At 39.2% G+C, this 67,274-nt stretch overlaps 1 protein-coding gene and 2 long non-coding RNA genes across 3 annotated transcripts; all 3 read right to left on the reverse strand.

Annotated features, from left to right (window-relative positions):
• Positions 1 to 1,279: 1,279 nt before the first annotated feature.
• LOC124286803 lies at positions 1,280 to 6,848 on the reverse strand. The gene is made up of 3 exons (XR_006901122.1): positions 6,770 to 6,848; positions 1,600 to 1,696; positions 1,280 to 1,396 (listed from the first exon to the last, which is right to left on the reverse strand). It is a non-coding gene; the product is annotated as an uncharacterized LOC124286803 (long non-coding RNA).
• A 2,040-nt stretch (positions 6,849 to 8,888) lies between these two features.
• LOC124286805 lies at positions 8,889 to 9,610 on the reverse strand. The gene is made up of 2 exons (XR_006901123.1): positions 9,484 to 9,610; positions 8,889 to 8,918 (listed from the first exon to the last, which is right to left on the reverse strand). It is a non-coding gene; the product is annotated as an uncharacterized LOC124286805 (long non-coding RNA).
• A 13,547-nt stretch (positions 9,611 to 23,157) lies between these two features.
• On the reverse strand, positions 23,158 to 36,025 carry LOC124286802 (cytochrome P450 3A29-like). The gene is made up of 14 exons (XM_046723238.1): positions 35,814 to 36,025; positions 34,993 to 35,080; positions 34,608 to 34,660; positions 33,572 to 33,668; positions 33,248 to 33,364; positions 32,821 to 32,909; positions 32,461 to 32,612; positions 29,939 to 30,075; positions 29,294 to 29,408; positions 28,915 to 29,072; positions 26,455 to 26,543; positions 25,832 to 25,969; positions 24,811 to 24,961; positions 23,158 to 23,803 (listed from the first exon to the last, which is right to left on the reverse strand). The coding sequence occupies exons 1-14, from the start codon at positions 35,885 to 35,887 to the stop codon at positions 23,726 to 23,728; spliced, it is 1,536 nt and encodes a 511-aa protein (XP_046579194.1). The 5' UTR covers positions 35,888 to 36,025; the 3' UTR covers positions 23,158 to 23,725.
• Positions 36,026 to 67,274: the final 31,249 nt, after the last annotated feature.

Below are 67,274 nucleotides of genomic sequence, written 5' to 3' on the forward strand. Positions count from 1 at the left end.
AGATGTCTGCTCCAGGTATCTTGTTCTGTGGAGTGCCGCAAGGATCAGTGTTGCGGACAATGCTTATTACCCGTTATACAACACCTCGAAGAACACCAGATACCTCATCACTTCAATGCAGGTGACTCGCAAGTACAGAACAACTTTAAACCAACACCCGATAGTCAATCTGAAGCTAAACATGCAAGGAAACAGTGCATTGCTGGTGTCAGTACATGGGTGGAAAAGAATAAGCTGAAACTGAATTCAGACAAAACGGAGGAAATTCCAATCGGGCCTCCATCCAGATTACGGAAGTGTATTTTGGATCATCAGTGTATTTATTTAGCAGACATCACCTTCCAGCCATCTGACGAGAACCATGGTGTGTACCTTGACTCCTCGCTATCCACCTGAGGAACATCAGTGCCGTCAGACATTTCCTGACGAGAGACGCAGCTGCCTCCCTTGTGAGATCTCTGATATTCTCTCGAATAGATTACTATGCAATCACCAATCAACAGATGAGACGTCCGCAGCACATTCAGAACTATGCGGTCAGATTGGTCACGAGCATAAAGGCACACATAACACCAGTGCTCAACTCGCTTCACTGGCTCCGTATTCCTGGGCGATTCGTGTTGAAAACACTCTCGCTCAGTTACTGCCTATCTCAGTGATCTGACTGTCCCATACTGCATTTGAAGAACTCTGCGCTCTCGTAAACAGCTCATCCGGGTGCATGCCACCAACCCGAAAACTTTCGGCTGCAGATCCCTTCTCTGTCTCAGCAGCCACTCTGTGGAACTCTCTGCCCGAATCACTCAAAGTTGAGTCCATCTCTGGAGACTTTGAAATCCAGCCTTAAAACTCAATTTTTCAAGCAGTATTCCTAAAAAAGCTCATACCCATTGTGAAGAACTCAACTGCCTCTGATACCGTCGTCTGAGGCTATGCGTTTTGAGCATACCTTCCTGGCGTGTGGACAGCGCAATATAAATGTCATTATTGTTGTTATGCAGTATTGCCTGCAGTATTGTACATCACTTGCTTGATAACGGTGTTAGTAGCTTCACCGAAACGTCGCTCATATTAATAATAAGAAGTTGTATATCCAAAGAATTCTCCTCGTTGTCACATGTTCGTTTAGTCGTCAATCCAGTAAAACAAAGCCAAAGAGTCTGACAAATAAGATTAAATACGTATCCTCTTACAACAAGCAAAGAGTGCCGGGAAGGTTTTCAAATCCGGAATCTCTACGTGGGATATCTACCCAACAGTAAGGACTACAGTGTCTCACCTTCCTCAGTTTGCCGCTGCTGAAGCTCGGTTTTATGATGCTTCTTACCCTCCGCCAGTACTCATCGTCCAAGAAAAACACACTTATATTTAATGGGTAGGGCACGAGTGAGATTTTCTGGAACATATTGAACAGTAAGGTTTATAAAAGGCATGCATGTAACTTTCAGTGATAATATTCTCACCATCATGGTGCATTTGAATATCTGTTTTACAACGACGTGCATTCGGGGAGATAATTTTCGTACTAGTCCTTTCCAATAATAACGTAATCTGCTTTGCAACAATGTCATGGGTGAGATACTTGGAAGTATTGTTTACCCTCCTGTTTCTGAAAGTGTTGAAGCTCTTGACAAACACCTCCTTCAGAATGTCCAGATCCGATATAACATAGGCTGGCGTTCTTCCCATAAATATCCTTAGGTCAAGAAACAACACGGTATGAGAAATAGAGAACACTACACTCATGACATTACATTACCTGCATAAAATTGACTAAATAGCGTACTTTTGTTGTTTTTTATGCTTTCAACCCGAAAACGGTTTCATAAAGATGTTGCGGAAGAAGTTTGCAGAGCACTAACCTTTGTACTTCTTTTGACATTCCTGAATATGCGCAATTGAATATAGTTCTTATCTGTTTTACTTAATAAAAAAAGATAAAACATGTGGTAACGCTTTACATTTTAATAACATCAATTCTAAGATGCTTTGCTAAAAGATCAAAGGCGCCGACAGTACTTTTTCAGGCGATAAAGTAGACTTTTTGCATGACGTAAACACGCCATTCTCGTCTGCCCCCTCGTTATTAACTGACTGAGTTTAGTTTTACGCCGCTTTTAGCAATATTCCAGCAATATCACGGCGGGGGACACCAGAAATGGGCTTAACACATTGTGCCCATGTGGGGAATCGAACCGGGTCTTCGGCGTGACGAGCCAACGCTTTAACCACTAGGCTACCCTGGTAGTAGAAATGCGACGTTCATATTGCCCCATTTTGTTTACAATAATCACAAATGTATTAAAATAATTTAGAGAAGATATTTAACCGGAACGTAAACAGTTTATGAAACTGTTTATCATTTGTTTTTCTGGTACCGTGCGTCTTAGCGTAGGGGGCACACACGTCAGTAGAACAGCGCGTCCGTTAGCCCTTGGCGAAGATTGTTAATTAAGCTCACCGAAACCGTAATTTTTCTGTTTGCTTTCTGCCTTAGATCAATCGTAATTAACCCTAGAAAGTATTACATCTGCCATCTAAGAAAGGAAATACAGTTCGGTCTATCACCATGTGTTGTGTAATAAAGTACACTTTTGCCCTGCACTATTTTAGTTGATGCAGTAAAAGTTGTAGAATGAATGAATTCCAGTCATTCCAGCCTAATTGACTCACTTGTGTTTACGCATTCACCAAAAATAAAATATCTAATATTAATAAAATGACATTTATTTCTTGGAAACAAACATCCAACCTATTCAAAACAAAAAATCACTCACAAGATATTTTAGGTTTTCGAGATACACCACCCCCAAATGTACCTTCTTATACTTCTGTTACGGAGGTGAGAATTATTATATACTTCAGATTTAATCTCTCCCTTTTATGATAAGCCAGTTACGTATTTGTCAAATTAAAGAGGAATATGTATTCTTTTGAAGCACAATAGACTTTGTTTACCTCGAGCTTTTATACTCAGCAGCAAAATAAACGTCAGTACGAATTCAAAATCAGATAGGCACTGTAATCAAATCATTACAGAAATGGACATAACAAGCCGATCAAAAACATTTTTTTGTGTACAATATCTTGACACATCAATGAATAACTCATTCCAAGAAAGTACGTGAACGTTTGCAGTCCATTCAGACTCTTGACTTCAGTATCTAGTGTGACCACCACGAGCGGCTATAACTGCAGCACAGCGTCTATGCATGGAGTGCACTAATCGATTGATGAAGGCCATTGGCACCTTAAACCACACTCTGAGAAAGGCCTGGCGCAATAAATCGGCTGTGTTCGGCCTTGGTATGACATTATTCAGTTTCCTCTGAATTTCATCCAAAAGATGTTCAACTGGGTTGTAATCAGGACACCGTTCTGCTGTAGGAAGTCCTGTGTAGCTCTGGCAGTCTGGGCCCGGGCGTTATCATGCTGGAAAATGTTGTTCTGGTGACGTGCGAAATGTGGTATGACGTGGGGTCGGAGAGCTTGGTCGAGGTAGCGCACCGCTGTGATACCGCCTCCTCTCCCTGGACCAAGGTTCTGGAGCACCACAGTACCCACTCTCTGGTTCAGGTCTATTCCACCTCATACCATGATGCTTGCACCTCCCCCATGAGTCGCTTTCCATAACACATTGGTCAGAGTAAAGCTGGCCACGTCGTCGCCATATTCTTGTTCTGCCATCTGCAGTTGATCTGTGATCTGTGAACAGAACAGTTCTCCATTGCCTGTATCGCTAGTTTTGGTGTTGTAGGGCAAACTGTAGAAGTTCACGCCGATGACGAGGGGTGAGTATAGGTCCACGTTACGGTCTACGGCAAAGGAGCTTCCCGCTGTTAAGACGTCGGCGTACTGTATCAGTACTAATTGGTCTTCCGTGTGTTCCCATTGTCTGGCGTGCCGTTTCGGATGCCTGCATGAAGAGATTCTGTACATGATGTCGCACAACACGGCGGTCTTATCGTCTTGTGGTCACCCTTGGTCTGCCAGTACGGGGACGATCATTTCTGCTGTTGGTGGCCCGGAAACGTTGCTGCAGCCTGTAGATGGTCCGAACGTTGACCTGGATGTGATTGGCAACGGCTTGTGCAGTGTGGCCAGCTTCAAGTATTCTAGCGCCTGGTTCCTCTGAGCTGTCGTGAGCAGGGACATCCTGCTGACGTTGTAATGTGAATGTTTCAACCAGGTTTGGGGTTGCATTTTATGGGGCTGGTCCTTGTGAACAGCACGTGCAGCATGAGTTGCATGAAAAACATGGCGAACACCAAACCATCTCCGAGATCAGGTTGCGTTTTTGAGACCGATTTCCTGGGTTCCATTCTGAGTTTGGGAAGGAATGTCTTTGCTCAGGTAAAGTTGGAGATGTTGTCAAAAATATACAAACAAAGCATTAAATGAGTTTACAATTATCCGTTTCTGCGAAGGAAAATTCCAAACTGACGTTTCTTTTGCTGCTTAGTATATAATCAGATACTGTTAAGGGAAAACATTCGTATCTGATGAAAAACTTACACGGAAATTAAATATTTCATTCCAAATATGTTTATATAAAACATACATCATAATCAGTGAAAACAATAACTTTATCAAGATTTCACATGTTTGAACTTTAAGAATACCACAGTTTACTTAAGTGAAAAACAAACGGCATGATCAGTAATGCCAAATTTACATAGGTGTCTCCCTGTTACGGAAGTTATAATTTGACATGAAGTTCTCAAATATAAGCATAAACATGAAACAATGCCATCACTATCAATGTAATAATTCAGAAAAGGCAATATCACGGTAATTCTAAAAGCTACAAAGCAATATATGCTGTAACTTGCAACACGTTACGGAGGTTACACTAGAATTTGAACTTGAAACATATATTAAATTTGTCTGTTTTATCAAAACCAGACAAACGTAACATCCATCATGTTTCCATAGAGCACGTGAAGCACGTGAGGAACCCTGTGAAACAATGTCCGCTTTGCTATATAGATTATCGTCACGGAAGTTATGGAGGTTAGGATTTTTTTTCATCACTGACATCTAATTACAAAACCTGTCATCATGCGCATTTCAGTTTAAGATTTTAAATCCTCTTTCATCAATTATTTATTGAGTAATTTCAGTCTTTGTTAAATGAATGTTTACAGGAAGATATACATGTTATGGAGGTTAGGTCCTTAAGTGCGACATTCACAAAATCCAGTTCTAACGCGATGCTAAAGATATATAATTTGTTATGTTGAGATTAACGCTAATAATATATATTCAGTGACTATTTCTTAACCCTTCGAAATGAAAAATGCAATTATTTCTGGATGTATGTTGAAGTCACTCGTGATCATTAAAACTTTACGTAGGTTAGACGAGTTTAGGGCGACATGAAAACATCCAGAAAAATTTGAGTATGGATTTGGTACACTGTGGTTGAACCTTTTCTAGAAGAAATTTGATATATTTATCTCCAAGAAATAACATTAATTTTTGACAGTTCCAGCAACAGCATTGCATCACACCTTATTTAAATATAGAAATTTACTGGCGACATTGCATTTTTAGTGTCTTGAACTTATTACGACTAGTGTCTGGCACCGATACCAAACAGTAGTGAAACAGTTGGTTTTTGTTTTCTAGTCAGCCTTGCCTAAACAAAGGTTAAAGTCCCCCAAAACCATTTTCTTGCTTATTTTTAAATGCCTATTACCGTCTGTATGTTGGAGACATGGATAAAACGTAATATTACATTCAAAATGAAATCAGGTGCAGAGTGCATTGCTTTTTCAAAATATATTGGATAACTCTTTGCCATTCCAAAAATCTCAACTTTAACAATGTGACATTTGTGACAGTAACATCTTGACCGAGGGAGAGAGTGGTGTGTTATGCAACAGTTATTTCATGCCGCGCCGCAACTAATTAAATATGGACCAGGTGAATCAACGACCAGAAACGACACCCGAGCAAGATGTCACATAATCTGTGATGCTACTAAGCCAGACAATCAGATCCATTTTAGTCACATTGCAACAATCATAGGTTCCTCCATGAAGACTAATCCCACCCGAGAATCCATACTGGTAGTGATGGTGGAAAGACATGTGTCTACCTTCAGGAACAAGTAACTGATAACAGAAGTAGACGAGACCAAGACATAAAACTTCAGATACATTATCTAGTAAATGTAACATTGCTACAGAAACGGGCCAAATTCTGGAAAACGATTATAAGACTGTGAGTGAGATAAAATGTTACGTTTCACCGGCATATATTTTTTAAAGCATTACTTACAAATTTAGAATGTCATAATGCCAAGTTTATAAACAGGCAACACACTATGTAAACGACAATAATAGTCATATGTCGTTTGTGTATTACCTGATCTCTGAGATCCCTCAGTATGGCGTGTCAACGACCTTGAGTGAATACAGGCACTGTTGTGTTGGTTTGTATCCCAGATCCCATGTTACCCACATTGTAAATCTGAGGTCTGCATTACCCACATTGTAAATCTGTGGTCTGCATTACCCACATTGTAAATCTGAGGTCTGCATTACGTCGTTAGCATCTTAATTACTTCCAAAGGACCGCTAAAACCAATGATTCAACGCCAAGGGTTTCTCATTCATAAACAAATGGGATGAAAAAGGTTTCTGCATAACTAAACCAGTAGCTTCCAGCATTATTCCCGTTTGCCATACATACAATGTCAAGAACAGAGGGTGTTGATCCTGGTGTCCAGATCATCCAGAGTAAGTGTATGAGATGCACCTACCCATATACATTTCCGTACTTTCGGTTCCATTCTTTGAATTTGTGGAAGAAAGACTGTAAGTAGATAACATAGGTTTCTGCATTCTTCGTCATTTCTAAAACATGGCAACACAGACTGCAGCTCGTCCGGATAAATAATATATACTGAACCGCAAAAGAAATGTCGCACTGATAAGGGTTTCTTAAAGCACACACTTTAATTCACTATAATTAACAATCAAATAGGAGGACTGAGTTAAAACTTGTCAATTATGGTTAACACATTTTCTGGAATCACATTTAGAGTTCACACAAACAAATCACAAAAAACTGGTACCATTAAGATACCCCAAAGTCACTATCGTGTGTGGCCGCTATGGGCATCGATGAAACCGTTGCATCGTCTGTACATGGAATGAATTAGCCGGTCGATGAAGGCCATAGGCACTTGGGTCCATACTCTGCGAAATGGCTGATCGAGTCCAGCCGCAGTTGTCAGCCTTGGTTGGCGGCCATTCAGTCTGCTTTAAATTTCGTACCAAAGGTGATCTACTGGACTTAAATTCGGACTGAGTGCGGGCTATTGTAAGGTTTGGATGCCATGTTGTCTTAGGAAGTCCAATGTTGCTGTGGCAGTGTGGGCACGACTGTTGTCTTGCTGGAAGATGTGATTTCTGTAACGTCCAAAATGAGGTACAACGTGGGGTTTTATGATTTTATCAATATAGCGAGCAGCCGTCATGTCATTTCCTCATCCTGGACCAAGATTCTAGAACACCACGGTGTCAACTAACTGTTCAGACCGATTGCACCCCACACTATGATGCTTGGACCACCCCAGTCTCTTTCAACTCAATAGACGCATTGGAAAACATTTCACCACGCCCTCGCCATACTCTCACTCTGCCATCGACTGTCGAAACACAATATTTGGTGGAGTCTGTTTTGAGTCAGAAGTGGTCTGGCGTGCTGTTTCCGTCGCTCTGGGGAAGCAGTGCTCCAGATTGATGCGCACAGCCCGTCATTCTTGACGTTGTGATGTTAGTGAAGGTCGCCAACTGCGTTGACGGTCTTGAATGCTCTTAGTGACCTGATACCACTCCTGCTGTCCTAACATAAACATTAAAATGGTTGGCTACCCTCCGTGCAGTCTGGACAACTTGCAATTGTCCCACGACTTCGTTCCTTCTGATCTCTCGTAAGACGTGGCATGATGGTTGTGTCAAAACAAAAATGATTTCAGGCGAGCTTGGGACCCGCTTTCATTGGTAGGGTTGTCATGACATGCACGTGCATTTTCATTTTCACGAATGTCATACGGAACCTTTTACCATGTCTGCCTTTTTCGGTAATAACTGTCAATTTGGATTGAAAAGCAGGTTAAGAAAACGATACAAACATTATAAAAACACCACCTTTGAAAGAACAAAATTTTGCATTTGGTTTTGCAAAGCGACATTTCTTTTGTGGTTCAGTATATTTTACATTTCATAACAGCAACACTTATTGATACTAATGTTGTTAAAATTACTTTAACATTACAATTAGTTCAGTTTTTTCTTTATCCATGAATGTATGTATATTTCTTATTTTACTGACTTGTGACACGTAAATAATATATTGATGCCCGTCTAAAGTCAACAGTTAAATGTCAGTAAGATGAATGTCGGAACGGATGTTGTTTTCAGGACTGAAATACATGTTCACCATAACAATGAGGATTGTGGAATAAATATGAACATGTAACTACTGTCCATAATGTCACTCGGTCTACGAGTAAACATATTTTATCAATTTTAAAGAACTTATGAATTTTGCACTTTGCACATACAGGCACAGCCTTGTTAAAGCCATGACATTCATATACACCGGACTTGACGTACAAGTATGATTTCCCAAACGTGAAATCTTCTGTTTTGCTTCTTTTTATATTATACACACAAATATCGTCCTTCTTCCTTTCTTAACGTCTGGTCATTCATTTTAAAAAATTCATATATATATGTACATGTATATATATATACATATATGATCATAAATCAATCTGATCGCCGATGTTATACAAATATTTAACTGAACCTACAGATGAGAAGGCACTTCCGAAAACAGGATAGGGTGTTGGTCCACCGATGCCCTGTTTCTTGAAGTAATTGAAGTTCCACGTTCCATGTCTGAAAAATATGCATCATTGTATTTCACGAGGCCCAGCTGTGAAAGGTTCTTTAGTGTTTGGAAACATTGGTGATGTCGACATGGGCACTTTACGATTGCATCCACGAATCAAGGCACACTAACACTTTAGACGAACTGTTAAAATGGCATGCATTTCTACACTCTTAAAAGAATACATAGGTGATTTTGAGAATATTGGACTCATGTAACTGAGGCAAAAACAATACAAATATACAATTTCCACACGAGCAAGTTACAATTGTATTGTGCGAGTCTTCAGGGAGACTCGTAACGATTGTGTCTACAATTCAAGGTACATTCACACTTTAGACAAACTGATAAATGACACGCATTTCTAAGGCAGTGTATTAGTACTACGTTCTATTTAATCAGTGTGGATGCTAATTTCTCTACGCACATTATCTCTGTGTCTAAGGAGAGTAAAGGCTAGTGAACCTTTATTCCTGCTTTATTCAGTCTGTATTGATTACCGCACATGCAACCTGTCACATTCGTCTTGAGCTAAGTGGTCCACCTAAAGTAATACATGTATTGTCTACTCACATATAGATCAGCACAGCCACCGCCACGGCTAGAAGGACGTACAACGGGACGTCCACGAGGCCCAAGATCTCCATGTTGAAGGGATTGCTCTTGCTAAGTAACTAAGTTGACAAAATACTGCCCAGCTCAATCGTAAGGTCTCCAGCGAAATCACTTTGTGTGGTGCAATTCCGACTGACTGTGAATATAAGTGTTGTATTGCTCAGTCACAGGGGTCGTACAAAGGTCTGAAACTATTTCGTTCTGTGCGTCTTTATGTAACTCGGCACGAGACGAGGCGTAATCAGTTGCATTAATACCACTAGACTTACGTGAGTTATCTTATTGAAAATATAGATATATCTTTAAGCAACACTCTGTTCATCCAAGGACGGCAACACATAATAATGACTTTCTTACAGTAGTGTCTAACAGTAACAGCCAAACAGATAATGTGTGTTGTCAACAGGAAACGGGCAGAGTTGTCCTCACTATTCAAGGGCACAAAGTTCAATAACTGTGTTCTGTTTGCCTTGATCATGAGCAAATGTGTGTAAACAAGATGTCGGAATATGATGTAATGGACTCCAATATGTGTCGTAAGCTCGACTTTGAATAGTTATCAGCACATGATCTATACTTGAACATACCCGTCTCGCACACTGCATATATCGTTTATCCAATGTCATTTCAATACGATCTCATGCAACCCCTATTTATTACACTGGATATTCTAATAAAACAACGAAACATAGAGTAGTTTGGAGAAAATTATAAAGAGATATTTCTCTTTTTAATGGCCTAGAGTATCGTCATTTATTTGTCACTTCATTTCTCATCATGCGAACAATACCAGTTGAGAACAATTCTGAATAAAGTAATGCCCGGTGGTATGAATCTATATCATTGACCATGAAGCAGTTGCTAAGGCAGCAAGGTGTTTGTTTGTAAATTTTATCATTTTTATTTTTTGAATGAAACCGCTAGGAGCCTGTCTAAAAATAGTATATTCGGATAAGTTCATCTTTTGGAATTATGCTTAAAACCAAACCACTCTTTTGTAATTATTGTCGAAATACATACGAGAGGCACGTTTTGTAACTGTACTTGATTCGTTGCATGTATTAAATGTATTTGTGAAACCAACCCCTTTCCAAACCAAGCGATATCGTTGTTTTCGAATACCTCAATCAAGTCTTGCACAAATAGATGAGTGTCAATGACATGTCGTGTGCTCCTTTACTGAACTAGAACCCGGGACTCTACGTGGTAAACAATGTCTCGGGCAACATATGACCCTCACCATTAATGGACAGAGGTGGAAGTTCAAAAACTGTGTACAGCCCGATAGTTGCACTTTCCGGAAATTGTCTTGACATTTCAGCCTGTTATCCGCGTTGTGATTTCCATTTTCCATTCGGATGACATTTTGTCAAGTAAGCTGCTGGGAGAACACCTGACTATCAAAGCTGGTTTCAAAGATTGTAATTCAAAACAAATCGAAGGGTGTTAAATGGCTTTTGACGATACATCATAGTTGCACACAATAATATTCATACAAATAATCCCGACATCCGCCACCCCAGGAAAAATAAATACACTAAAAGAACCAATGTTTTTGATTGGACGATGTCAAAATTTTTGTTTCTTTTTTTCACCTTCAGACTGTAGTTAAGGATCCTATTCAACAAAATGAAAGAGAATCCATTTCGTTCACAAATGGTATCTTTTAAATGTTTGTCCGTCATTATTTAAGTATATGTTTCACGTTGATTGGCATTCTTCTTGATTCTCGCTCCATTTATCATAAAAAGTGTTTTTCTGCCTCTCTTGCGTACATATTGTGTTAGAATAACGAAGATTTTTCAGTGTCTGTGAAAGATCAATTGAACGTTTTGCAGGCACGTTGCCAAGCAGCCTATCATTATCTTGGTTAATAAGTATATGCTGTGAAATGTAACATATAAGTGTATGTTCATTAAGTTTCACGCGTTTTTATCCCGAAAGATGCCTATTCCTAAACTTTAACCTAATTAAAACTTTCCCGTAGCTTCTGCATGAATTTAATGTAACGATTCTTACAAAAGCAAATGTGCCTCGTAATGACGAGCAAAATCTTCAGAAACGGTTAACTTATTAATGACACGATGAAATATATTCAGCTGTTTAACATCTGCAAATTGATATGAATATTCGTAAGTGTTAATTACAAGGTATTATATGTTTCACCATGTGGCTACATACACTGTTACTCTTAGTGCAAAGCTGCTCGTAGCTCCTATACTTATATACTGGCCACATAAAGAAACTGTGCACACAGAAAATATAAAGATAGGCACACAGCGTCTTTATGCATAAATAAAGGTGTGAACATAGCAAGTATTGGAGACAATCAAACGCTCATGCAGGTGCCAGGCGACGTGAAGTCATTGATAGTGGCCTATGGACTTGCAATGTGTTACTGCACGTGCAGCCTGTGCAGCTGCACACGACATGTGAAACTCAGAAATTGCTGTCACTGTCGAAAGCTTGATCTTTGGTCATTCAAACGTTCACAAATTCACATGAGAAGTCACATGCACATCATGCCAAGATTAACATGTGCTCAACGTCATGAAGCCATTGGAATGGTTCGAGCAGGCATGAGCCAACAACAGGTGGTTTTGCCAATGCCATCGTAACACGATATCTGCATTGGTCAAGCGTTAGGGAAACAGTAATGACGTCGCCGACCACCCACGTTCTGGGCGTCCCAGAGTAACGACGCCAAGACAGATCAGATGGATTCGGGTGACTGATATCAGACACAGGTTCCAGACGGCTGTGCTTCACGCGCATGATGGTCATACCCGTTATTGACTTTGTGACTTCGACGTGTGACCCCCGACTCAATTTTGAACATCTGACGTCATCGTTACGGATATTGTTCATGTTCTTTTGACATGTTGTTGAGGCCCGATACTTCAGCTAATAAAGTGTCTGCATCATGTCGTCTTTTCTGTGTTGTATTCCAATTCTGAAGGAATTTTCCGTGTGCACAGTTTCTTTATGTGGCTAGTATACATCATCAAAGGGCTAAGATCACTTTTTAAGGAACGGGTCTCTGAATGGGATTTAAAGCACTGTCGGTGATGGCTACTTGTTCTACTTCCACTGATTACGTGCCAAAACATCTACGAATCATGACATCTGAATGTCTTAAAAGACTACCAATTCCATATTCATTTCATATCCTCGCCCACACAAAGTCTTACAGGTTTGTCCTTTATTTAATAGTACTAACATAATCACACAGTTGTGGTTGTGGAGCATCGAGTTTCACGCTTGAGTGTGAATGCTATGCTGTTTTTGACATAATGGAACAATAAGCACCGGTATGTTTACATAAATTCATTTGATAATTATATGACTCTTCAGCCGGCAAAAGAGGTAATTCAGAGAACAGCTATCAGACCAACAGAATGTCCATAGGCACCAGCCATTTATTCCGCCGTATCTCTATGGTGAAGATGTATTTGTTCAATGCTACAATACAAGAAGTGTAAACGGATTACAAACCTTCTGAACTCAGTGTCTTCACATATATTGTATGATCTTCATTTCAAAATCTCATTCCACGGAAAGATCACTGTATCGCAAGGGCAGCTCTGTCTCGCAAGGGCAGCTACGCTCATTACCAATCTATCGTCACAGAGGAAAAACACTGTTATGCATCATTAAGTTGAACAAGTCCCCTAACCAATATATCGCTAAGATTAATACAGTCCTTGGTCTATCTGTCGGTGAACAAAGCTAAGCCGGCAAAATGCCCCTCGTGCCTGGCGTGAAGAACGCTCCTGTTCTATTTCTTGTAAAGATCAACATCCTTGATCGGACCTACTCTCATCAATTCCGTGTTCGGCACATATCATGAAGATGTGAAATAATGTCTTCAATGAATGAACAAAGCTACTAGTGTGCCAAGTGCTACGCGTGATGAACACTTCCTATGGGTCTGGATTGGTTGCCCGTTACTGAAACTGCTTATATATAGAATGTCATTGCAGCAGAATGAAACTTAAATGAACGAATCACTGAAAATTAGTTGCACCCGCCATCCACCAATCACAGCACAATTTTGCGTGATCAAGATGAGTGAATCGAGTGAGTGTGTGAGTTTAGTTTTACGCCGCACTCAGCAATATTCCAGCTAATTGGCGGCGGATTGTAAATAATCGAGTCTGGTCCAGCATTGATCTGCGCAATTGGGAACCGATGACATGTGTCAACCAAGTCAGCGAGCCTGAACACCCGATCTCGTTAGTCGCCTCTTACGACAAGCATGGGTTACTGAAGATCAATATTCTAACCCTGACCTTCACGGGTTGTGATCAAGATGAATTGGCAGTACCGGGATTTGGAACATGTAACGTTTTTGTGTTGACGGTTTAAATTGGCTACGCCCTGTGTGATGTGTACCTGATAACAGTTCTTTTTTATGAATTATTTGTCTTAAGCATGTCCGTTTTAACGGCTGTGATTCAAATGCATTGCTCAACTAAACCGGGAGGCACTATGCATGGTTGTCTATAAAGTGTATACATTCATTAATCAATTCAAACAGAAAATGGATATGAATTTATTCAGAATGTGTGAAAGAAGATCAAAGAATATATAAATTTAATAAAATAATTCAAGGATTTTATGGAGCATATAGATATTTTTAATTAATATTAATTTGATTAAAAACTAATGTTATGAGAGTGGTTTTTTTTGTCATTTGTATTATCATTGATTAAGTGATAGTTATTATGGGTCACAATGTTTGAAGTTTTGAGTGAGGGTTTTGGCTCGCATCTCGCATCATATATGTTCAATGGCAATACCATTTTTTGCGGTACGCCTTTTTGATGGCGCTTCAGAGTTGCCTCCCTTGGCAATCTTGTTTATTTACGGTTTTCATCATGCCTTGGAGTTTTCCACCGATTTCGACGGATTTCTATAAAGTTCTGTGTGGATAATGATACAGCCTAGCATTGCTAGAATGCTCGAGAACTGTGTAAAAGCTATATAAAGGCTGGTTGTTGTGTTGTGCGCGGGGCTTTATTACATGACTGGATTTGTGTACATCATTCTGCCTTCGTCAAGTTGATCAACATTGCCTATTTCCTGTTGTCATTGTAAACAACCTTCAATCAGTATAACTGTTCACACTGTAAACATCAAGACTCTGATGAGTTAATATTTTATATTTGTGACCCAATGTTATAGATTTGTGACTCAATTGCATTGTACTAGATATCTGTATTGTCATTCATTGTAGCTTGCTCATTGTTGGCTCAATATATTATTGAATATTTTAGACTTGTCTGTGTTCTATTTTGCTGCTTCAAAGGGGCCTCTTAAACCTTTTGTCACGGCAAATTATTAACCGTAACACTAACACTACATCTTCTTTTCGTGCAGCAAGTCATAGGGGAAAGGTCAATGTGTATGGATAATTTAAGGTTATGCATTTTAATTGTTTAGCAAATCATGCAATTTGCACACGTGAGGCCCTTTCTACATCAGCTATTGAGAGTGAACATACATATCCCGCATAGGGACTCCCAACGTTACCTGTCCACATACCAGGAAGTATAAACCGCGTCTCAGTACAAAATGGGTGTGGAAAGAGAACCTGACGATATTTGACTGATTCTTACATCGGACTATTTTAATGTATCGATGTCAGGAACTAAACACTGCTTAGGTACAGAAGGAAAGTCACTGTGGTGACTGTGTAGCTGACGATATTCTGTTGATGGTAACATGAGATACTCAGTCCGTTTGTAGATTATCGCTGCGGAATTAATATTAATTGCACATGAGCCTTACTGAAGTTACTGTGAAATTTAAGAGTTGTTGTACCAATATCAATGCCACGACCGTATTTATCAATCAGTTTGACATACACGATATACCAAATTCTACCATGAATCAAGGAAATACTAGATTCTGATTGGTTGTTCAGAAAAATCAGACGGCATTAATTCTGGATTGACGCTCATCTGATTTTAAGGCTGCTTCACTGTGCATTAACAAATCTTATTGTGAGAACTTTTTGCGTTTGACCACAAACAACAACTCCATGGATTTTGACGGTGACTTTGGAATTTTCCACATAGGCAATTTTTCGGAAGTTTCCAAGATGGATATCAGCAACGAGAAATTTATTGAAATTGTCTCTACTATTGATACCTCAGGTGAACTGTCTATCACATATTTTTTTAAGTAAAACGCTGTAAAAGTTTCGTCTGCTTACAATCCAGTCACAATAATTATTGGCCCTAACTTTTTAACAAATTTCACAATGAAATTTCAATACAATTTTAGAAATCTTCGCCAATGCTGCTACAACGAAGAGGGACCTAAAACCGGTTGAAATAAAGGAAGAACCAAAAGCAGGCAGCAGTAACGAAACTGAGGGTAATAAATTTACATGAAAATAATCAGATCTCCGCGTTAACTTTCAGAACAAATTAAAAAATGAATATTTCTCTCCGGCAAAATTCACTTATAGCAATAAATAAAAATCTGGGCTAAAATACTACATTAGGCCAACAGTACATACGCAACCAAATGTTCTATTTTATTTTATTTTTCTACAGATAGGCCTATCATTCATGAGGACCAATCATGCCATGGTAGCGGAAAGTGACCTGGATGCTATCTTCCTGGACGGAAGATCAAGGCATCCCTACAACAAGCTTGGGTGTTAAAATTTTCAAACGTGAGAAAAATAAATAAATTGTGATAACATGATACCTAAAACAACGAGAACAAAAATATATTGGATTGTTATTCTGTTTTTCAAAATGAACAGCCTACAAATGGATCTGCATATGCCAATCATTTATCAAAGCAAATAAGTAATTCCTACAGTAATAAAAGAAATAACAAGACAACCCTACTGATAATAAAAAGGTCAAGTTGTCCTAAATCCGAGGAATTCGAATCACTTCCAAAAGAACAACATGCCTCCTCTCTGCCACTTTTATGCGGAAGCTCAGACAACCGAGAGAGATTTTATGCCAAGTCCTCCTACGTGGGAATTCGATCTTCCATCCACAGACATCTCAGGACCCCGCCCTTTGAGAGAAATATCAACATCCTTCAAGATGTTGAATTTCACAGCGTCAATAATGTCTTTGTTGGGATGTTAAAGAAACTAAAACAAACGGGCCTTGACAATTCAAAACATCATGAAGCCATTTCAAACGCTGATATTTTTAAATTGAGAAATTATCTCACAGTAGACACTCCCAAAACGATTTGTTTGTTATTTCTTGTGAGCAAGAGAGAGTGAGTGTGAGTCAATAGTGGAACGTTCTGAAACTGCTTAGTGACCCTTGTCACCCCCTGGCAGGTAAGTCCAACTTCCAAACCACTGCACGCATCGTCAATGCAGCTTACTGCGCCAAGTAAAAGAATCCATTTTTAAATGGGTTATGGTAGAATGAAGGTAAACTTAGTGTGTTTGAAAATCATGTCTCTCATTTTCAAAATACTAGGGTTATCTGATAAATATACATAAAACATGTGAACACCGCAAATCTGTCATGACTTTTAATCAGCCATATTAATAAATGTGGGTTTTTTTCATATGTATGTGCTACATTTAACAGAACATATGCATCTCTAATGGCAACTGAGAAGTGAACTTTAATTCATCGGTATAACATTCGTCACATATCATGTAGACCTGTAAATTTGGAAAGGAGAGTAACACTCCACGGCAGCCTTGCAAGATCTGCAATCTCAATTTCAGTGTATGTATCTTGACAACCTGTCTCCTACATGTATTTCTGTTTATGTATCTTGACAACCTGTCTCCCATTTCCTTGTATGTATCTTAACAAACTAACTCCCATTTCAGTGGATGTATCTTGGCAACCTGACCCTCATTTCAGCGATTTAATGTACATATCTTGACCTCTGTTCAAGGCAAAGTTACTTCTATTCAATGGATACCCAGAATGCAGGTACCATTTACGTTTGATGGGACACTGTTAAAATGTGGGTTTAAACACGTGACGGCAATGTTGTACCGACAGGAAGGATGAAGCTGCTTCACCTTTGTGGTGAACGTCTAACGCCTGCATCGCATAAGGCGTTCCTTCTGTACTGAGCTCATTCGATGTTGTCCAACAGAAATACCATTCAAAGATATCTGAACCACAATCAAATATTTGTTTGTCAAGGGCATAAAACGTGTTATTGCAACAAAATCTATCACGTGCTCAAGATATTACAAAATGTTCAAACGACTGTGTCGGAAGTTGTGTCAAGATAACTTTCGGGTATATTCTCGTGGATCTCACTTCGTGTTCGAATGCAGAATCAAACTGTCGAGAAGATGACTGGTCATCCACTTGATGCGCACCTAAAATCTCGCACATCTACCATATTCTGTGTAAATATCCACCAGTTCCACCACAAAGAATACCGAAACATCGTACCGCTTTCGTGTGGAAACATCGTTATCAGCAGGTATAGTTGATTTCTCTTGTGCCCATGTTATTTCGATTTCATACTTTCAGGTTGAAATAACCTGTTCGGTGCTCAGGGATTTACAACTGAAATCAGTATGATCTAACTGCCGGACAGATACTTATACACCATTTCAGTACATGATTTGAGAGGTACTTAATTGTTTTCTCAAAGCGGCTAAAAGCTGCACACGCTTTCCGCACCCATAACAAAATCACTGCTTAGAACCAAGCACGATTCTGACTATTACATGAACATGTATTTATGAAACAAATTGAAACAGTGTTCTATTTTTTTATCACAGTGGATATATTTGTTCCCCAACGAATACTCTTCGTCATATTGAACAATCTTACTCATTATTTCTGAAAACCCAACCATTCATTATTGGCAGGTGCATCTGGTGACTGCTATCCTTCAAATAATGGCAAACTGGATCATTTCCAGCGTGTTCTAAACAGAGCGTCCTATTCGATAGAACGTTGCGTTCTGTATCTTCTCTACGTAACTGAACGTTTTGCAACAAATCTCAATTCTATTGTACATGATCGTATTCTAGGTAAGTATTTTAAAGCTATCGATATCGCGTCCATGAATTGAAGATCGTCTCTATTAGCTGTGAGAAACGTGAAGAGAAAATTTAATAGAAAATTACTCAAGTCAAACAACAAACTACCTTCGGTCGAACGAGGGACCACATTGTGCAGAGTCGCAAACCTGACACTGACAAGTATGAACATAGGTTTGAAGCTTACTACAATAGGGGGTTGGTGCGCTACATACCGATAGCAAACTTTCAAGATTAGTCTCATAGTGACGAAAACATTACTTACCAAAGCCTGTTCGTCTTACCGAGCCGCCATGTTTAACGATTTTTATGCCGTTTCGGGATGCTATGACTGCCGTTTTGGTATGCTATGACTGCCGTTTTGTACGCAAGGCGACCGTTCTCAGCCGCTCTTGTAGCTGATGCGCGAGTTTTGTTTCCAATTCAAACGATTAGTTTTCCATTACATTGTGTTTGTTTCGTATTTAGATGAAACTGTTGTTGTTTTGGAAGTTTATTTTCCTATTTTGGTCAATTTTGTTCTGTTTTCGTGTATTTGAGTTCAGTTTTAAGGATTTGTTCACCATTTGTATGGTAGGCCCGAATCAATCCACAATCAAATATTTGTTTGTCAAGGGCATAAAACGTGTTATTGCAACAAAATCTATCACGTGCTCAAGATATTACAAAATGTTCAAACGACTGTGTCGGAAGTTGTGTCAAGATAACTTTCGGGTATATTCTCGTGGATCTCACTTCGTGTTCGAATGCAGAATCAAACTGTCGAGAAGATGACTGGTCATCCACTTGATGCGCACCTAAAATCTCGCACATCTACCATATTCTGTGTAAATATCCACCAGTTCCACCACAAAGAATACCGAAACATCGTACCGCTTTCGTGTGGAAACATCGTTATCAGCAGGTATAGTTGATTTCTCTTGTGCCCATGTTATTTCGATTTCATACTTTCAGGTTGAAATAACCTGTTCGGTGCTCAGGGATTTACAACTGAAATCAGTATGATCTAACTGCCGGACAGATACTTATACACCATTTCAGTACATGATTTGAGAGGTACTTAATTGTTTTCTCAAAGCGGCTAAAAGCTGCACACGCTTTCCGCACCCATAACAAAATCACTGCTTAGAACCAAGCACGATTCTGACTATTACATTTATGAAACAAATTGAAACAGTGTTCTATTTTTTATCACAGTGGATATATTTGTTCCCCAACGAATACTCTTCGTCATATTGAACAATCTTACTCATTATTTCTGAAAACCCAACCATTCATTATTGGCAGGTGCATCTGGTGACTGCTATCCTTCAAATAATGGCAAACTGGATCATTTCCAGCGTGTTCTAAAAAGAGCGTCCTATTCGATAGAACGTTGCGTTCTGTATCTTCTCTACGTAACTGAACGTTTTGCAACAAATCTCAATTCTATTGTACATGATCGTATTCTAGGTAAGTATTTTAAAGCTATCGATATCGCGTCCATGAATTGAAGATCGTCTCTATTAGCTGTGAGAAACGTGAAGAGAAAATTTAATAGAAAATTACTCAAGTCAAACAACAAACTACCTTCGGTCGAACGAGGGACCACATTGTGCAGAGTCGCAAACCTGACACTGACAAGTATGAACATAGGTTTGAAGCTTAACTACAATAGGGGTTGGTGCGCTACATACCGATAGCAAACTTTCAAGATTAGTCTCATAGTGACGAAAACATTACTTACCAAAGCCTGTTCGTCTTACCGAGCCGCCATGTTTAACGATTTTTATGCCGTTTCGGGATGCTATGACTGCGGTTTTGGTATGCTATGACTGCCGTTTTGTACGCAAGGCGACCGTTCTCAGCCGCTCTTGTAGCTGATGCGCGAGTTTTGTTTCCAATTCAAACGATTAGTTTTCCATTACATTGTGTTTGTTTCGTATTTAGATGAAACTGTTGTTGTTTTGGAAGTTTATTTTCCTATTTTGGTCAATTTTGTTCTGTTTTCGTGTATTTGAGTTCAGTTTTAAGGATTTGTTCACCATTTGTATGGTAGGCCCGAATCAATCTCATAAGAAATTACCTAGCTGTAGCACAAGCAACAAGACAGGAAGGAAAATATCAGGAAAGTTTTCAAGATTTTCAGTAATTTCTGAAGAACTAGGTACTTGACAAACAACCGGTAAATAATTTCTCCCTGACGAATCAGTCCCAGTTAGCAAGTTCATACCTGTGATAGGGAGATTTTCTACAACCACCACCTCAACCAACCGAAGTGGAGGTCGATGGTCATGGCGTTTATCACTGGATTGTCTGGTCCAAACTCGATTATTTACAGACAGCCGGCATATAGTTGGAAAATTGGTGAGTGCGGCGTTAAACAACAAGCAAACAAAATCTAATCAATTAGTGCATGCTGAAATGAGCATATTACTCCGTGTTCAGTACACTCGTTGTTCCGTTGAAATTGACAAGGTGAATAAGAGCGACAAAGCAAGGTCCACATTCATTACAAATCGCTGCTAAACAATCTAGTTTATTCGAAATAAGCACATAGACATACATGTACGATAAACAGGTTAAACAACCGCAGTTTCATTATAGCATACATTCAGTATGTATATTAATATTCTGTAATGTGGGCCGGAGGCCAAAATTACAATAAACGTCTTTTCTTTACCCTATACAGGGCACTGACATTAGAATGTGCAAGAGCTCATGCTCATTACATTTTCTGACAAGATATGATTTGGTTTGTAATATGGCTGAATAATATATACTTGAGCGTAGGACTGCACGGTATTACCGGTTTGCGCAATACGCATTTTAAACGATACGTATTGTAATATTTTTCCGAGAACCGGTATATTGGGTACAGAACTTTTTGTTATTATTTTTTGGTTTAAATTAAAATCTACACAGACTTTCATTCACAACAAATGCTTTCCTTCGTTATTCAACGACAAAACGGCATACTGTAACAGTTTCGCGAAAAGCGTCAGCATCTAGGACAAATCCGGTCCGATTGAAGTCTACTGCACCACTGTCTAACAGTTTATTTAACAAAAACATTCAAGTGATGTTTAGTAGATTCAAGTGTCCTTCAGCCAAGTTCGATTTTCCCATTCACAAAAAATACAGAAACTGTAAATGTAACTAGGTTATTGATCGTGTAATGTCAGTCAAATGTAATGTCATGTGTAATGTCAGTAGGATGAGACAAATGGTATATGACATATAGTAGTAATACTGTTTTACAAGCTGTTATTTTCCTTAATAAAAGTAGGTTTTATCTATCATCTCAGAGTCATAATAGTAAAAGCTTCTGGTTGACTGGTGTCGAAAGAATTACAGTATTATGATCGCGCAAAGACATCAAAGAAACATGCGTAAAACACAAAGTTGTGATAAGTGACTCTTGTATAACATGATTATTCACTGGTAGTTATGTTTTAATTATCATTGTAATTCTTGTCAACTACAGCATGTAGCTGAAGTCTGCTGTTAATTAATTGTATTTTTGTTCATAATTTCATTGCAAATTATAAGAAATGTGTAATCTAAAATGTGTTTCGATTTTCTTCTGTGGGTCCTGTGAATTTCAGTGGGTCGGACAGACATCTGAAACTTGCAGGACCCAACGTCCTGTTACTTTGAAACACAATTCACCATTCGTGAACACTGTTGTAATACTATAAATTGTATCAAAGAGAAAATAGAATCCCTGACAATGCAACCTAATTTTGAGATTGCTGTTATCAGAACCATAACATATATCTTAAGGGACTGATTATGTAGAACAAAGGATTGTCATGCACAATTAGTGTCACTCACTGTCAAACACATCAGTTGACCATACATCGCAATACGGGTACCTGAATCGCAATATATTGCAATACAATTTATTTGCCAATACACAGCCTACTTGAGCACAAATGCGGACAAAGCTTTCATTCTTCATTCAAGGTATAATGTGGTTTGTAATGTGGGTGAAGACTGATATTCCTTTTGAATACTTTTTTCGTGTGAGACAATGGCAATTTTATTTCACATATGGTACTTTGAAGATGGATAAATAGGGTGGGACGTCAGTAGGCATTTACTGACACAATGACGTCCGAGCATCATTATTTGTTACGTTGAGCCCAAATTTGATCACTTCCACCAACAGCTTTTTCTGGAACCTAAGACACTATCCCAAAAAGGAAATGCATAGGCGTTTTGTATTTTTAAAAATCTATTTATTTCCTATTTTGTTCCAACAATCGTCCAAATATGTAACAAAAGTGTTGATAACATGATTTTACACAATTGCACAAGTAAAAAATCGACTTTACCTGAAAATGTTGATTTTGATGAGATTTCTTACAAGGATTAAAAAAGAATCGCCACAACACAACAAGCATGCACTGTCTGGCTCTAAAGATCCAGATTACTTTCGGAAAACGGCATTCGTTTTGAAGGAATTTCAAGGTCAAAACACAACGCCACGTCTTGACGCTGTGACACGGAACATCGCCATTGAAAGAATGCACCTGGAACATACTAATTTTCTGTTGCCAGGCGTCTGAATGTTAGTCTGAGCACGATATCACGGCTTACGTCTCGTTACAACCAAACAGGTATAGCAAATGACCGTCCCCGTACAGGCAGACCTCGAGTCACCACTGCAGCCCAAGATCGGTACATCCGGGTACTACATTTGCGTGATCGTACTGCCACAGGTGAGAGCACAGCAGCCAGGGTGCCTGGACTTCGGTGGATATCAGGTCCAACTGTACGTAACAGGTTGAGAGCCAGTAGACCCGACGTTGTCGCAATGGCGCTCAGCGTCTCCGTTATCTAAAATTATCCAATTGGTTGTATAGACATTGGCTTCTTCTAAACTGATGCAAAAATTCATGCACTAAAGTCTATTTGTGGACGAGTTTGAAAATACAACATTTTCGCAACAGATTTCTGGCCTATGCGTTTCTTTTTTGTGGGATAGTATACCATGTATGTTATACATACAATGCATACAACGATGTACATGTCATTCAAATGGAGACAGATCATTTGGAACAACACATTGTCTGTCTGTTAGTCCGTCGGCCTGTCTCTCTGCACCCACATCTCCCATCAAGGGCTGAATCATGAGACAATATTGTACAATAGTTTTCCCTCCGTTGCTATCATAACAGAACTGCTGGTGCCTCTTACTCAGCATCTTGCAGATACTTTCAGCTTGATGTCCTTTTCTGGTTGAAGAAGGTTGGACGTATTAAACGTCAGTACTTCCTGTAAACAAAAGATTCATGTTATATGTCTGTTGATTTTCACATTTAGTCGCGTAATTAGGACGCAAGTGTATTATCATTGTGTCATTGTCAAAATTAATTATTGGCTACTTAATGTTGTGACCGCGCCACATAGGCGTATGAGAACATGCTATGGACAGGACAACATGTCGCTGGTGCAGGTAAGTCCATCTTGATAATCAGACTAGGTACGCATACCGTAATGAATAGATTAAGTACGTACATTATGATGAACAGACTAAGTACGTTCATCAAATGTATATGTGACGTAAACTCACTCACTCACTTAAAATGAGTGAGGACCATATGTTGTCTCTCTAGGCTAAAAAACCCCTTCTATGCCCTTCTATTATTCAGAGCATCCAGAGAACTAGGGGTTTATTAGCATGCATATTTTACAATGGCAGTACTTTCGTTCCTACATAGTTACCTCCCATTAACTGTAATATCTCTAAACTCGGGTGTAATGTTTATCAATGAACTGTTTTCTGATATCAGATACAAAGTATATGTTTGTAAGAAATGATATTTATATCACAAAACTGACAAATTGTGCGCCCTCGTCAGATCGCCAGAAATCTGCCCGTCCTGATAAAGAGATCCTGTGAGCTTCTGAATCTCGGAAGTGCAGTTTGAAAGGATTTTATGGTTACTCTCCGAAAATACTATTTAAAGAGTGAATAAGTTGACCATTATACAGATACAAGATTTCACGTCAATGAATCGTTTGCATTTAGATATATGTATTTGTGTACATCATCAAACATTTGTGATCCCTTATGCTAAGAAAACGAATATTTGTAAAAGTATGAAACGCCAGAGAATAATCAGTCTCGATTATTCATCGAAACAGATACCAAATGTGATAATTATATCCGCTTGTCCTCGGAGTGTGGATGATGATGTTGCAGATGAGAATCGTTGAGATGACGAAATACATGATGATGATGATGATGATGATGATGACGAATACAGAAATTCTTATACCTGTGTATCCTGCATACGTTCAAACTTCACAGCTCTCAGAACATGAACCAGGGCTATTTTAGCCTCAACCAGAGCCAGACGCATCCCAATACAGATTCTTGGACCGTATCCGAACGCCAAGAAGGACAGTGGGTTTGATTTTTCATCGTGTCTGAAAAATCACAGCAAGGAAAATATTGAATTATCTGTGGACTGCATTGATTAAATATCTTCGGTCATATATTCCACACAATCTGTCTGAAAATGAAAATACCTACGCTAACGACATCCCTTTTGCTGACACTCAGATAAATGAAGTTTGGTATTCAGTGATGCAGTCTGAATTGAAACAAAGCACATTAAGCTAAGGTGAGGTGAGGTGAAAGTGGGTTTAACGTCGTGCTTGAGAATATTTCGCTCATATGACGACGTGCATGCGTGTGTATGTGTATGTGCGGCTGCTAGTACTAGCCTAGACTTAAGCTGGTTTTATAGTGCTAGCTCACTGAGATACCATGCCGCAGTGAAGCATGAATACCCACGCAGACACATTATACTGACTCCGAGCCGACCAGTCCTTGTTGTACCCATTAATGCCGAACGCCAGGCAGGGATCAACAAGTACCATATTTTAACGTCTTTTGGTATGACGCAGTCGGGGATCGAACCCGCGAACTTCCGCTCTCCGGGCGGACGCTCTAACCACTACACCACGGAGGCGGTCTATTAAGCAAAGGAGGGGGGGGGGGGGGGGGGGGGGAGCTGTTGAAGCACACTGAGCTGCTGAGAAAGGAGATCTGTTCAAGCACATTTACCTAAGAAAGGGGATGTACTGAAGCACACTTAGCTCAGAGAAAGGGGATCTGTTGACGCTCACATACTTAGATCTTTTGAAGATCTGACACAAACAGTTAACAGCGTCAGTGTGTGTACATGCGAATATATTCCATGTCACACTGCTTGTGAGAGAATGGGTGAGCAGCTGCCTGGTTTGTGGTGTCACGACAGAAGTACCATTAGATACGTTTGAGGGTGGAATTACCTTTCAGGTTTGAAGGAATGTGGATCCTTGAACAGATTAGGGTCTCTCTGTAGTGCAAATACAGGCGCGAAGACAGTTTGACCCTCATAGATTGTCAGGCCTTTGATCTGAATATTCTCAGAAGCTCTGCGATGCAATCTGAAATACACGATCAATTCTGAATATTTTTAATATGAACTTCACGCGGTATATAGTTTTTCCATTGGACGAATATGACCGTGACGCATAAGTGTATGATAGACTTGGACACCCTCTTGCAAAACAATGCCCCATCTCGCATCTACTGCACACCGTAAATAACGGGAAATGCACTTTATTGTCATGCAGATGAATGCACGGTAAAGAAAGGAAAAGGCAGATGTCGAGGCTTTAAATATGCATACGCGCAGGTTGTGGGAATCGAGCAATTGTTTGTTGCTTCTTAGATACAACAATAAAATCACCCATGACTTTATTCTTGTGTGTGAACAGGCATACTTTATTTGAAGACCTAACATCATTTAAGACGTCTATATTTAATATACCTATCTCAAAGTCAGTTCTTTGTGTGTAGTGTTGATATCCAACACAAATGACACCTGTCACGACTGGGCTTAAATTTGTATTTATTTTTTTGAACTTACGCAATAGCTGGTGGGTAGAGTCTGAGCGTCTCAGTGATGACGTTGTCCAGATACTTCAGTTTCCCAATGTTGTCGTAGTTTGGTTCCTCCTAGGATAGAAGACAAAACCTATGTTTCTTGCTGTTTTGTTGATAGTTGGATTAGCCAGTGGTAGCATGTTTTTTTTGTAAATGTAATGTTTCAAACGTTAAATGAAATTACTACTACTAGGTTGAAATGGCTGATTACTTTTGCTCTAAAATTAGAAACTTATTATACTTATCTGGATAAATGTCATAGAGACATTGAAACAGCTGCGCTTGCATTTCATAACTTAAGGTCTATAAGATTCATAACTTACCAATGCTGCTGATATTAAGTAACAATCAGAGTAACGCGGACAACAGCTTGGTTGCTAAGTACAAAATTGAATCGCCTATGATTGGTATTAATGTAGAGAGCACCAAGTATGTATTGCGTGAAGGTTTAGAACAACGTACCTGCACAAACCCGATGATGGGATATTGTCATGTTGTCAGCCCGTTATACCCCCTAAATTTCAGTCAATTATGTGTCATTGCACTGGTTACTAGAAACTGAGATAAGATAATAACTAGATGTTACTCCGAAATGAGTCCACAGGCAATATTCCAATGGCTCACTATATAAATAATGGTCAGTGGATTGTCACCACTGTGAAGGTGTGAGATTTTACTATAGTATGCAGACAAAATATCATATCCGCGAACGGTTAGAATAACGCCCCCTTTGGCCTCATACGGTTGAATGGCACATGTTCGGGATCCAATGACCATCTTACGCTGATGCCTTATTATCATAAGAGACTAGAAGTTAAGGACTAGTGGACTGATTTAATTAAGCTACCTAACGTCTCAGATACATTACTTTGGGAACCCTTTCATTCCACGTTTAGAAACACCGCGAAACTGAACTTGACTCCGCACATGAAAGATGTGCAGTCCATGCCTATGAAGCATCTTATTGAAGAACTATCACTCATACATAACTGGAATGGGAATTTTGGAACGGGAGGCTAGGAACGTGAAGCTCTCATAACATGTGGTGTAATAGTCACTCTGGCAGTCATCACTATGATTATCCTAGGTGTAGTTTATAGACCCTGGCTCGCCAGAAAGCTAAGATTTGGTAGACACTTCCGAACCCCCAAACTTAGAGATGGTGCCAAGTGGCGCTGACCGGGCGGATAGCCCCGGGTGAGGGGCAGTTACCCTCTGCACTATTGCTGTCAGGAAGAACGACGGAGGAACCAACGAGTGGCGTCCTACCATCGGCAGTATGGTCATTGTACCAAGGTCTGGATGCTATGCAGGTGCAACGAACCTCTTAAACCTAGCTGCATGTAGACGACATGTAGACGACATCTAGACGGAAGCTATCAATGAAGACACAACGCAAGTTACTCCAAAGATTTTTTCTAGAAGAAAAATTCTTAGTTACATTGGTGCGAATGTAACATAGTCATGACCACCTTCGCCTGTCGCCATGGGTCAGGCTCCAGTCAGCATGTAAATGTATTAACGACGTGACCATGAAAGACATTGCAAACAAGTGCGGTGATACTGAATCCTTTATGGCCTGTCAACATGAGTCAGTCTTTGGTCAACTCGTAAACGTGCCAGCGATGGTAAACAACGGCAGTGATCAGAAATCATTTATGGTCATTGAAGACACTTTAACGTCCAGCCATCAAGACTGACTGGTAATTAAAGACACATTAACGTCCAGCCATCAAGACTGATTGGTAATTAAAGACATATTAACAGCCAGCCACCAAGCCTGACCAAGAGTATATATAAGGGGAGATGGTCAGACAGAGGGCAGGGAGGCGAACGGCAACAGAGTTGGACAGAGACACCAGCGGACAGCAGCAGGGGAGACACCAGCAAACCTGCCCAGATAGTCAGGCCTCTGACAAATGCCATATTAAACAAGAACGAAACTCCACTCTGCCTCTTTGTTGTCCTTACTTTGTCACACTTTTGTACTACCATATCTCTAATTGATTGTCAAAGTTGTCGAAAAAATAGTAGTACCAATCTTGGTAATGCTGACGAATTGTCCGCTCTAGTAAACAATATATTATCTCTAAAAGAGAAACGATTTTGCATGGACGACGAATGATGGCCCCACATCATTCACGCCTAATTTTTCACTCCGCTAGGGGCCGGAGATGGACAAAATAACGCTTACAGGGGACCTGTAATAGAACCGCTATTCCCTATACTACTGCTGGTTAATGGATAATATGTCTGTATTTCATCATGCTCCTTATGTTATGTTGAATAATACGTGTATATAATGTACCTATGCTATATTCATCATTGTAATAATTACCTCCATCTTTGTATATGAGCTGAAAGCATTCATACAAAATAATGTGTTCGAATGAATTTCTCAAGAGTGCGTGTGCTCGTACTATATCATAAGGTTCATACTGACATTTCCAAGCATTTCTTTGATTTCATTATATGCCTTCTCCTGAGCATCCGGGTTCATTGCTAGACTGTGCGATGCAAAGGTCAGCGTGGAAGCCGTTGTTTCGTATCCAGCAACGAAGAACAATATCCCTTGGCCAACTATTTCATCCGTTGTTAAGCCTGTAAAAGTAATCGTAGAATATGCACACAGGGTTTTCTATTAGACACTGAACGCCTCGCTCAGCTACAGTACAAGTATAATGCAGTGAACAGTCGAGTGTGGATCACGTTGTCGATGCATGATGATATGCAATACACGAAGTCACTGCCCGCCACATGAGTGACATGCTGTTCAAAGCCACGTTAACACTGAGCAGACTCAGAAGTGTTTCTGTACTCACGTCTTACTGTGTGTTTCTCTGAAGCCTGCCCATTGGCTGCATGACCGTTTACTTGTTTATCTGTATCGTCCGTTGTCTCAGCGTCCACCAAGAGTTGCAGGAAGTCGATTCTCTGCTGTAAATACCATATGCTTTCTTGATGTACTTATTCTATGTAAATTGAATATATGTTGTATGAATGGATAATGATACCATGAGACGGTAACCATGACGAGACTGTAGAAAACAATCACTGGCTAATAATGATCTACTATTAGAAATTCCAAAGCAGGATATAGTTTACATATATTATGTATTAACGTCATGGAAATTATCTTAGCAAATATTTTGTAGCTGCTTCTATTTAGTCAACTTAGTTACCTATTCTATATCTAACACATTTTTAAATCTTGTGTTGTAACTATATTGATAGTCAAGTGACAAAATGAGCACATAAATGTTTCACTATTTACCAAATATGACTTTATCATGCTCCTTGTCTATGACACATGGCAAAAAGACGTAACTTTCCATTATAAATGGTTTTTTTATTAAATGTCTAGGCTCTCGGTTCAAGAAAACAAATTCCACTTTCCTATTTGCACACCCATATATCAGCACATGTTTTCAGAAATAAACCACACCAAGGAGCCACTTATATCTTACCTCTCGATTTTCCTTTGAGTCGTTCTGTCGTTGTTTGATCATCTCCAAGATGTTTGCTTGAAAAAAGTGTATGGATCTATTTGGAAATAATCCACCCACAAACTTACGGGTAACCCACACCAGTGGTGGAAAGAGGCCTGCAAAAGACAAAAACGAGTGAATTCTGTTTCAACGATTGTGGGCTTGGAAAATATATGACGACGTGACATCTTAGTATTGGATAGCCCGTGAACATCAGGGTTTCCAGCAAACTATACATGTCGTAAAAGGCGACTGACGGGATCGGGTGGTCTCGATTAACGTATGCCATCGATTCCCAACTCTGTATATCGATGCTCATGATGTCAGGCACTGGCTTGTCTGGTCCAGACACGATTATTTATAAACCACCGTCATATAGAAAAATGTGTCATATAAAACAATATGGTACAAAACAACAAACAAAAGAATAATGTGGGATCCCCAAATAATGATTAGGTCGAAATATAGCCGACAAAACTCTTTCAATAATCACCGTCATATAGAAAAATGTTTCAGACACGATTATTTACAGATCTCCGTCATATAGAAAAATGTTTCAGACACGATTATATACAGATCACTGTCATATAGAAAAATGTTTCAGTTACGATTATTTACAGATCACCGTCATATAGAAAAATGTTTCAGACACGATTATATACAGATCACCATCATATAGAAAAATGTTTCAGACACGATTATATACAGATCACCATCATATAGAAAAATGTTTCATGTACAACAGTACATCATAAAACAACAAACAAACAAACAAAACAAAATGTGGTTTTCCGAAATAGAGATTTGGTCGATATAAAAGCGACAAAACCCTTTCCATTATTGTAAGACATATGTTCTATAAGCCTGGTACAATTCTATAGATATCGTCTGTGCATTATCAGATAGTGAGAATACGAGGTATGGCCTGTTTTTTAACCTTTAAAAGTTGTGAAATATACTATCCCAAAAAAGAAACGCATAGGCGTTTTGTATTTTTAAAAATCTATTTTTTGCCAATTGTGTTCAAACAATCGTCAAAATATGTAACAAAAGTGTTGATGAATTTACCTGAAAATGTTGATTTTGAACAGAGTTCTTGCAAGAATTAAAAAGGCATCGCCACAACCCAACAGAAATCCCCTTCCAGTTGAAATTGTGCAGCAAAGAGCATGCACTGTGTGGCTATAAAAATCCAGATTACTTTCGGAAATCGGCATTCGTTTTGAAGGAGTTTCAAGGTCGGTACAAGATCGCTACATCCGAGTACTACATTTGCGTGATCGTACTGCCACGGATGAGAGCACAGCAGCCAGAGTGCCTGGACTTCGGAGGATATCCGGTCAAACTGTACGGAACACGCTGAGAGAGATTGGACTGAGAGCCAGGAGACCCGACGTCGGGACCATGCTACGTGGTCACCATCGCGCTCAGCGTCTCCGTTATCTAAAATTATCCACTTGGTTGTATAGGCATTACCTTCTTCTAAACTGCTGTAAAAATTCATGTACTAAAGTCTATTTGTGGACGAGTTATATATTTTTGAAAATACAACATTTTCGACACATATTTCTCAGTTATGCGTTTCTTTTTTGGAATAGTATATACACAATATCTACTCAACATACAAGGACGGTTCATCATTGGAAGGCTGTGTCACAGGAAGTGAATCGGAAATTTGAAAATTGTTGAGCGTTATGGTGATGATGATGATGATGATGATGATGATGATGAGGTCATCGATAATCCTCCAACCTTGGTTTGGCCATACCCTCTTGTGTTGATGTATGTTGTAAATGTAAAGAAAGTCCTGCCCTGGTTGTATTAAGGGTATTGATTGATCTTTGAGACGGGGATTTGGTGTTGCGTTGGATGATCCCAGTAATGGGGTCGTGTTTTTATGAAGATAAGGAAATTCAAAAGAGCCAGGAAGACGTGTTCAGGCTTTTGAGGTAAGTCAAATGATATTATAAACAGCACTGTTACATTATTTTCACAGATTTCATTTATAAGTTAAAACACCAGCATAACAGTTGGTGATTAACAGCATAATCACTTATAACAGTTCCTTGATAAAACCTAACGCCCATCCATTTCCTCGTGTCGAAAATCGACATAGTTATCAGTGCATATCCACTCCCCTCACGTTTTAAATAGATATCGTTAGAAGTGCAAAACACATACCGTCATGTTGAAATCAGATATTGATGTACATATTCCATACCCTAGTGTTGAAACATGATAACTGTATAATTGCAAACCCCATACCCTTGTGTTAACAACATATATCGTTGAAATTGCACACACCATACCCTTGTGTTAAACAGATATCATTATAGATACATAGCCCACAGCCTCATGATAAAAGATAGATGTCGTTGTAAGTCCATATCAAATAACTTCCTGTTAAAACAAATATATTTGCCCAGTGCCCCAAAAAACAGTAGAATTTATACACAAGGTTGTTGAATGAAGAGAAATGTCTGTGGGGAGTATGTACTTACGTGCTAGTATTGCGAGTAGTGTTCGCTGATTTGACTGTGTAAACATCATCTTAGCATTAGCGACAAATTCATTGTTGAAATCGTTCTGAGAATCGACTTTGATACCAAACGCAGTCCGTGAAATCACGTCCATTGTGTAAGCTCCAAAGTAGCTGAAAAACATTGCAACAAATTTATGTTTTTCAACGAGATAAATACAAGTTATGTCGCACATTGCCAAGTCCATGTTCTGCAACACGTGCTTATAGTTTAACAATAGGAATGAAATGGCGTACATGTAATACTCGAGGTAAAGAATATCCATTTCTTCAGAATTGATCGACTATAAAGTACAGTTCGACATGTCAACACAATACTTACTCTTTCACGGTCACTCCTTCGTTTTTCCCAATGACTTTAGAGAAGTTACTTGTGAGAGTGCTTGAGCAATCATTGATGGCAGCGCACATCTAGAATCCAAAGAGATAACCTATATACCAACGGACTGGTCGTAGTATTGTAAAACCGGACCATATATAGAATGTATTAAGTCAGACAGACACAGCATGTATGTATATGGTATATATAATACACCTATGGACTAAAGGACAGATCTGTATCAGATCTGTAACAGCATAGTGTCACATGTTTATTTAGTCATCAATCCATTACGACAACAAAAAACGTGTCTGATAAATCCGATAACGTACATATCCTCGCACAACAAGCAAAGGGGGCTGGTTACGTTTCCTAATCCGGAATCTCTACATGGGATATCTACCCAACAGTAAGGACTACAGTGTCTCACCTTCCTCAGTTTGCCGCTGCTGAAGCTCGGTGTTATGATGCTTCTTACCCTCCGCCAGTGCTCATCGTCCAAGAAAAACACGCCCAAATTCATTGGGTAGGACACGAATGGGAATTTCTAGAAACATATTGAACAGTAAGGTTTATAAAACACATGTATGCAACATTCAGTTATAATATTCTCACATCATAGTGCGATTGAATACCTCATTTACAAGGACGTGCACTCAGAAAGAGACATTTTTACCGTGCTTGTCCTTTACAAAAGTAACGTAATTGTATTTCCAACAATGTCATGGGTAAGATACTTGAAAGCATTGTTTACCATCCGGTTTCTGAAAGTGTTGAAACTCTTGACAAACACCTCCTTCAGAATGTCCAGATCCGATATAACATAGGCTGGCGTTCTTCCAATAAATATCCTTAGGTCAAGAAACAATATGGTATGAGAAAATATAAAAAATCTATTGGATAACTCTTTGCCATTCCACAAATCTCAACTTTAAAAATGTGTGGACTAGTTGGGACAGTAATATCTTGACTGAGTGAGTTGTGTGTTATTCAGCAGTTATTCCCTGCCGCGCCGCAACTTATTACATACAGACGAGGTGAATCAACGACCAGAAACGACACCTGAGCAAGATGTCACACAATCTGCCATGTCATAAAGCCAGACCATCAGATCCGTTTCAGTCGACTAGATTACTCCATGGGGACTAATTCCACCCCAGGATCCCAACTGGTAGTGAGGGTGGAAAGGTTTGTGTCTACCTTCAGGAACAAGTAACTGATAACAGAAGTAGATGAGGCCAAGACATAAAACTTCAGATACATTATCTTTTAAATGTAACATTGCTACAGAAACGGGCCAACTTCTGGAAAACTACCTTTAGATTGTGTGAGTGAGTGAGTTAAACTTTTACGTCGCATTGGCATTATGTCAGCCATGTAGCGACGAGACCAAGTCTGCATTCATATTAGTGGGCTTCTTTCACATTCTGCAGTGTTCCTTTACGTCTTTCAAACAAGATCAGGGAAATTTTAAAACAGTTTATATGTGTTTTTAGGTTAACACTTTAGTCTCAGATGATGTACACAAGTAAATTTTTTAACCACAGATTTTAAAGGTGTTTTTTAAAATATGTATCTACAATATTACTTACAGATTTAAAACGTCATAACACCTAATTTAAAAACAGGCGATGAAGGAAGGGTATTCCTGCTTGACCAAATCCGTAGCTTCGAGCATTATTCCCGATTGCCATGCATACAACGTCAAGAACAGGATGCTGATTCTGCTGTCCAGATCATAGGGAAGACGTGTGCAAAGTCAAATCAATAAGTGTATGAGATGAACCTACCCATATATACTTCCATACTGTCGTTTCCATTCTTTGAATTTGTGGAAGAAAGACTGTAAATAAATAAAATAAGCTTCTGTATTGTGTCATTTCTGAAGAATGGTGCCATGGAATGCAGTCTCTCTGGGTATAAAATCATCAGTGTTGGTGTTAATAAGGAGAGACAATGATATGCATATGTATTCTATACTATGTACAAAGGCTGGACATGACATTCATATTCAGATGGGAATGGGACCTGAGTATGATTTCCCAAACGTGAAACGTTTTGCTTTGCTTCTTTTTATATCATACACACAGATATCGTCATTTCCTGCCAAAAAAACCTACTTAACATCTGATCATTAAAGTTAAAAATGTATAGCAAATAATTAACTGAACCTACAAATGAGAAGCTGTTGCCAAAATGAGGGAACGGTGTTGGTCCAGGGATGCCCTGTTTCTTGAAGTAATTGAAGTTCCAGGTTCCATGTCTGAAAAATATGCAGCATTGTATTGCATGAGGCCCGGCTCTGAAAGGTTCCTGAGTGTTTGGAAACATGGGTCAAAATGAGCACTTTACAACTGTATTCAAACATCGTATGTGTGATTTCAGGGGATTGTGTCTACGATTCAAGGCACACACACACACACTAGGCAAAGTGATAGATGATATGCATTTCCATGGAAGCGTATTTCTACTACCTTCTACATAAATCCATGTGGGTGCTAATTTCCTCTACGTAGATGATCCCTGTATCTATTGAGAGTAAACACTACCGAGCCTCTATTTCCGCCCTATATTATATTTCTTGTGTTTCTTGGTCTGTTCGTAGTCTACATCCAATGCCATGAAAAACTCAAGTACCATTCAAGGCGATAGAAAATCACAGCACATGCTTTACAACAACATTAGAATCTGTGCCGAAAAGTCACCGATACAGAATAAAAAGTTGCATGTCCATAAACATTGTCCTCAATCTTCAGTCTGTACTGATTACAACACATGCATCCTGACACATTCGCCTGGAGATAGGTATTCCACCAAAGGTCACACACACACACACACACACACACACACACACACACACACACACACACACACACACACACACACACACACACACACAAACACTAACACTAACACTACAAAACACATACCAATACAAAACACACACACACACACACAAATACAAACCACACACACACACTGTATTGTGTACTCACATATAGATCAGCACGGCCACCGCCAGGGTTAGAAGGACAAATAACGGGACGTCCACGAGGCCCAAGATCTCCATGTTGATGGGATGGGTGATTTCGTATGAGTCTTTAATTATTTCGCCAAGCTGCCAATACACACAACAGCTCAAAGGCAAGGTCACCCGCGACTGTGCTTGCCCAACTCCGTGCGGCTGTGAATATACGTGTTGCTAATAGCTGAGTCACAGGGGTCGTTGAAAGGTCTGAAACTAGTTCGGGTAACTCTGTAACTCAGGTCAAACGTATGCGCAGATCAGTGTATTGTAATCAGTTGCACTGACACCACTAGACTTACGTGAATGATGTTATCGAAAATAGATCTATCTTACAAACACAAAACAATCCCAAAGGAGCATTGACGCTTTGAGATTTCAATAAACTCGAAAATCAAGCCCCCAGTGTGCCCTCTTACCCTCTGAAAGTTGGTATGTCTTATAAGAGAGAGAACGTTAGAGTACACATCTACTTGTCAGATTATGTTCTCTATTTATACCTAGCCCAGGTTAGTCAGACACGGAACAGCTTAACCCAGTGATACCCGTTTCAACGGAGACGACAACGCATTCAAGTGACGGTCGTAAAAGCAGAGTCTGACAGATAATGGGAGCTGTCAACAGGAGCGCGGGCGTAGTTGTCCTCACTATTCATGGGCAACAAGTGAAAGTTCAATAACTGTGTACAGTAAACTGTTTGCCCGCGATTCATGAGCAATGTGCAGGAATCATTGATGTAATTGACCCCTATCTTTTTGTCGACTTTGAATAGTTCTCAGTGCATTATCTGTACTTATATAGAGAGAATACCACTGGCAAACAAGTTTAAGTTGGACCGGCGCAGAGAACGTGTTTATGAGAAGTAGGCGGTGCGCGGCAATGAGCAAACCCATTTGGTTTGTGAAAGGTAGAGCAGATGTAGGCTAGTGCACGTGCATTACATGACGATGAAATTGATTCCGCGCGTATAGTTTGGCATGAAATGCATGTGGACCCGGTTTTTTGTAAATATCTCTTCATCCAATGACCCAATCGATCTCAAACTGTGCAAGTGGATGTTTTGTCAGACAACCTAATCACATTGTAAGTCACCGATTTTATGCATTTGTATTAAAGAATCTGTCTATGTAACTGTCAACAAAATAAACAGCAGACCGCAGACGGCTTGCAGAGGGAGGGAGGGAGCCAATGACCTGTAACAGCGGCAGTGTTGGGTCATAAAGGTCAACGTTCGTCAATGTAGGTCAGCTATGTACGTTTCATGTAATCCGACACCTTATAAATCGGTTTGCTACGTTTGCTCTCTTTTTATAAAAAAATCAACACATTCCTAATTAAACGTTTAGCATCATCTGAATAAGCTTTCATGATGACAGCTAGAAGTAGTCAATGTGAATGATCCAAACGGTCTATCACTGTGCAGTGCACAGGTAACTATCATGAACTGCACGTGCATTTACCTTTATGACCCAACACTGCCGCTGTTACAGGTCATTGGCTCCCTCCCTCCCTCTGCAAGCCGTCTGCAGTCTGCTGTTTATTTTGTTGACAGTTACATAGACAGATTCTTTAATACAAATGCATAAAATCGGTGATTTACAAAGTGATTAGGTTGTCTGACAAAACATCCACTTGCACAGTTTGAGATCGATTGGGTCATTGGATGAAGAGATATTTACAAAAAACCGGGTCCACATGCATTTCATGCCAAACTATAGCTGCACACGCCTTGCGCTTTGCGCCTTGCTTCACCCATCGCGCTACACTTGATCGCGGACAACCTGGGGCCTCTTCGCTAACAATGGCAAGCGCCAGTGGGCGGCACTTATACATGCTAATACGGGTCAATTGTCAGGTCGGTGCTCAACTTATCTTTGTTTGCCAGTACATGCGGTCTCATTGCATACGAAATATACGAAACGAGCGTCCTTCCTATGGTATCTGACCGAGCGAAAACGAGTGTCCTCCCTATGGTCCCTACGGGGACTCTCCTGATCTGCGCCAAGAGATCAGGAGATACCAAACAAGGGCACCGAGAACAATGGGGAGTCTGACGACAGTGTACTTGGGATGCAAGCGAGACATTTCAAAGGCATTTCATGTCCGCATATTTAGCTTGCTTTTCCTGAATCTTGCCAATCACACTGCTGTCAAAAGGGACAGAAAATTCAATGATATAAATACAGTCATTAGCCTTATCAAAAAGGGACAAGATCAGGGTTGTTGGCTGGAATTCTCCTGAGGCTGCATATGGGCTTATCCCAAAGAAGCTTAAAAAGATCATTTTCCATGACGCCCTGGACATGCTCAGGGTCGTACCATGGCTGGACCTATCGGAGTCAAAGCCACAGGCATGGCAAAGACGATAGTGGAAACAACGAGCCACGCCATCATGTCGTTTAAGATATGCTGTTTGTGCCAAGGAAGGGCATCCACTGACAAGGTGTTTGACAGTCTCTGTAGATTCATTGCAAAGTTGACATTTCATATTGATATTTTGTTTAAGAATGACATTTTGGCGATTGCGAGTGGGAAGTGACTGATCCTGGGGAGCAAAAAGAAAGCCCTCAGTTTCACGTGTACCGTCCGCTGTATTAGTATCTCCTGTAGCAAGGAGCTCGCTTATTCCCAAGCCTCTGAATACTATTGAAAACACGTTAATTTCCACCTAAACTGCGCGTACGTCACGTCACGGTTTACAGAAAATCATGATCAGTGTCACTGCGCCATGGATATTCCGTAAACTGGAATGGCCCAATTTCGCCAAGCCCAGAATCAGACATTGACATTAGTTGAGTTGGGACAAGTGAACATGGAACAACATTACCCAAGCTTTCATCAATGGCTTAGTGTCGTCTATGCATCGTCGTTGTAAAGCCTGCATCAACGCCAATGGTGGATATACACGATACTGAATTTGTGAACTGACTTTTGACACCACATCTCTTCAAGGGCGTGTCGCGATGCCTAGTGTCAAATCATACAGATTTCGATATTATCCTTTCAATAGTTAAATAGTGATTAATGAAAACATCATAAATCAAGTAATATCCCTTTGCATTAAAAATGGCATAGCAACAAATAATGCACAGTTACTTTATTCCAGTAGTATATATGGACGTATAATCTTATATTGTTCGCGGTTTTGCCGTGACCGCATGAGTCGTATTGTATATGTGAATCAGCTGAAGGATACTTCAGAATAAATATGTTATTTTCATGTTTATCAGTTTCGAAATTGTCCTAAATATCACCAGTTATATTTACAAAGACATTTCAGAAGAGGGAGTGAAAATAACATGCAATCTTCACACCCAGAAGACCACTCCAATGAACAGTGCGAGCATAAAAGAGACTTTTTGGAGGTAGGTGACTTATAACAGAAAATATGTCCGACACTTCCCACTATCATACACGTCACATCCTTATGAGATGTGCGAACATAACTGAAGTGTGCCCCTGTGGAAAAAGGGTGGGCTTACAATGGATAACTGTGTCCATGCGTGAGTTATTCTAGCCCACTCACCTGTGACAACACGTCAATAACAAGTCCATTATGACAACAGAGATTAGGGCTTAGATTTTTTCACGATCACTTACCCACCACGGGGTAGCCCCGTTTTAGACCCATCCAAAGGTCGGACTTACGAGACCTAACCCCCACCACGCACTAGCAGTTTTGCCTGAGTGATTGTGAAATACTTGCTGTAAGCTGTGACAATACGATCCATCAAAGCTGAGGGAGTAAGTACATCTAGCCAGCTGACAGCTGGGTGGCACTTCTTCAAATGTATTCATACAGGTATCTTATGTAATACTTTCTTCAAAACCCGTGAAGGTCCGGGTTAGAATTGATCTTCAGTAACCCATGCTTGTCGTAAGAGGCGACTAAAGGGATCGGGGGGTCAGAACGCTTACTGGGTTGACACATGTCATCGGTTCCTAATTGCGTAGATTGATCCCTGGATTGTCTGGTCCAGATCCGATTATTTACAGAGAGCCGCCATATAGCTGGAATATTGCTGAGTGCGGCGTAAAACTAAACTCACTCACTCACTTTCTTAAAGTGGATACATTTTACACATATTTTAGTTAATATGTTATTCAACGTATCCAATGTCCATGTATGAAATAAAATATAAGCTGTGAGATGTATCAAATGATTGTACATATACATTCTAATATAATGAAAGACATTGTACAGATACATATGCGTTCTATTAACATAAACAAGAATATTGAAAAGGTACATTCAAAGTTCTGTGAGTTCTTGTTGTGTGTTGGTTACAGAACTGCGAACAAGGTTATTTTAGCTGAATGTGGACGTATTCCACTGTTTATTAACGCCCGATGTTCGGGTTATTTCATATTGGCTAAGATTGATGAGACAACCAATTTCACGATATTCAAGATGTAGTTATGAAATGCTTAAAACACTAGATGATACCGGAGATATTAATTGGGTTTCATTCGTTAGAACTATTCTTTTTAGTCATGGCTTTGGAAATGTATGGATCGCCCAAAATGTAAGTAATACACAATATTTCATCAAATTATTCAAGCAGAGATGCAAAGACATTTATCAACAGGACTGGTATAATGAAATAACGTCATCAACCTGTGTCAACTTTTATTCAGAATATAAATATTGTATTAATACAGAAATTTACCTTTCAAAGATTAAATCACCACAACTTAAGCGTACGCTTACTAAATTTAGATGTAACGCTTACAACTTCAAAGTCCAAGCGGCGCGATTTGCCAAAACTTCAAATGCAATAGATATCCAATGTCCATTCTGCAATTTATCACAAGAAAATGAGTACCATGTATTACTTGTATGCCCGAAATATTTAGAAATAAGAGAAACATATTTGCCTTATTTTTTTCTATAACCAACCGTCGAGACATAAATTCTGTATGCTACTTCGCACAGAAAACATTGACTTGTTGTTTAAGCCTAGCCCTTGTGTTGTACCACATACTTATGTTGAGAGAAAAAATGTAAATTGTGAATGGGTGTTTATGGATTTATTGATGTTCTTATAACTCGCGTATTTACAGGTTGCGCATAAATGCACTGCTATTATTGTACACATGTACTATTGGCCTCAGGGCCACATATACAAATAAATATGTCTGTCTGTCTGTCATATGCGTTCTTGGTTCTTCAGTGTTATAATGACCTTGGATATTCTCTCATGGGTAACTAAATACGAGTTCGTTCGTAATATACTTCGATTATCGCGCCTCACTGAAAACAAGGTGCTTGGTAAGTGAGAATACACCACAGGAAGTCAGCAGCTATGATCAACGCAGCATGTGTTAAATGAAGTTAACTCAGCAAATATTGGCCCACATCTTGGTTTACTGAATGCACACAGTGGTCATTGTTCAGTGATGTGACTGAGACACCGGCGCTTCATAGCCACAAAGTAGATTTTAAAACCTGAATCTTCAAACTGTTAGGACCTTATTGGTAACGGGATACAAGTGAACTCTGAGCATAATACACTTGTTTGTGCTGTAGATCCATCCATGTCGCACACACTGAGAACACCAATATCCACCTAGCAGTTAGTGAATCTTCATATCTGATCTTGACATCCTGATGCCCATTATAGTGTATGTATCTGGACATCCTGACTCCCATTCCAGTGTATGTATCTTGACAGTCTGACTCCCATTCCAGTGTATGTATCTGGACAGCCTGATTACCATTCCAGTGTATGTATCTTGACAGCCTGACTCCCATTCCAGTGTATGTATCTTGACAGCCTGATTACCATTTCAGTTTATGAAGTTTGAACATCTCACCCCTATTTCAGCACCCCTATTTCAGCATATGTATCGTGACACCCCCTTCAGTATATGCATTGTGATAAACTGACCCCCATTTAATATAGATATCTGGATAACCTGACTCATTCTGTATTCGATGTGATCCAAGAGAAATACCATTCAAAGCTATTTGAACCACTATCAAATATAATACATGAAACTTTCTTTTGCAGTTAAATCTTCACTTGCTCAAAATATAACAAAATGTTCAAACTACAAGAACTGTGTCGGGAGTCATGTCAAGGTAACAATCTCGTCAAGGTAACAATCTCGTCAAGGTAACAATCTCGTCGATCTATGCACAACGTGTTCGAATGCAGAACGAATCTCAAGAAGGTAACGGGACCACCCACCTGATGCGCACGTACAATCTCTCACATCTACCCTATTCTTTGTAGATATCCACCAGTTCCACTGAAAAACAATACGGAATATTGTATTCGCTTTTCGTACTAATATCACATCACACCATTCTATTCAAACACAGAGAGAGATAGAGGGGGGGGGGGGGGGAGAGATAGTGAGAGACTGACTCACACTCACCCACTTATCAATCTCACTCTCAGATATTATCTTATATCATCGCAGTTATAACGGGAAGCTATAGTTTAGATCAAGGGTGTTGAGTTTTCGGATTGGATTTAATTGGGTTAAGACACAGGACCTATACTATGGATATAATATATACAACTATGATTCCGTGGAAATTCCTGGTTAGAAGAGTCCCTGAGTTGGCCGTAGGAGGTGACCAAATACATGTCAGACTCGGCGACGTTCTTGATCAATGGATTGTCTGGCCCATTATTTTCCAGCATCCAACGGCTGTAATAGTGTGGTGGTAAGCAGCATGCAAGCTAACAAACAACGGTTAATGCTTTGAAATAATGCTATATGCTGGTACAACAAAGTCTCGCTCACTCTGGATGCAAGAACGGAATGCACAGGAACACCTATAAGAGAGAAGATATTAATTGCTTTATACATATTGAAAATCAATAGACACACTCTAAAACACCTCAGATAAAATCGTGAGCCAAAATAAGGAAAATCAAATCTCCAAACATTTACAGATAGTAGCGTTATTGTTTTTAACACCTTCACAACAACACGCTTCATGTCCACGTGACCATTACTTGGCCCTGTTTATGTAATCACATCTACAGGTGAGGTGACATGGGGTTTTGAGAATAGTTCGCCCGTATGACGACGTGAAAGCGTGTATGTGGCTGCTTGTACCAGACCAGACTAACGTGGTTTTTTCGTGCTAGCTCACTGAGATACCATGGCACAGTGAAGCATGAATACCCCACTCAGACACATTATACTGACTCCGTGCCAACCAATCCTTGTTGTACCCATTAATGCCGAGCGCCAGGCAGGGACCAACAAGTACCATATTTTAACGTATTTTGGTATGACGCGGTCGGGGATCGAACCCCGACCTTCCGCTTTCCGGGCGGACTCTCTAACCACTACACCACGGAGGCGGTTCAATCACACCTACAAATACATATCAGTTCGACAATGTCACAATCATGTGATTATGAATTCTTTGATTGGCATTTTAGAAGTTGATGAACTGAGATACGATACTTTATGGATAACAACTTCTTTATTACATTATGATGCGACGTTTCGGTATAGATTCTTATACCGACAAGATTACGAGAGAGTGTGGGGAGAAAAGTAACAATATGAAGAGGTATAGATGTACCAGCTTTAACATTTCCACAGGTCTGCAGTCAGCATTTCTAACACTGTGTGTTTAACCTTCTGATGGTTACCGTCAGTGGACGACAACTATATACATATATCAGCTAAAGGTCACCGTGATCGCTTTAAGTATCTAGTCTCAACACATCTGGCTGATCAGTTGAACTGTAAACATTTCTTTCCGTTCTGCCCTTTTGTCATGCGCTGATTATTCCTAGGTGTACATTCATCCAGGTAATAGGGCAACACGGTACAGGCTAGCGGTTAAACTAACAATGAAGTGGAACAAGTCTTATCACAACAATCCGACTCTGGAGCTCTAACTTACCGATGACGTCATGTTTCTACCACCTGCTTCTGAGTACACTCGCCCTTATTATACAGAAGTATGGTTATTGCTAGCCGCTTGAATTCTATATAAGAGCGGAAATTTGAAGGCTGGATAGGGGATGGGAAAATAGTGAGTGAGTGAGTTTAGTTTTACGCCGCACTCAGCAATATTTACAGCTGTGTTCTGTAAATAATCGAGATTATCAGGCAATCCAGTGACCAACAGCATGAGCGTCGAGCTACGCAATTGGGATACGATGGCACGTGTCAACCAAGTCAGCGAGCCTGACCACCCGATCCCGTTAGTCGCCTCTTACGACAAGCATTGGTAACTGAAGATCAATTCTAACCCAGATCTTCACGGGTGACGGGGTATTGTGTTTCCATGGAGTTGAACCTGAAACACGTTGAAGTATGTATCAGTGCGTATGTATGGGGGAATGTGTTAGAGCCTAGCCCGGAGAGGGTAAAATTTAATGAGGGCTCTTATACTGGAAGTATATCAATATCTAAAGGTTTTGTATTTCTAATTTCGAAAATGGCACTTTTCGTACTCGGTTCTTTACAAATATCTATTTCAAGAATACGTATAACAAATAGCAGGCTTGAAGACTGCAGTATAACATCGTTGTTTCGAACACAAAGCGTCCTAAATACAAAATTCGACTTATTCCTGTAGTCGACACAGTGAAAATTGTATATTGACATTGATGGCACATTAGTCTCACATATTTTCAGTCCGACCTAACAGATCTAGAGCCCGTATGTACATGCACCTTGTGCGGAGTAACAAAACAACATGCAGAAAGTGACTAGACACATTATCAGTTCGAGATAAAAAGTTCGACAAACCGAGATCGACACAACTGTGTTCAATTCTGAATACGATAGTTTCCATGGATGAAAGGAATAATAGTCAAGAGGTTCTCGAAATATACTACTCTATTCTACACCTGAAATACAAACAACGTATCTAAACAAGCATTCCCTCACTCCAGACTATACAATCACAGAGATATACACGGGAGCAATATATATAACACCCTGCAGCAGTAACAGCCAGTCTGACTTCAAGTGGGGCAGTATCTGCCTGCATAAAGGGCGAGGAAAGTAAGTTACGTTCAAGTTCAATAAGTTATCCTCTAGCACATATTTCTGTCATGAAACATCTTGATCAGCTGGCCTTGTTGATAATGATTTACTGATAGCGATGTTGACTTGAAACTATTTTCTGTTTAAAAGGCATGATTACTGGGATATCTGCAGACAAGCACATGCTTGGAATTGGCTTTAAATGCAAGAGGAATTTGTTAATATCTCTGCAGTAATTCATCATAAAGGTCGTTGACCTTTTCTGGTTTATAACTTTATACCGTTTTTGTGCGGAAACATCGTTGTTAGCAGGTTTTGTTGATTTCTCTTATGAAACGTTATTCCGATTTCACACTTCAAACTATTTCCGGCCGAAAGGCACATGTTTACTTGCTCAGGGACTTACAACTGATGTCCGTAAGATGTAAGGTACACCCTTACAGCCATTACAAGTCGGCTGTACGATTCTGTTCATGAACCAATCTGAAACAGCGTTCGTTAGACACCGGGTGTTCGTGAAAGGTTAGCCAACCCTGCTTACCGGTGGCGTCTGTCATAAACAAATGCAATGACTATAGTCAGGCCAAATACAATCCCAGTGTTTGTGATCATGACAAGGAAGACACATCTGCAAATCTGTGATTTAGGAAATAAACGAAATAAAGTTTCCACGAAGCATGGGCGGATCCAGAAGTGGGGAGGGGGTGGGGGTGCAGGGGTGCACAGCCCCAGTTTGTCTTAACAGTTAATTAAATGACCATTGAAACTCTCGTGAAAATGAAGTGTGCACCCCAACCCCCTTTCTCAAGAGTGTGCACCCCCCTTTCTAAAACAACTGGATCCGCCCCTGCGAAGGGTGCAGGTGTTTATCGCGAAATAAAATGTGTTAGGGCAAATAAACCGTCTGTGGAGCAAGAGTTTAATTTGGTAGTTTCTGCATATCCTGAGGATTAACTGCACCTTTTCCAATTGCACATTGTCATGTCTCGTTCTTCGTTGTTCTTTGCCATTTATCACGTTGATAATTAATCTGTGTGTTTAAAAGCAGCAGCAGACCTTTATGTAGAGAATGGGCGAATACTTACGGATGTGGGGGTAAATTGTGCTAAAAGCAGAATATGCTATCTAAGTCTGCACTCTAAATAAACGTCAATGGAAAAAAAATGCTATTCTTGACAATCCTCGGAAATAGATCATTCCATTTGGTGTGAAAGCTGTGAAAAAACCCATATGATTTGACCACTGGAAAACATTATGACACCCGGTGTTCGCATCCTGCCCTGCACTACCGGTAATTCCCGCCATTCACAGTTAGCCCACATTCACGTATAATGGCACCCGCTATTCACAGTTAACCCACATTCACATATGATGGCCTCACGTGATATAAAAACGGGAACGATCACAAAAATTATGGGAGACGCAGCAATGTATTGAGAAAGAAAATACAAAAGTGAGGACCAGCAAGGTTCAAGGAAGGTGTTTAGAAATTCCAAATTATCTGATGGTGATGAACATCAACTTGAACTCTGTCCACGACTGACTTGATTGACCAGAACATTGTCAATAAAACAGTCGTATTGTTTGTATCGCAGCTGTTGTGTCAGAGAGTTTCATCCACTTTCTCTCACATGATGAAGAGAAGATTGTCTCAACGCACATGTCTGGAGTTATGCACTGTGATGGGCTTCAACAGTTTATCATACAATCCTGACTTGAATATCCGGTGTGGTACCAAAAAGAAGGATGATCACTTTGCACTATCCACGTATGTTTTCAATATTGATATAGCTAAATATATATTACGCATGAACTGTTTGAGAGGCATTCTAGAAGCAATAGGAATGACAAGTCTTCAATAAAGGAGTTGAAGAAGATGATCTATTTCACTCCTTCAAATGAAGGGCTACAGTTTCTTCCCGTATCTGACAGAAAACCGTTCGGGCTGGTACACGAATACTGAACGTTTACAACATAGCGTGGTTTCCGTGCTGTGATGGCAGTTAAAGAGTATAAATGATTGTGGTTTGGGCAGGTTCATCCAATACAATGTGTTACCGTGTTTTATCAGAAGATAAAGCTGTATTTGCGTGCAGTGGTGAGTGAGTAAAGCTCTCCGGGGCTCGAGGGATGGGATTCAGCGATTTATCTGTGTGTGAGATTTTTACTTGTTAGTTTGGACTATTAACTTTGAGTTACGACTTTCAGATTACGACACGCTAAGGGGGCGCATATTATCCTGATACTTCGTGCAACCAGATAACATGGATTCAACATTTCACATTTTCATCACATCTAGCACCGTCTTGATTCCAACATCGTTTCCATCAGCGAACATAAAGGTGTATAAATCGGATAAAGTATCTAGTATCTTGTCCCGATCAGCGGTACTGGTTATATTTCAGTTACCTCATGCCCGTTCAACCCTTTGGTCATGCGCCGACATTATTCCTGGGTGTACATTAATCCAGGCAATAGGTCAACACGGTACAGGCTAGCGGTTAAACTAACAATGAAGTGGAACAAGTCTTATCACAACAATCTGACTCTGGAGCTCTTCCTTACCGATGACGTCAAGGTTCTTCCTCCAGGTGCAGTCGTTCTCATACTGCCTATGTAACATTAGTCCACACTGACATAACGCACATGGGGAATGTCAAAGTATATTTTCTTGAGTGCCAAATGTTTTTACACTAGTTTACGTCATTTGCAAGTATTCGAATATTACGTTCATCAATATTAGTCAAAATCATTCCAATCAAGACTTTAATTACTTTGAACACAAGCGTGAGAGAAATATCCGAAGGTCATATATATTGCAGTTCTTGAGATTCTAGATTCAAAGGCGTATAATAAAGTTTATTGTATTAAACGTCGATGTATGCTTCAGTTTAGTGCTTAGTTTTAGCTTGTGTATGTTGATCCAGTTGACAGAGAACAACGTGATCTTTTCGTACCTCTGTGAATCAATATCTTCAGGTTTTGTCAGTGCTTATTCTCCAGAAAGGCCCAAATCGTAACCAATACGCAGTTCGAGACAAACGAAAATCTGACATACTGCGTTCGACACAACAGGTTTGTACTACAAATACGATACATATAGAATACACATGATAGGTATGGTGATAGCAAAATGTCAGACTTTAGTCTGGATCTCAAAGCAGTATAGGGTTCCAATAAATAAAGGAGGCAAGAAATCTTCTATTTAAACAATCAATCCCACACACCTATTTATTGTAACCAAAGATGTATATACACAGCGAAACATACATAACACACTCAGGCGGCATGAAACAGTTAAACAACAGGTTATATCTATTGGTGGTACGTGGAGGCAAATAGCAGGAGGCTGTTTAGAAGGAAGCGGTAAACCGTTATGAAACGTTTTTATTCCTTACTTATTGACTTTACACTTGAAACTATTTTCATCTGATAAGCATGTTTGTTGGCTTGGATATTTGCAGGCAGGAAATGTTTGACTGTATATAGACCTGACTGCAGGATGGGTGTGCCGACATCACTGCAGAGGCCGTTGACGTTTTGTACGGAAAGGTTAATGTATAGGAACTTCTGGGACCAGGTGGAATCTACTAATGCTAAAAGATGTGGACATTTAAGTTACAATATTTAAGAAATACAGTTCGTTCTACCACAATGTCTAGTGTAATAAAGGACACTTTCGCCCTGAATTATTATAACGTTAAAGCACTCGGACGCAAACGTCCTCGTGCTTTAACGTTATAATAATTCAGGGCAAAAGTGTGCTTCATTACACTAGACATGGTGGTAGAGCGAACTGTATTTTTCTAAGATGCCAAATTTAATATTTAAGAAGGATGATTACGATTAATCTAAGACAGAAAACAAACGACGGTGTCGGTGATCTAAATTAAAAATCCTCGCAAAGGGCTAACTGGCGCGCTGTTCTATAGATGTGTCTGCCCCCTACGTTAAGACGAACGTTACCAGAAAAAAATGATAAACGGTTTGATGACGGTTTACGTTCGGATTAAATATCTCCTCTAAAATATTTTAATTACATCTGTGATTAACGTAAACCATATGGGGCAATAGGAACGTCGCATTTCTACTACCAACGTAGGTTTAGATCAGTACATCCAGATGAAGCTGAGTAGTCAAGCGACATTCCACGATTGCATTGTGGGAATGTAAACATTGCGAACGTTACCGTGTCGCTGAAAACATGTGAGTCAAATTGAGACATTTTAAACGTCGGAAAACATAAACGTAACGTTTCCACCGGTGATGTTAGCTGCGTGAAGCAACTACAAACCAAGAAACGGGATGCAACGAAGTAGTTTACTGTAGAAGGCTGTACGAGGCGATGACAACTGACAAACATCGTGACTTCGGTTACATCGTGTCGTAATGCAAAAGTGTTCGATTACGAGGGGGCAGACTAGAATGGCGCAGTGACGCCAATACATTGTGAGGTAATGCAAAACGTACTGTCGGCGCCTTTAATCTTTCACCGAAGCCTCTTAGAAAAGAAAATATTTCGGTGAGTTAAAAGGTAAAAATATTCAACCCATTTTTGATCTTATGTTATTTGTTAGTCGAACTCATAGCGGCTGAAAGGATGGTGTAAATCCAGCTGGGGTCCATGTAGGAAGCAAATGTACTGTAAGTCCCCATTGTCCCTAGTACAGTGATCTACCTTCAGTTGTTGGCGATCTTTAGCCCATTTCTATGTTGTAGTGTCCTAAATAGTATATAATTGTAAGATACATGCTAGTTTGAAATCTTTAACTGTGATATACTAGTTGTTTTACTCTCCTTTGGAGACAGATTTTATAAAATAAAATTATAAAGTGTTTACTGTTTTAGTCACGATATGGCTGAAATATTGCCAAAGTGACTTTAAATTTGAACTCCCTCGAAATCGAAATCTGTATTCGGTACAGTGGTGTGGGCCATCAGCCCTATGTACAACATGGTCCATATATTGTGAGGGAATTTATACAGGTACAGCAAGGCTATGTGACGATAAAATCGATTTTGCATAGTACTTGTATAGGTGTATACAGGAAGATGTAGCATTCCACGAACAATGATGAATAATTTTCAAGCTAATCATGGTAATTAAGACAAAGTCTTGAGGCCTAGAGGATATAACAGACTATATCCAATGCTACATGTTATAATGATACCCTGACATGGGTTTAACAAAGTACAAATGTATCTGGGTATGAAGATAGTAGTTTTACACAGTAAATATACAGGTACATTAAAGGCGGAGATTTGTAGCATGGAAAATAAAACAGACCATATACAAGTGTATCAGTGAGTTAGTGAGTTAATATTTAACGTCACATCGGCATTATCGTGACCACAAGTGTATAAAGGCATGGGAGATGTAACAGCATGTACAGTGATGCATAGCACTATTTTAGGGCCTCAGAGCTTGGAAGATATACCAATCCATATACAATGCTATATAGTTTTAGAAGGTAATTATACTACAGTTTTAAGGCAAAGTCTTAAGACCTAAAGGATATAACAGTCCATATCCAATGTTACAATGATACCTATACAAGAACATCAAGACATAGAGAATAGAACGGTCCATATCCAGTTATCCATGAGTTTAACAAAGTACAGATGTATCACGGTATGGAGATATTAGTTTTACACAGTATATAATCAAGTGCTTGAAGGTCAGAGATTTGGAGCATGGAAGATATATGAGACCACACTCAATGATACATAGTTATACAGAGCGCTTATACAAGTGCATCATGACATGGAAGACCTAGCATTGAATTCCATAAAAGCTTAAACATAAATTTTATACGAGAGTTTTTAGAAAGAGAATTTAAGGGATGGAAAATATACCTATCTTAATAATGTGATACATAATACGAGTACGAGTACAGCAAGGGATAAGGTTGATATACCAGTCCCCGTACAGTAATATATACATTTACAAGGTACTTAATCTATACCAGGGCTTTGAGGCGAAGATTTGAGGCATGAAAGATGTAGCATGCCAGATTTATAATGACCGATTCTTGTTGAGAAGACATGAGTTAATTAAACTTTGCCAGAGTAGGAAATTCAGAATATTTAAGGGGTATATATCTCTGACGAAGATTATCATAGACTTCACGAGTCAGCAAAAAGTCGTATTCAGTCTCCACGTGTCCAGTGTTACAAACTTTGCATAGTCTTTCATTTCTTGGGATATCGAGATATCTGCCAGTTTCAATGGCTAGTTTATGGGAGCTGCAGCGAAACTGTGCAAGTGCAATTCGAAATGTATTTATGGTTATAGCAGAGAGATAAAGCTCACTCAAACTCATAAAAAACCCGAATATGTCTACACTTTATTGAAAGAGATACATCGAGAAGCAGCCTTAATTACAAGGGACGCGTGTTGTGTGAAACTTGTGAGCTCCTGGTAAGTATTAGATCATATCTCTCAACAAAGCACAGAATATAAAGTTTCTACACACTCAACGTCATCAGTGACGCGTGTCAGTGAATGGGGGTATTGCTGTGAGAAACAATCTGAACTTATTTTCTGACTGTATGAATTTAACAAATTGAATACATTTACAGAAATACAAAACTGCACATTCAAATAGCACGATCGGTATTTATGTTGTTTCTGTTTATGTATAGTTTCCGTCACTGTTGAATAGGAAACTTTCGGTAGATATTTAAACGCAATGTATGCAAATATAAGTTGAGGCTGGTCGTATAATGTATCATTTACAGTGGCAAGAGATGCTTTAAATGATAACGTCTTATCTCCGTAGACAATATATTCTACTGACCTTCACATTTACCACATGACCCCAAGTGTTGTAAAGAAAACATTTTGTGCCAATTACACACAAGCTTCTTCTTTGAGAGTCATTCAGATTTGATGATCTACCTATTGCTTGTATACCACAGTGACAACGATATTTCCCACTATCATAAACAATTGCAAGCATTGTCAAAGGCCGAGTTCATACATCTCCAGTATAGAGATGAGCGTATAGTACCCCACCGGATGGGATTGTACAGTCGTGAAATGTTAAGCTGTGGAGTTTAGTTGAATTACTGCAGGCATATCCACTAACACTAGAACCAATTCTGCAAACTATTTCGCTGTGACAAGTCAGTAAAAAGAGGGGGAATTTCTTGTTCTGTTAGACCGCGCCGCAAAGCTGTAATATTATTAAAGGATATTTATATAGCGCACATATCCACGCAACAAGTACATGCTCAGGGCACTGGTTAATGCAGCTTCCAAAATACATATACTCATAATCACAATTGTGCAATCGACTCTGTTGTTAGCAGAGATTTCTTACAAAAGTGGGAATGGTTTTGCCGTTTTATTAAGTGCACAGATAATTATTGCTATGCACGCATACCGCTGTAACACAGTGCATAGTAATAGTTAAACATCAAATGGGCCGTATAGGTTATATAATTATATATATGACTAAGGCCAATTACAGGAGGGTGTGTGTTGAAACCAGCTTTTTAAGTACATGTGTAGTTTGGATAAGAAGTCACACATTTGTTTCTGGCAGAAATCATCATCATCAGCTAGTCTCGTTGATTCCAAGTCTACAAGAACATGTTTGCTTCCTGGGAGATTGGATAAGAAGTCACACATTTGTTTCTGGCAGAAATCATCATCATCAGCTAGTCTCGTTGATTCCAAGTCTACAAGAACATGTTTGCTTCCTGGGAGATTTGCAGATAATCTAGTGTTCACTTTAATGAGCTCAATACGAATACATTATTAGAGTACTATTTCTAAAGGTCTTCGATTTTCTATTTGATGAACGAATGTGTGGGATGGGGACCTCGTGGATGTTTTAAAGATATGCATACACATACACATTCATATGTATAAAACACATCACAATTGAATCCAGGAAACCCATTTGTTCAGAAACTCTTGCAGTCAGCTGAAATGTCCTAATTGGATATACATTCTAGCAAATGTATATGTTATATATTTAGCGATAGCAAGAAACACATCTCTCGAACTACATGGCAACAAGAAGCCAGTTTTAAAAGGGACGCTTGTGGTGTAGTCGTAGGCTCCTGGTGGGTAAATGAAGGGGAACATACATTTCCTACATGCAAACACGTTATCATCATGGGCTCGCATCAATGACTCTTGATCCTGTATAGTTTATATACATATACTTGTTTATATATGTAATATAATCTGATTTAGCTTCTTAAAATAGACAGCTATACAGTATGTTTCTTCCCACCAAGACATAAAACCCATCTCCTGTTGACACACCCACCATTTACGACATGGCTTGGTGTGATGGTGTTTCTCAAATAAAAAACGATTGCTGTTACTGGCACATATAGAGGTTCGTCCCATTCAGTTTGTTACCATGTTCTGGAAGATAAAAGTGTCTTTAAGTAGAGTGGTGAGTGATCAAAGCTCAACAGGAACATAAATAAACTGTGCTTCCAGTGAGCCAACTTTCATAACCACAGGGTTCACGTCGCCGTTTCATCATTATATGAATCTTTAACTTCGTAGCTTAAGCTTTCAACTTTGAGTGAGTTTAATCTATATAATGGTTACGAAAATGATCGGTTCTTAATGAACAGGTGATTAGCTTGTAATGTGATACAGTATAAGATTCACGGACATGAACATAGGGAGACATTCTGTTATGTATGAAGGAGATTCACCATGAACACACTAGTATGTGAGACAGTAGCTTAGATTGGATCCTGGCCCTCACAGGTAATCATTGTAGTTGTTTGAGCACGAGGTGAGGTGACTGTATAGCAGTGCAGCTTACTATAAGGGCAGCTATAATCTGGAGATTATAATTTGTAGTTTTTCAAGGAGAGTGTCAGTAAGACAAGAAGAAAGTCGTTTATTATACTTGACGGAATACATTCCGTGAACACGTGAACGGGATAAATATCTATCGGGCAAAAGAAACGAAACAAAAATAAATGTTGGACATGAACACATATTTCTGATATGATATGACATGGAAAGATTAACCCGTTGCAGCCGTCACGTTTGTCATGAGAATTGTGTTTGGGTGAAACGTTTTTGCGCAAAATGTCAGCAAGAAGCAAGTGCATAATTTTGGCATGACAAGACCATTGAATCTTTCCGTGACATCATACCCTTAAGAAAACATGAGCAACCGTGCTGGTATTATCGCAGGAAGCAAGACAGATGGCCGTTTGAATTATTTAAATGGGCGTTACGCAAGCACTGTTTCAACGATCTTGGGCTGCACTCGCATTACATTCACGAGGCTGATGAGACACTACAGGCAGACAGGGCACACAGTGGACAGGCTCCGAATTCGAAGTGGAAGACCTCTCGTCACCAAGGCCAAGAGGAAAACTGTTTCCTGCCTGTTGCGTCATCAGCAGTCACTTGTGTTACGTTTTTTACGTTACGAAATCCTGTCAGCCGAAGAACAGTTGCACGACGATTCCGACGATATTGTATCCGCGCCCACATACCCTTCCCTGGCATAAAGCTGACACGTAAACATCTGCACCGGGTATGCATCGTTAACCATGGCAGAACAGGCAGTGGCAGAGAGTCATGTTTTCTGATGAGGGCAGGTTTCAGATAAAGACCGAGCTGGTCGTAGTGGAAGGAAATCTAAATGCCCAAACGTACATTGACAAAATACTGCGTCCAATTGTCCTAGCGTTCCTGCAACAACACCACAACCGGATCTTGTTTCAACAAAACAACGCCCATGAGACATGTTTTGTCACGTACTGTGGGACCATTTCTATCTACAAATTCGTGCGAGACCTGGAAAACTGACAACAGCGTTATTTCACTAAACTGCTTTTATAAAAATACACAGTGAGATCAGTATGTTAGTACATTACTATAAAAAAAACATACATTGCCTTAAAAGTGCACATATTTGAAGATGAACTTTTTAGACTGATGTACATTCCACTATTTATAATTTTTACTAATGAAACCTGTCCTGAGTACTGTAGTTTTTATGGCTTGAAGCCAGTATCAGAGTATACATTTGCTATATATTGATCATTTTGAGCATGATAACCCTGGTGATATCAAAATAGATCTGATACTAGAACATGTCAATGACCATATATGTAATTTAATATCAGCAACTATTCAGCCAAATAGCAGTTAACAAGTTTGATTTAATGCTGCAATGGACTTTATTATACTTTACAGCAGTGCATGCATACATAGTTCAACATACAATCAGTGTTTTTGCTTTGAATTTTGGAGAATGTGCTCTGAATTTGTAGACCAGTTCAGTATTGAATTAAAATTTTATGGTATGTATCTCGAAATTGTGTCTTTTTTATAGATATTGGGGTATTGTGTTAACACCTAAACTTATCTGGACTAAAGCACAAACTACTCTTGGTGAACAGAGGAAAGTTGGAAATAGACCACGTCAAAGTTTATTTAAGATATTTGATGCTATTGGTTGTTCCTATAGTGTGTTATGGTGCAGAAGTATAGGGGGCCTCATAGTGTATAATTATTGAAGATGTACAGCATAAAATGTGTAAATGTTTTCTCAAAATGTGTAAAGCAACAAACAATGCTATGTTTTGGGGAGAATGTGCCTAAGCCCCTCTCCAACCTGTCAACACCACAAGGGCTATTAAGTATTGGTGCAGGTTGCTATATTTGGATGAACACAGACTGCCAATGCTACCTTACTCTGGTTGTGCCACATGCATATGGGCTGCTCATATTCAAATATTTTGGTTAGACTTGGATTTGAATATGTGTGGTTAACACAAGATGTGGGAAATGTGAAGATCTTTATTCACCTTTTTTAAACCCTGGTTATCTGACAACCTACAACAATCATGGTGTAGTTCTGTCAACAGTTTATCTGTTTCCTTCTATCAATATTTCATAATGTGTCCATTTTCCTATTACATACAAAACATGTAGCTGTATCTGGGGTTGGAGTGGTGTAGGGAATGGAGTACACCCAGTTTTATATATATCATAATCATGTGATTTTCCATATCCAGTAGATAACACACAGATGGTCCTATGTGTAATCACCTTCTCGGTTGCATCACGCAGATGTTGCCATACCATGACTATTGTTATACTTTTTAAGATGAATGCCTATATTGCATCACCATGATCAACCCCATGCAAAATGGAAGAATAGATATGGATGTTATATTGAAATGATAGCTAGTGCTAAATTAATAAAAATAATAAAGATATTCTTCATTAACATTATTACATTTTTGAATGCTCATACATTGTTAAAAGTACATGGTTGAATTAATCATTTATGTGTTTCAAATGTATTGGATCTACTTATTATTAATCATATCATGTGGTAAACAACCATTTTCTAGTTACTATTACTGGGCGTTCAGTTTATTTCCAGCATAAAACAGGAGAAAATGGGACCAAATCATCGAATTATACGTCATTAAATTTGCTAAAATAAAGATGCTAATGTTCTATATTTAATCAATGTGGTCGTTCAGATCCATGTTTTATATGTGTACGATTTCGAAACAATAGCGAGCTGACACGAAATATCAACGCACATGTCGGTGTTGAAAATGGGGTCTGTGTTATTGTTTACATTACGACCATGTATAACGATTTTCGTGTCTCGAAACTGCATGAATAACGTTTTCGTGCACTAAAAGATTTATGGAAACTGTCGATGTTTACCGAAGAGAGGCCAGACGTTTGTTCAAAGCAGAGGGTAGTGCTAATGCGAGGGTCAGTGGTCAAATATGAAATGCAGTTAGACAAATTGAATACGATGAACAGAAAGGTAAGCGAATGACCTACAAGCTCAACACAATCCTTTGTGAAAAACGTAAGGTTTGATTGAACCGCACGTTAAAATATTCGGGCTGTCCGGTTTTCGATGAGGTTTTTGGCATTGCGAGTGTCACCCCTTGTATATTTTATGTATCGGGTGTATAAGTTTCTACAATTATTATTTCTTCACCGATTTCGTTCAAATATGTGAAATATATGTTAATGATAAGATCTAAAAGCAATATAGTATTGCAAAAGTCTAGATTTATATTTTGGAAAATTATTGTCCAAAGAGTGATTCTAACCCGTGTGTACAGAACCATGTAACAGGAAACTGACATTGTGCAAGGGTGAGCGATTCATTGTGTTACGCGCAGGTTGTAAAAGTGTGGGGTTTCTGCCTGACTGTTCACTCGAGTTCAAGGCGAAATCCAAAGACGACAGAGATTACCACATTGAAATGAATGGGGAAACTGTCTTAAGTTGGATGAAAAAGCTGCTGGTGCCAGCACTTCCTCAGTGATGTTAATTCTTATGTACAGCACGCCATATCATAGCGTACAGGATCCAGATGCAAAACCTCCAACATCCAACAGCAGGAAAAGTGATATAATAACATGGCTAGAAAAACAAGATATTCCGTTTCCATAAATCTGTTTTGAATGACATAATAAAGCGGAACAAATCAACACCAATCTGTAAAGTAGACCATTATCTCAAAGCTCATGGCCAGGAAACTGCCCGCCTTACCATTGCGATCTCAATCCAATAGAACGTATATGGGGTATCATCAAATCTGATGTGGGTCGCAACAATACCACTTTCAAACTTTCGGACGTTCAAAGCGAAGTACACAAAGTAAAATAACAACAGCAATCTGTCAAAAATGTGTACAGAACGTTGAAAATGAAATAGAGATTCAGTACTGGATTAAAGTGTTTCAGATATTAATAATATTATGCTATCATTCAACCAGTCATCATAAGTGTACAGTCTGAGAGTGGTGATAGTGAATTCCAGTCCGGAAGAGGTTTGACACAACCCCTTAATGTTGACATCCTAAGCTGCAAGTGCTTCCCGCCCACGAGGATGTTCCTGCAACAGTACTACTGTTACTTCACCCTCGTAAAACTTCACACGGAAATCAAAACAAAATGTTGATAGTTTGTTAAGTAACTTACTTATTTTGGAGACAAACGTTATGAAACTTTATTCCAGAGTTGGTCTGATGTTTTCATTACATTCTGCGTTGAAATGAATGTTTGATCATGAAATTATTTGGTGTTAGATTGTGATTCATCGGTATCATTTTGACCCAAACAGACTATAGATGACACAACTTTATGGATGATCAACTTCTTTATTTAAACAATGGCGGCGTTTCGGTATAGGTTCTTAAATCGTATTCAAACAGTAGTTCAAGAATCTATACCGAAACGTCGACGTCGTCATTGTTAAATGTAAGAAGTTGATCATCCATAATGTTTTGTCATCTCTATACCACCAACTTCTAGGATGCCACTCAAACAAACCAAACATTTTATCAAATGTTTTGTGTGGTTCCTGGAAGGTATAGTTGAAGTATCCTTGGTATAGTTTCTTTTACCAGTTAGTGCAGGCCAGATGATCACAACATGGCCGAATCGACTCAATGCAATGTCAAGGTTTCCACAACCTTCTCTCCTTTCCTGAAGAGAGCAAATCCCCTGTCTAAACAGGTAATTCCTGTCTTACCTGTCTATTTAACAACAGACATATACACGGGAGAAATATACAGACACCACAGTTGTAACCGCCAGTTAAGCATCAAGTTGGGCAGCATCAGTTAAACATCAAGTTGGGCAGCATGTGTCTAGGAACATGGTAGCCAGCTACTGGAGGCTGTGTGGAAGGTAGCAATTGAAGTTGGGTGACATACACAAGCAAATGTTTGAAATTCCCTGCAATAAGATCTGACTACAAGACGGATGTGTTTGCTTAGATTCAGTAATTAAGTTGAAATGTGGTTGCGTTTTTGATGGTGAAGGAAAAAGATCTATTTGAAATGGGTAATTATACCAGCTGTTACCAGCTGTTATTCCAAAGGATGTTAGGCTGCCATAAACAGTACATGTTAAATGTGCTCGAATGAGTAAAATGTGAAAATTTAATACTAACTCCAGATGTTATTATCCTTTATCCTCGAATATATCGGGCATCAGTCATATTGGTAATCCCAAAATGGATATAAAACGTAAAACCAACGTCCTGAATTGCAACGTAATTCCGTTTTTACACATCGTAAATATGAAAATATTGCTTTGTTCATATACCATGCGATATTGAAGAGAAACCCACTCTGCTTTTGAACTTTGTATATACCTGTACTATGGGCCTGTGGCCTTCAGTTCTGAATAAAGATTGATTGATTGAGAAAGAGAATTTAAGGGATGGAAAATATACCTGTCTTTATCATGTGATACATAATACGAGTACGAAAGTACAGCAAGGGACAAGGATGATATACCAGTCCCCGTACAGTAATATATACTATTACAAGGTACTTATACTATACCAGGGCTTTGAGGCAAATTTGAGGCATGAAAGATGTAGCATGCCAGATTTCTAATGACCGATTCTTGTTGAGAAGACATGAGTTAATTAAACTTTGCCCAAGTTGGAAATTCAGACTATTTAAGGGGTATCTATATATATATATATATATCTCTGGCGAAGATTATCATAGACTTCACAAGTCAGCAAAAAGTCGTATTCAGTCTCCACGTGTCCAGTGTTACACACTTTGCATAGTCTTTCATTCCTTTGGGATATCGAGATATCTGCCAGTTTCAATGGCTAGTTTATGGGAGCTGCAGCGAAACTGTGCAAGTGCAATTCGAAATGTATTTATGGTTATAGGAGAAAGATAAAGCTCACTCGAACTCATAACAACCCGAATATGTCTACACTTTATTGAAAGAGATACATCGAGAAGCAGCCTTAATTACAAGGGACGCGTGTTGTGTGAAACTTGTGAGCTCCTGGTAAGTATTAGATCATATCTCAACAAAGCACAGAATATAAAGTTTCTACACACTCAACGTCATCAGTGACGCGTGTCAGTGAAAGGGGGTATTGCTGTGAGAAACAATCTGAACTTATTTTCTGACTGTATGAATTTAACAAATTGAATACATTTACAGAAATACAAAACTGCACATTCAAATAGCACGGTCGGTATTTATGTTGTTTCTGTTTATGTATAGTTTCCGTCACTGTTGAATAGGAAACTTTCGGTAGATATTTGAACGCAATGTATGCAAATATAAGTTGAGGCTGGTCATATAATGTATCATTTACAGTGGCAAGAGATGCTTTAAATGATAACGTCTTATCTCCGTACACAATATATTCTACTGACCTTCACATTTACCACATGACCCCAAGTGTTGTAAAGAAAACATTTTGTGCCAATTACACACAAGCTTCTTCTTTGAGAGTCATTCAGATTTGATGATCTACCTATTGCTTGTATACCACAGTGACAACGATATTTCCCACTATCATAAACAATTGCAAGCATTGTCAAAGACCGAGTTCATACATCTCCAGTATAGAGATGAGCGTATAGTACCCCACCGGATGGGATTGTACAGTCGTGAAATGTTAAGCTGTGGAGTTTAGTTGAATTACTGCAGGCATATCCACTAACACTAGAACCAATTCTGCAAACTATTTCGCTGTGACAAGTCAGTAAAAAGAGGGGGAATTTCTTGTTCTGTTAGACCGCGCCGCAAAGCTGTAATATTATTAAAGGATATTTATATAGCGCACATATCCACGCAACAAGTACATGCTCAAGGCACTGGTTAATGCAGCTTCCAAAATACATATACTCATAATCACAATTGTGCAATCGACTCTGTTGTTAGCAGAGATTTCTTACAAAAGTGGGAATGGTTTTGCCGTTTTATTAAGTGCACAGATAATTATTGCTATGCACGCATACCGCTGTAACACAGTGCATAGTAATAGTTAAACATCAAATGGGCCGTATAGGTTATATAATTATATATATGACTAAGGCCAATTACAGGAGGGTGTGTGTTGAAACCAGCTTTTTAAGTACATGTGTAGTTTGGATAAGAAGTCACACATTTGTTTCTGGCAGAAATCATCATCATCAGCTAGTCTCGTTGATTCCAAGTCTACAAGAACATGTTTGCTTCCTGGGAGATTGGATAAGAAGTCACACATTTGTTTCTGGCAGAAATCATCATCATCAGCTAGTCTCGTTGATTCCAAGTCTACAAGAACATGTTTGCTTCCTGGGAGATTTGCAGATAATCTAGTGTTCACTTTAATGAGCTCAATACGAATACATTATTAGAGTACTATTTCTAAAGGTCTTCGATTTTCTATTTGATGAACGAATGTGTTGGGATGGGGACCTCGTGGATGTTTTAAAGATATGCATACACATACACATTCATATGTATAAAACACATCACAATTGAATCCAGGAAACCCATTTGTTCAGAAACTCTTGCAGTCAGCTGAAATGTCCTAATTGGATATACATTCTAGCAAATGTATATGTTATATATTTTGAGCGATAGCAAGAAACACATCTCTCGAACTACATGGCAACAAGAAGCCAGTTTTAAAAGGGACGCTTGTGGTGTAGTCGTAGGCTCCTGGTGGGTAAATGAAGGGGAACATACATTTCCCTACATGCAAACACGTTATCATCATGGGCTCGCATCAATGACTCTTGATCCTGTATAGTTTATATACATATACTTGTTTATATATGTAATATAATCTGATTTAGCTTCTTAAAATAGACAGCTATACAGTATGTTTCTTCCACCAAGACATAAAAACCCATCTCCTGTTGACACACCCGCCATTTACGACATGGCTTGGTGTGATGGTGTTTCAAATAAAAACGATTGCTGTTACTGGCACATATAGAGGTTCGTCCCATTCAGTTTGTTACCATGTTCTGGAAGATAAAAGTGTCTTTAAGTAGAGTGGTGAGTGATCAAAGCTCAACAGGAACATAAATAAACTGTTCTTCCAGTGAGCCAACTTTTATAACCACAGGGTTCACGTCGCCGTTTCATCATTATATGAATCTTTAATTTCGTAGCTTAAGCTTTCAACTTTGAGTGAGTTTAATCTATATAATGGTTACGAAAATGATCGGTTCTTAATGAACAGGTGATTAGCTTGTAATGATACAGTATAAGATTCACGGACATGAACATAGGGAGACATTCTGTTATGTATGAAGGAGATTCACCATGAACACACTAGTATGTGAGACAGTAGCTTAGATTGGATCCTGGCCCTCACAGGTAATCATTGTAGTTGTTTGAGCACGAGGTGAGGTGACTGTATAGCAGTGCAGCTTACTATAAGGGCAGCTATAATCTGGAGATTATAATTTGTAGTTTTTCAAGGAGAGTGTCAGTAAGACAAGAAGAAAGTCGTTTATTATACTTTACGGAATACATTCCGTGAACACGTGAACGGGATAAATATCTATCGGGCAAAAGAAACGAAACAAAAATAAATGTTGGACATGAACACATATTTCTGAAATGATATGACATGGAAAGATTAACCCGTTGCAGCCGTCACGTTTGTCATGAGAATTGTGTTTGGGTGAAACGTTTTTGCGCAAAATGTCAGCAAGAAGCAAGTGCATAATTTTGGCATGACAAGACCATTGAATCTTTCCGTGACATCATACCCTTAAGAAAACATGAGCAACCGTGCTGGTATTATCGCAGGAAGCAAGGCAGATGGCCGTTTGAATTATTTAAATGGGCGTTACGCAAGCACTGTTTCAACGATCTTGGGCTGCACTCGCATTACATTCACGAGGCTGATGAGACACTACAGGCAGACAGGGCACACAGTGGACAGGCTCCGAATTGTGGAAGACCTCTCGTCACCAAGGCGAAGAGGGAAACTGTTTCCTGCCTGTTGCGTCATCAGCAGTCACTTGTGTTACGTTTTTTACGTTACGAAATCCTGTCAGCCGAAGAACAGTTGCACGACGATTCCGACGATATTGGATCCGCGCCCACATACCCTTCCCTGGCATAAAGCTGACACGTAAACATCTGCACCGGGTATGCATCGTTAACCATGGCAGAACAGGCAGTGGCAGAGAGTCATGTTTTCTAATGAGGGCAGGTTTCAGATAAAGACCGAGCTGGTCGTAGTGGAAGGAAATCTAAATGCCCAAACGTACATTGACAAAATACTGCGTCCAATTGTCCTAGCGTTCCTGCAACAACACCACAACCGGATCTTGTTTCAACAAAACAACGCCCATGAGACATGTTTTGTCACGTACTGTGGGACCATTTCTATCTACAAATTCGTGCGAGATCTGGAAAACTGACAACAGCGTTATTTTACTAAACTGCATTTATAAAAATACACAGTTAGATCAGTATGTTAGTACATTACTATAAAAAAAACATACATTGCCTTAAAAGTGCACATATTTGAAGATGAACTTTTTAGACTGATGTACATTCCACTATTTATAATTTTTACTAATGAAACCTGTGCTGAGTACTGTAGTTTTTATGGCTTGAAGCCGGTATCAGAGTATACATTTGCTATATATTGATCATTTTGAGCATGATAACCCTGGTGATATCAAAATAGATCTGATACTAGTACATGTCAATGACCATATATGTAATTTAATATCAGCAACTATTCAGCCAAATAGCAGTTAACAAGTTTGATTTAATGCTGCAATGGACTTTATTATACTTTACAGCAGTGCATGCATACATAGTTCAACATACAATCAGTGTTTTTGCTTTTGAATTTTTGGAGAATGTGCTCTGAATTTGTAGACCAGTTCAGTATTGAATTAAAATTTTATGGTATGTATCTCGAAATTGTGTCTTTTTATAGATATTGGGGGTATTGTGTTAACACCTAAACTTATCTGGACTAAAGCACAAACTACTCTTGGTGAACAGAGGAAAGTTGGAAATAGACCACGTCAAAGTTTATTTAAGATATTTGATGCTATTGGTTGTTCCTATAGTGTGTTATGGTGCAGAAGTATAGGGGGCCTCATAGTGTATAATTATTGAAGATGTACAGCATAAAATGTGTAAATGTTTTCTCAAAATGTGTAAAGCAACAAACAATGCTATGTTTTGGGGAGAATGTGCCTAAGCCCCTCTCCAACCTGTCAACACCACAAGGGCTATTAAGTATTGGTGCAGGTTGCTATATTTGGATGAACACAGACTGCCAATGCTACCTTACTCTGGTTGTGCCACATGCATATGGGCTGCTCATATTCAAATATTTTGGTTAGACTTGGATTTGAATATGTGTGGTTAACACAAGATGTGGGAAATGTGAAGATCTTTATTCACCTTTTTAAACCCTGGTTATCTGACAACCTACAACAATCATGGTGTAGTTCTGTCAACAGTTTATCTGTTTCCTTCTATCAATATTTCATAATGTGTCCATTTTCCTATTACATACAAAACATGTAGCTGTATCTGGGGTTGGAGTGGTGTAGGGAATGGAGTACACCCAGTTTTATATATATCATAATCATGTGATTTTCCATATCCAGTAGATAACACACAGATGGTCCTATGTGTAATCACCTTCTCGATTGCATCACGCAGATGTTGCCATACCATGACTATTGTTATACTTTTTAAGATGAATGCCTATATTGCATCACCATGATCAACCCCATGCAAAATGGAAGAATAGATATGGATGTTATATTGAAATGATAGCTAGTGCTAAATTAATAAAAATAATAAAGATATTCTTCATTAACATTATTACATTTTTGAATGCTCATACATTGTTAAAAGTACATGGTTGAATTAATCATTTATGTGTTTCAAATGTATTGGATCTACTTATTATTAATCATATCATGTGGTAAACAACCATTTTCTAGTTACTATTACTGGGCGTTCAGTTTATTTCCAGCATAAAACAGGAGAAAATGGGACCAAATCATCGAATTATACGTCATTAAATTTGCTAAAATAAAGATGCTAATGTTCTATATTTAATCAATGTGGTCGTTCAGATCCATGTTTTATATGTACGATTTCGAAACAATAGCGAGCTGACACGAAATATCAACGCACATGTCGGTGTTGAAAATGGGGTCTGTGTTATTGTTTACATTACGACCATGTATAACGATTTTCGTGTCTCGAAACTGCATGAATAACGTTTTCGTGCACTAAAAGATTTATGGAAACTGTCGATGTTTACCGAAGAGAGGCAAGACGTTTGTTCAAAGCAGAGGGTAGTGCTAATGCGAGGGTCAGTGGTCAAATATGAAATGCAGTTAGACAAATTGAATACGATGAACAGAAAGGTAAGCGAATGACCTACAAGCTCAACACAATCCTTTGTGAAAAACGTAAGGTTTGATTGAACCGCACGTTAAAATATTCGGGCTGTCCGGTTTTCGATGAGGTTTTTGGCATTGCGAGTGTCACCCCTTGTATATTTTATGTATCGGGTGTATAAGTTTCTACAATTATTATTTCTTCACCGATTTCGTTCAAATATGTGAAATATATGTTAATGATAAGATCTAAAAGCAATATAGTATTGCAAAAGTCTAGATTTATATTTTGGAAAATTATTGTCCAAAGAGTGATTCTAACCCGTGTGTACAGAACCATGTAACAGGAAACTGACATTGTGCAAGGGTGAGCGATTCATTGTGTTACGCGCAGGTTGTAAAAGTGTGGGGTTTCTGCCTGACTGTTCACTCGAGTTCAAGGCGAAATCCAAAGACGACAGAGATTACCACATTGAAATGAATGGGGAAACTGTCTTAAGTTGGATGAAAAAGCTGCTGGTGCCAGCACTTCCTCAGTGATGTTAATTCTATGTACAGCACGCCATATCATAGCGTACAGGATCCAGATGCAAAACCTCCAACATCCAACAGCAGGAAAAGTGATATAATAACATGGCTAGAAAAACAAGATATTCCGTTTCCATAAATCTGTTTTGAATGACATAATAAAGCGGAACAAATCAACACCAATCTGTAAAGTAGACCATTATCTCAAAGCTCATGGCCAGGAAACTGCCCGCCTTACCATTGCGATCTCAATCCAATAGAACGTATATGGGGTATCATCAAATCTGATGTGGGTCGCAACAATACCACTTTCAAACTTTCGGACGCTCAAAGCGAAGTACACAAAGTAAAATAACAACAGCAATCTGTCAAAAATGTGTACAGAACGTTGAAAATGAAATAGAGATTCAGTACTGGATTAAAGTGTTTCAGATATTAATAATATTATGCTATCATTCAACCAGTCATCATAAGTGTACAGTCTGAGAGTGGTGATAGTGAATTCCAGTCCGGAAGAGGTTTGACACAACCCCTTAATGTTGACATCCTAAGCTGCAAGTGCTTCCCGCCCACGAGGATGTTCCTGCAACAGTACTACTGTTACTTCACCCTCGTAAAACTTCACACGGAAATCAAAACAAAATGTTGATAGTTTGTTAAGTAACTTACTTATTTTGGAGACAAACGTTATGAAACTTTATTCCAGAGTTGGTCTGATGTTTTCATTACATTCTGCGTTGAAATGAATGTTTGATCATGAAATTATTTGGTGTTAGATTGTGATTCATCGGTATCATTTTGACCCAAACAGACTATAGATGACACAACTTTATGGATGATCAACTTCTTTATTTAAACAATGGCGGCGTTTCGGTATAGGTTCTTAAATCGTATTCAAACAGTAGTTCAAGAATCTATACCGAAACGTCGACGTCGTCATTGTTAAATGTAAGAAGTTGATCATCCATAATGTTTTGTCATCTCTATACCACCAACTTCTAGGATGCCACTCAAACAAACCAAACATTTTATCAAATGTTTTGTGTGGTTCCTGGAAGGTATAGTTGAAGTATCCTTGGTATAGTTTCTTTTACCAGTTAGTGCAGGCCAGATGATCACAACATGGCCGAATCGACTCAATGCAATGTCAAGGTTTCCACAACCTTCTCTCCTTTCCTGAAGAGAGCAAATCCCCTGTCTAAACAGGTAATCCCTGTCTTACCTGTCTATTTAACAACAGACATATACACGGGAGAAATATACAGACACCACAGTTGTAACCGCCAGTTAAGCATCAAGTTGGGCAGCATCAGTTAAACATCAAGTTGGGCAGCATGTGTCTAGGAACATGGTAGCCAGCTACTGGAGGCTGTGTGGAAGGTAGCAATTGAAGTTGGGTGACATACACAAGCAAATGTTTGAAATTCCCTGCAATAAGATCTGACTACAAGACGGATGTGTTTGCTTAGATTCAGTAATTAAGTTGAAATGTGGTTGCGTTTTTGATGGTGAAGGAAAAAGATCTATTTGAAATGGGTAATTATACCAGCTGTTACCAGCTGTTATTCCAAAGGATGTTAGGCTGCCATAAACAGTACATGTTAAATGTGCTCGAATGAGTAAAATGTGAAAATTTAATACTAACTCCAGATGTTATTATCCTTTATCCTCGAATATATCGGGCATCAGTCATATTGGTAATCCCAAAATGGATATAAAACGTAAAACCAACGTCCTGAATTGCAACGTAATTCCGTTTTTACACATCGTAAATATGAAAA

This window comes from Haliotis rubra, unplaced genomic scaffold (assembly GCF_003918875.1).
Source record: "Haliotis rubra isolate DU_JTF1 unplaced genomic scaffold, ASM391887v1 Scf391, whole genome shotgun sequence".
In the NCBI taxonomy this organism is placed as follows: domain Eukaryota; kingdom Metazoa; phylum Mollusca; class Gastropoda; order Lepetellida; family Haliotidae; genus Haliotis; species Haliotis rubra.

Coding starts and splice junctions, on each gene's coding strand:
- LOC124286802 (XM_046723238.1), bottom strand. CDS start 35,887: ATGGAGATCTTGGGCCTCGTGGACGTCCCGTTATTTGTCCTTCTAACC. Junction 32,910..33,247: donor GCAGCGGCAAACTGAGGAAG/GTGAGACACTGT, acceptor TTTGGATTCTAG/ATGTGCGCTGCCATCAATGA. Junction 29,409..29,938: donor ACTCAAAGGAAAATCGAGAG/GTAAGATATAAG, acceptor TGGTATTTACAG/CAGAGAATCGACTTCCTGCA.